At 40.7% G+C, this 72,089-nt stretch overlaps 3 protein-coding genes and 1 pseudogene across 3 annotated transcripts; all 4 read right to left on the bottom strand.

Annotated features, from left to right (window-relative positions):
* Positions 1 to 14,409: 14,409 nt before the first annotated feature.
* Positions 14,410 to 19,798, bottom strand: LOC117556896 (C-type lectin domain family 10 member A-like). Its single transcript, XM_034232487.1, has 4 exons — positions 19,705 to 19,798; positions 15,731 to 15,794; positions 14,623 to 14,997; positions 14,410 to 14,474 (listed from the first exon to the last, which is right to left on the bottom strand). Exons 2-4 carry the CDS (start codon positions 15,765 to 15,767, stop codon positions 14,410 to 14,412), a joined length of 477 nt encoding a protein of 158 aa, XP_034088378.1. The 5' UTR covers positions 15,768 to 15,794; positions 19,705 to 19,798.
* A 2,792-nt stretch (positions 19,799 to 22,590) lies between these two features.
* Positions 22,591 to 56,277, bottom strand: LOC117556900 (FACT complex subunit SPT16-like). The gene is given in 25 exon segments (XM_034232490.1): positions 22,591 to 23,443; positions 28,730 to 28,804; positions 28,947 to 29,076; positions 32,154 to 32,283; positions 33,126 to 33,159; positions 33,162 to 33,294; positions 34,911 to 34,986; positions 36,422 to 36,660; positions 37,645 to 37,763; positions 37,845 to 38,107; positions 40,018 to 40,145; positions 43,157 to 43,310; positions 45,252 to 45,367; positions 47,907 to 48,005; positions 49,583 to 49,648; positions 49,734 to 49,846; positions 49,959 to 50,032; positions 50,140 to 50,230; positions 51,241 to 51,413; positions 52,262 to 52,413; positions 53,778 to 53,924; positions 54,016 to 54,168; positions 54,354 to 54,524; positions 54,708 to 54,800; positions 55,972 to 56,277. Coding segments are annotated over 25 exon segments (3,486 nt in total). The 5' UTR covers positions 56,038 to 56,277; the 3' UTR covers positions 22,591 to 22,952.
* A 994-nt stretch (positions 56,278 to 57,271) lies between these two features.
* LOC117556899 (TOX high mobility group box family member 4-B-like) lies at positions 57,272 to 62,031 on the bottom strand. Its single transcript, XM_034232489.1, is given in 7 exon segments — positions 57,272 to 57,403; positions 57,732 to 57,886; positions 59,491 to 60,069; positions 60,633 to 60,713; positions 60,982 to 61,208; positions 61,211 to 61,301; positions 61,648 to 62,031. Coding segments are annotated over 7 exon segments (1,575 nt in total). The 3' UTR covers positions 57,272 to 57,345.
* Positions 62,032 to 64,945: 2,914 nt separating this feature from the next.
* LOC117556895 overlaps positions 64,946 to 72,089 on the bottom strand; it is a 7,416-nt pseudogene continuing 272 nt past the window's right edge.

The following is a 72,089-nucleotide window of genomic DNA, read 5'->3' as shown; positions in this document are numbered from 1 at the left end:
ATTGAACAGTGCTGCCACATATGACACAGGAAAAAGGAAAGACTCTGAACCCTTCTTGCCATTATATAAAAATAGTGTTTGCTACAAAAGTATAAATTAGGCTTACTAATAAGACGACTCAGATCTGAAGCTACCAGGAATCTGCTGCCAAAGTGCAATAAAAAAGACAAAATTATTAGAATCAAACCCTTTTTTTTGTTGCATTTTAGTAGATTATAAAATAAATGCCTTTTAAATAGGATGCAAGCAACACTAGCTTCTTAACCTGAATGATAATAGACTATAATCAATTGAAGTTTGCATTCTTATACCATTTTGTACAATAATTATAATGAATAAGTTTCAAACAAACTAAAACGTACAGCTGATTAATAATGGTATCTAACTTAGTTTTTATTATATCAAAAACCTGTTAGAAATGCTACTGTTATTTTTACTGTCCCCCAAAAGCGCGTCAGCGCCTCCAGGCAGGAATGTTTCTTTCCACAACTTCGCCGTCTTTGAAAGACTTCATGTGTTTCGCAAGAACGTGACTGACACGATAAGATGCTCTGGTAGCAGGCCTTGCTCTTGTTGTTGGGCCTGGTGAAAATGGACTGCTGTGCATTTAGCGGTCCTTTCAGGCCCCTCCCCTTTTGGAGCGTAGGGCAGAATTAGGAGGGAACTCCGTCTCGTAGCTTTTGTGCACTGTTTTGAAATGTCGCTCCTAAATTACCCCTTCTTCGATAAAGCCCACGCTCGCATTGCAGATGAGACAGATGGACTTGAATTGGAATAGATACAAAAATAATCATCCTCCACTCGGAGTGAAATTATATATTTTGGGCTTTTTTGCTTCTGCCATAATTGCGGTCTTGTGTGTGTGCGGACTGTCACTCCGACACGGTGCCCACTGCCCAACAGCCACGCCCAGACACATGGGGTCACGCCGGCCAATCACAAAGCTTTGATGCGTTCAAGTACATTATTCTGGCACAGGAAGATTATGTTATAGGACATTAACGATAAAACAGAATATTGTTGTTCTATTTTTAGACACATCTCGCGATCGACTGGGAATCTCCCCGCGATCGACCGGTCGATCGCGATCGACTGGTTGGGCACCCCTGGTCTACAGTGTGTGCCTATTGAGCTGTTTACAGCCATGTGGGACAAAACCCAATCCTGCCCCTCCCTCTCACTGTCTAAGTGCTGAGAGTATTTTCCTATTAATGTGTGTAGCAAAAAATAATGACCATCCCCACCATACGTCATCTCACATAATTCAGAGCTGATTGGCTGTAAGTACGTCTGCCGCGAAAAGTGTGGTGTGTGAAGAGGAGGAGAGAGACGCGTCCTAAAACCAGGAAGTAAACTGCGCATGGCTTCCCTCCACAAAAAAGCAATGAGATTTCTCCATAGGATTTTAGAAAATAGCTCAAAATAAGATCTGTGGGAAACGTAGCTGTTAGATAAATGCACGTTTTGTTCAGCCAGATAATATCCTACTTTTATCATTTTCGAATCATAAATCTATCGATTAGATTAGATTTATGATAGACTTTTGAAACTACAAGAAGATAGGGAGGACTTTTACAAAAAAGTAATAGAGATTTTTGTCCAGAAGGATAGGCAAATGGACTTCATCTTCAAGTCAAGGTAAGACTACAATTTTATTGAATTTAAATGATAAAATTACATTTTTTGGGTATCCTTCTGTTGAACTGTCTGTTAAAATTAATTGAAGCATCAGACAAAAAAAGCTTTTGAAAATAATATTATATTTTGATTTAGGTCAAAATATAATATTTGTAAACCTGAAGAGTCAGTGCCAGTGCCTCGCCAGTAATGAACCTCACTGCAGAAGCTTATAGACATCTAAGTTTGTTGTGCCCCACCACTTTTGCACATATAGAAACGCCACTGTGCAGACGATTTACATGCACAAAAAACCTATACAACACACTACAGGAGAGGGGAAACCCCAAAAAGCACAATAGGGCCTCTTTAAAAGCTGAGAACCTTTTGATGTAAAAGATTCCGACAGACGGTCAATCAATAGTTAGTCTCATTTCATTAAACAGTTGTAATTGGTTGTAAATGTCCGGTTAGTCATACACACAAAAAATTATTTTAATTCAATCAAATGTTTAAGAATTTGTTTTGGAACATAACCAAAGCAACACGAAAACAACCAAAGGAGCTAGTTAAAGTACCCGATGCCCGAGGACAACTTGTTACCAAATCTGCACAAAAGGATGCGTTTTGCATTAAATGACTTTGGTAAAATGACAACGCCTTGCATGAACTCCAAAATAGAGTTGGTGTTTGAACGACGAGAGGTAAGTCTGGGTTTAAAATATTATACAGTAGGCTATTGTAATGTTAATTTAAATTGATCAAATGTATCCCACACAAAATATGTCAATATTGTTTACTCTGGGCTCAGCAGTTGAGAAACTACACACACTCCACATGTGGCAGACCAGGTGTTGGGGCTGCCGGATTTGGCCCCCCCCCTATAACTTTGTCCAGGGTGGTCCTACTGCCACCAAAATCAAACTGCTGTTTGACTGTTCACCTCTAGTTCGTCCGTGGGTTTGTGTCCATCTTATCTGTTCTTATTATACATTATATGTTTGTTGATAAATGAATGTCGTCTTCTTCTGTTTGCTTTAATAGGCTACTTAGTTGTGCAGCGCCCCCACCGCCAGTAAATGGAAGTGTTACAAAGAACCCTGTTAATTATGTGCAGTTATTTCACAAGTTTTATTATATACACCTCGAAAAAATGACCTAGGTCCGGACCTCGGTGACCTCCAGGCCATGACCACAAGTAAGTGGTTTTGTTTTTATAAGTACACTTCAGTCTGAGTGAGAAGCTTTGTCAAAGTGGTGCTTTCTTTCCTCACAATCAGTGTTTTTGTTTTTGCATCTTTATGAGGAGAGTTTAACACGATGAGTGAAGACATTTTTGGATCATCTTCAAATAACCTGGTTTTATGATTGAGAGTACATTTAAAATCAGAGTTAGGGTTAAGCATGTACATGTGATGATAAAGGGCTAGGGAATACCTTATTGCAAATATGTCGGTCCTCCCAAGGACAGAAAAACCAACGTGTGTGTGTGTGTGTGGCCTAGCATTACTATACTTGTGGGGACCTACATCTGTTTACATAGTCACGTGTGGGGACTGGCTTCCCTTACGGGGACAAATTGGAGGTCCCCATGAGGGGAATCATTAATTTTAGTGTGAAGACTTGGTTAGGGTTAGGTTTAAGGGTTAGGGTTAGGCATGTGTTGGTTATGGTTAAGGTTAAGATAAGTCTCCAGGAAATGCATGTAAGTCAATGTACTGTCCCCTGAAGTTATGTATACCTGTGTGTGTGTGTGTGTGGTGTGTGTGTGTGTGTGTGTGTGTGGTTGTGTGTGTGTGTGTGTGTGTGTGTGTGTGTGTGTGTGTGTGTGTGTGTGTGTGTGTGTAGTGTGTGTGTGTGGGTGTGTGTGTGTGTGTGTGTGTGTGTGTGTGTGTGTGTGTGTGTGTGTGTGTGTGTGTGTACGGAAATCACATTTGGTTACTGTAAGCCAATGTTTGTCTAAGTTCGGGGGGGGGGTGTTCAAGTTAAAACTACAAATGTGTTGTTGATGTGTTTGTCTTGTCCACAGTGTATCAGTTTATCACTGATAAATTACAAAATTGTAAAGATTTATTTTTACCACAATATGCAAACCACTGAATGTCAGTTAAATATATTTTGTATGGTCAACAAATTCCATGACAGGTCCAAAACCAACGATGAATTGACCCTAGTAAGAACAGTAATTTATCCAACTACATTGAGTGACATGTTCTTTTATTATGATATAAGAGTCCTACCCCTTATTGTCCTGCTGTAAATTCACAGCTAAACGTCCCTACTAAATGCAGTATTCTCTCCTGGAGGATTTGCTAAAAACGGTTAACTAAAATTATATATATGTCTTATTTCTAAGAACTTGGAAGGAGTTCAGGAAAATGTCCCCTATGAATATCTGAATATTGAAGAAATGTGTATTTGTTATGTCTCCTTAGACCTGTGTGTAAAGTATTGAATACATGCTAATATGCTAACCTTAAACAAATAAAAAGTGAGAATAAACACAATGTTATGGTGTATTATAAACAATAAAAACAAAGTCAATTTATTGTGGAAAAAACTGATTCAACGTTACATAGAAACCGAACTGACCATTCTCAAATTAAAAAATTATAAAAAAACAAGTTAAGTAGAGTTATACAATGTTCTATCTACAATTATCTTTTGTTTAATACTTTGGTGTGTGGTCGAAGAACAAAAAATAATCAAAGCAAGATTTCAGCCTCTCCTTTCTAAAATCGTTGCTGGTTCTTCATTTATACCACCGTCTAAGTCCGTTTTTTGTTATTCTCAGCGTTCTCTTCAAGCCCACCTCGATGTTTGTAGGAAGTCCTTTTTCTATCAGTAGATTGCGAAACTGACAAAGCACAAAGAATTTAATTTAGCAATAATTATTCGAACAATGGATAATTACACTGATTAATTTATGGATAAAAAACCTAAATAAAGACATTTCAACATTAACTTACAAACTGAATGGGGATTGGCATTCTTTGTTATTTACCTGCACTTGCACCAGCTTGTTGATGTCGTGCGTCACTCAGCTGTGACGTAGAGGTGAATTTGACTCTGATGTTGATGATATGTTTGCCTGTGAACACACATGTATTAAAACACACAATTACAAAGTCTTAGCAAGACTTATGCTTAGCTGTGAGAACCTATAAAGGTTTTTGAAGGGTTGTTTAAGGGAATAAAGTTGACTTGGCACAAACTTTGTCAAAAATGAATAGAACAATAACATTACATTTCAGCATAAAAACTAGAAATTGTCAAATTAGGTAAAGAGACTCATTGAAGAGTTGTGGATGTGAGGTTTTCTCTTATCATGACTACATTCAGAATTAGCAGGCATACTTAATGTTCTCTCACCATTAAGGGATGTTGTTTGCAACGACTGTAAAGTTGAAAGCTGCTCAGGAGAAGTACTCTCTGTACTGGTTGAGTGTACCTTGATGGTGGTTATCTGACTTGGAGTCGCTGTGGTGGTAGAGAAAAATAGTTGTTATGAGTTTATTCTTTTTCAAATATTATATTGGATGGTTCCGATTTGAACCGCATCAATAACACTGAAAACGTATTCAGTTACTTGAAATGGTTCTCGTTTGTTCCACTTCTTTAGTTGAGGGCTGCTCAAATGTGGTCATCTCAGTAGTGACTAGATCTGTGGTGGATTGCATAGTTGTGGTTCTTATATTTGTAGTCACTGTTTGGCTGGTGGAAAGAGGGGTTCGGTCTGTAAATTGAAAGCATGGACTCATTTTATATGTTGTGTTGGATGAGCAAAAATTAGTGCATGTTATTCACAAGGTATGACCACTACCACCGATTACATGAAAGTGAAGTAACTTATTTAACCTCACTCTGACCCAACTGACATGCTTCCATTGATTTTACTCATGTCTCTCACCAGGAAGGGATGTTGTTTGCCCCAGAGTTGAAAGCTGCTCAGGAGAAGTTCTCTCTGTACTGGTTGAGTGTACCTTCATGGTGGTTATTTGACTTGACTTGTGGTGGGAAACAAAAATAGTTGTTTTGAGTTTCACCTGCAAAAAGGGCAATAGGTATTCACAGGGGAAATGTAATTTCAATTGGCAAGAAATAAGAATGATCTAACTCACTGGATACGGTTTTTGTTTGAACCACTTCTTTGGTTGAAGGAAGCTCAGATGAGATGATATTTGTACTGGAGTTTCATCTGCAATATATTTCATAAATAATAAAATAACAGACAGATGTTGCTTCGAACAGTTTGTATAAGAAGCTCTTATTTTAGGAGAAATGTTGCTGTGTAAATGTTTGGAAATGTGTTCTTCTGAGGGTTACATATTGTATCAATTTATTCTCTCCATTAATGGTTTCTTTAGGAAAACAATAACCACTGAACCACAAGCAAAGGTCGCGTTCAGCAAAACTTAGTTAAACACTCACCATGTAGTTCATAGCAGAAAAAAGGGAGCCTTCTGCTGCAGAGTTCATCGGACCACAGGCCATTGTTGCCCAGATCAGTTGCAATACAGTTCGGAACTTCGCCCATCATTATCAGGCTGTCCTGTTTTCCCAGTAGCGGAAGGTGGAGCCACTTTTATCCGACCATTACCCGTGTCCTTCACAGAGAAACAAAGACTTGTCACGGAATATTCTAGGGTCCTGTATTGTATTTTACTTAAAGGTCCCCTATTATACTGTTTTTCATCAATATATCACAGGTCTCAGATATATACAAAACAGTCTCTGGTTGGCTGAAACACCAAACAGATCATTGCAGCATAGCATAATCCCCTCTGTTTCAGCCCTGTTTCCAAAGTGCTGATTCTCTGTCTGTTACTTTAGATGAAAATAAGGAGCCCCTCCCCACGCCCCTCTGAGAGACATTTGGTTACAAAGAACTCAATGGTGCTCTAGGAGGAGATTCAGGTGATAAGGGGGGGGGGGGTTACCTTGGTTGCTGATTGGCTAATGGTTACACAAGACAAAAAATCGTTATGACATCATAAAGTGGCCAAAATCTGATCAGCTCATTTCAGACAGGTTTTTATAGAAATGGATCAAAAAGAGAGAGAATCTTTGTTCCTGAAACTTTCAGAGTCTCTTTCCACAGAGGGGACACATGTTGAAGAAGAGACATGAAGAAGAGGGACACATGTTAATGTAGAAGAGACATGAAGAAGAAGGGGATCACATGTTGATTGTAGAAGAGACATGAAGAAAGGGGGACACATGTTGATGTAGAAGAGACATGAAGAAGAGGGGGACACATGTTGATGTAGAAGAGACATGAAGAAGAGGGGACACATGCTGATGTAGAAGAGACATGAAGAAGAGGGGACACATGTTGATGTAGAAGAGACATGAAGAAGAGGGGACACATATTGATGTAGAAGAGACATGAAGAAGAGGGGACACATATTGATGTAGAAAGAGACATGAAGAAGAGGGGACCACTGTTGATGTAGAAGAGACATGAAGAAGAGGGGACAATGTTGATGTAGACGAGACATGGAGAAGTGGATTTTGCACAATAGGCGAGTTGTTTTCTACGTTGTGTTACCTGGAATAGGCGCGGACCTTTCCCGAGCGACCCACAGGAAATCTCCCACGTTGAGCTTCCTCACATCGAACGTCACTTCTCCGTTCCTCTGCAGCTCTTGGACCAGATCCTGCTTGCAGTTTTTTGGCTTCCGCTTCACAAACACACCGACCGTTCAGGAAACACACACACACACGTTTGATTCACACAGTTTAAAAACACACAGCGGTCCTTATTACCCCGTTGTCTCAATGAAGTCCACACAGAGGATGATCTCGTAGGAGCCGGGAAGGAGACTCCAGGAATTTGGGTTTCTGCCTCGGTACATTTTGGGGTTTCCCTGAAAAGAACATCCCAGGACGAGAACCCTCGGCTGGGAAGTAGAGGAGGTCGGCCTCTCTGCAGGTCTGGAAAAAGATGGTTCAATTCCTTTTATTGTATTGACAAACAGTTCAACAACACAAGTGCAATCATAAACATAATGGAGATATTTCGGTCTTAATATATATTACTTACACATCTACAATTGGAGAGTTCATCAGAAACATTACAAAGCTAAAACACACAAAGGAAGTCTACGTATTTTCGTATATTAAAGTAGAAAGCAACCGTATTTTTCTGTATTTACTTTTTACATGTATATAGTTGACCTATTTTTGCTTTTTACTTGCAACCGTTCTATATATTTTTGGACTATATTTATTCCTTTTTATGTCGTAAGTTGTTGGAGGAGGCTGGGACTTAAGATTGTCAGAACCAAGACCACGTTATCTTGAATCTGAATGTTTAAATGGTCTCTAAAACACTTAGTCTATACAACATATGACAAAAGGGAAAATAAAGGTGCGACTTAAATGCATTTCAGAGTAGAGTTACTTGTTGAGATAATGATACGTTTTTTGTCCCAGAAGTTTTGAAACACTCACTGTATTCTCTCCTCTTCCTTCTCCTCTTCGTCATCATCACTAACAGTGAGGTCCACAATCCCCTTCTTCTCCCTCCTCCTGCTCGTTTCCTTCTCACTCCTGGCCTCCTCTCTGTCTCCTTCTGGACCTTTAGTTCCCTCTAAGACTCGAGGGCGCTCCTCTAAAAGCCAGAACCCTCTTCTGTCAGAGAATACCTGAAGAGGGAGGAAGAGTGAACTCCATTTAAACGAAAGAGAAGCCCCCGTTTCCACTTCAAAACACTCTGAATCTGAAATCGTACAGAAATATGTGTGTGTCAATCAATCGTGCGTGTGTGTGTGGTGTTTCCTCTGTACCTTGCAGGGTTGTGGGTCCTTCATCATCAGGTTCTTCTGGATCAGAGTGCTCACTGAAGACCAGGCCGTGTACTTACTGCCCAGATCTGGCTACAGACACATAAAAGTTAACTGAATTAAAATACAAATATTCAGGACGCTCTGATCAGGGTACCCTGTGCCGTCGTATCAGTCAATAAATGGCCAATAAAAAAATTGTTCTCAAGCTAATTTTGTACAAAAACATTAATATTTCATACCTACAGACTCAACATTTTTTTGAATAAAGGAGTATTATTGGAAGTATTTTTCTCTGCTTTTGACGACAATTTTTGAGTAATAATAATGGTTTATTGTTAACAGGACATCCCAAACACAAGTCCCTTTTATATATTAGTTTCAGAACATCGGTGTGTTCATTTTCACTACATAATCCTCCACAAAGAACTCCCTTAATATTGAGTAGAATAGAGAGTAGGAGTCAGCCATCTTGTTGTTGTTTTTTCAAAAATGGAATGCCTGGGCAAAGTTACCCAGAATGCATCTTCACTGTTGCCATGGCCACATCTCTACATCGTGAGCATTGTGCAGAAATTCCAAGTGATGTCATGATGATGCTGTGATGGTGCTTTGTGACCTCATCTGATAGTTCCAAATGGGAACCTGCAAGGAGACCAGTTTGAGTTTCAAGGCACAGCATATCTTGGCTTAGCAGAAACCAGTCTGACGCTGACAACACAACAGTTAGGTATTACCAGTTGCTACTGTGTGTGTATCATTGTCATCTTAAAAAAAACATGTCGTGCAATAAGGAACCAGCGGAATTGGGAGGTGACTACGCTGGAGTTAGGAGGAGTCTTGGGGCAGTTCAAGAACATCTCAAGACCCTACATGTGGAAATGCAATCCATAGAAAAACAGTTCGGCAGCTTTCCAGCGCTGGGGGAGCAGTTTGACGCTCTGAAGGCAGAGGGACATGTCGCCAGGCGCAAGTGTGCCTACCTCGAAAAAGCAGTGAGGGTTCTTAATGAGAAGATCGAAAATAACGTTACCGTAGAGGCGATGTTCCAGGACTAATCCAGACAAACAAGGAATTGGAGCGTGAACGACAGATCCTCGAGGAACAGATGTTTGACAAAGCTAGATGAGCTGGATAGCATCGATGCTATCAAAGCTGAGCATGAAGCTGCACTATGTTGGACAGAGAAAGCTCGAAGCACAGATTAAAGAGGTGCGTTCATCGATCCAAAGCTATTCTGCTGCAGAGGAAACGCTCGATGCATTGAGAAGTGACGCAGAGGAACCATCAGAGTAAATGATGGCCTTGAGGAAGAACTTCAGTATCTCAAACAAGGAAAGAGCAACTTCAGGATCGTTTCCAAGTGTCTAAGGCAGAGATAGAGATGGTTTTACAGAAGAACCAGGCTCTGCAGCAGGAAGTGGGCGATCTCTGCAGGGAGCTTGAAAAATGAAAGCATGGTGGCAGTTTGAGATAGACGAAATGAACCGGTCGAAATATGAGGAAATGAGCCAAAACCGGAAGACTTGCAAGAAGAGATCTTTGAGCTTTCAAGGAGGCTTCTGGGTTTAGAGGATCTCTTCTGGGGTCATACAACATTGCGAAGGAAGAAAAAGAGTTTGATTCTTCCAGCAAATGCAATTGTTGCAACAAAAAGAAAGTCGAGTTGTGCCAAGAACTTGAGAACGAGGACACCATTATGGAAAGTTGCAACGCAATGGTGACAGAAAAAAGCCGCCATGAGCCTCGAACATGTCTCCCTGCGAGAAGAAGTGTTGCAGCTCAAGGAAAGGCATCTGCGTTTCATGGAGCTCGAGGACTCTTACAAGGAGGCGAAAGCTGAGAGAGAGGACGTTACGAGGAAGAACGAGGCTTTGATTAAAAAGATCCAGGGTTTGAGCAATGAGGTTCACAAGGAAAAGCATCTCATGATCAAGTACAAGGCTTTGAAGGCATCCAACGAGACCTTGAGGTGTGATAGGGCCGCCATGTCGAAGGATCTCGTGGATCTTAACCTACAGATTGGTGTTTTGAGGAAGGGTCGTTCTCAGAAACAAAACCGTGCAGGAAAAGATAAACGACCTGCAGTCTATGTTGATGAGCCACTGAGGGAAAGAAACACAGCGGTTCAGAATCCAAACGGCGATCAGGACCGAATGAACGGCTTGAATGGTGAACAACGTCACCCGTTGACAATGACTTCCTTGAACACATGAAAACGGTTCAGGAGCCAGGAGATAAAAGCCACTAACTTATCCGTGGCATAACGGGTTTTCTCCGGGGGCACCGGGTTTTTCCCAAAATGTACGATTTAAAAAAAAACAAACATTAGTAAGATGTCTTAGCATGACATCAGGGGGCTTAGATATTCTTCCAGCAAGCTACAATTACAACGAGATAAATACCACGGGTTAAAGTTCATTAACTTGTCCGTGGCATAGCGGGATTTCTCCGGGAGCGCCGGGTTTTCCCAAATGTACGATTTAAAAAAAAAAAAAACATTATTAACATGGATCTTTTTTTTATTATGACATGTTACTTGTTAGATGCTTTTATCCAAAGCGACTTACATACTCAATACTGTGGCTCCCACAGGAGCAATTTGGGGTGAAGAGTCTCAGGGACACAACGACATGCTGACTGCAGTGGGGTTTGAACCTGTGACCCCCTGACCCCAACACCTAGGCACTAACCCACTACGCCACACGCCTCCATCTTAATCTAGAGCTTGGCGTTTTGAAGAAGGGTCGGTCTCATGTGGTGACATTCGATCACTTGGATGGTTTGAAAGCGGAAAATGACCTCCAGCTAAATAATCTGGATGATGTCAACGAAGAGATTTAGGTTCAACGGTGACTTTTAAACATTATTAAGATTGTCTTAGCATGGCATCAAGGGGCTACACATGTTTTTACCAGCAAGCTACAACCTTACATTCATAATGTCAGCGGAGGGAGGGGGGCGGCGCTGCGGAACAGCAGAGTGGCGAGGGAGAGCTGTCGTCTTCCCTTTACAAGCTTCAAACATGTATTTATCGTATGATTTGGAAATAAAAGTTTCATATTCTGAAAGCCAACACTTTGTTTATTTAAAATCAAGCAAAACACCCGAACCCCGAAAAACTTTTTTTTTACGCAAATCCACGTTTATTTTGAAATGAGACTTTGCGCCTTCCGACTGATTTCGATAGAGCAGAGACCTGTACTACGAAGCCGGTTCAACCTAACCTGGATATGTTTGAGTTAGCCAGTTGGCCTAATCCAAAACATACGCGCTCTCGCTAAACTGTACTACGACGCGGGTTATCAAGTGAATCGCTCAAGCCAGCCGTTTCCTATCTAGTTAGGTGTTCACATGAAAGGGGTGGTATTTGGAGCATTCGACCAATCACAAACATGGAGAAGCGTACTGACAGCGCAGCGTCATACTTCCTGAATGAAAAGTCAACTTTAATATTAGACATATGAAGAAGTTAAACTTTAAACATCCATGACTTAAACACTTTATCCAGGATCAAAGCCACATAGCTGCACCTGCAAGGTGAATACAGCTGGTAACAGAACAAGTGTTTGAATGCGTACATTAACAGGTTTATGATATCACTGCCCCGTCTAAGACACGATCTGACTTAATTACATTTGACTCGAGTGTTTCGTCAACTTAATGTGTTGCTTAAAATAATACTTCTGCATACAGTATGTGACACTGTGAGTGTTGCAACGGCCCGATACGGCTCAGCTGACTCAGATAAGAAAATATGATACATTATGAAGTGATATGCCGCGGACTGTACTTAATGTTACTCTGATCCGTTATGTCGTGGCAGATATTTAAGTAAGCTTTCTTAACGCCAATGTTATAATAGTCAGATTATTCTGAAGATGGAGGTGATATTCTATTAATGTTCACGTTCACACAGTCGGTGATTTTTGCCGGCAACGGCAGTTGCAGGAAAGACTTTCTCCTGTAATATGACTTGATCGCTTTAAAACTCTGCACACCTGAGCTCTGATTGGTCAGCAGGCAGTGCTTTCACTGAGTTGATCTCTTAGCCTGCAACCTAACCTGCTCCGGAGCAGGTTAGCCGCTCAGCATAAGTTACCATGGAGATCTAGCCTGCTAAAAAGAGAACCAGCGTCGTAGGACCGGAAAGCCGGAGTTTTCCCTGAAGTTAGCCGGCTAAGCGAAAATCCTGCTTCGTAGTATACTCCCCGGGTCACAAATGATTTTCTGTGAGAAAAACAATATAAAAAGAAATAAGTAATAACATAATAAGTCTATTGTGATATTGGCATAGAATACCTTACTGCACATATATGACTAATATTAGCCATGTGAGGTCGGCCCAGACCCTAGGGGTTTTTAAATCTACACTAAAGACTCACTTCTTCTCTCTGGCCTTCTAGTCTGAGCGGAGCACGACTCCTGACATTTCCCTGTGTGTTGTAAGGGAAACTTCTGCAGCAATGGAAAGTCAGGACTCAGAGACACGAGGAGAGTTGGAGCTTTGATGTCAAACACGGATCTTTAATACAAGCATCGGCCGGAGAAATTCACATCACAAGTCACACAGTCAAAGGTTCTGACTGCACGGGTGGGTTGCCATGTCAAATCTGATCCGCCTCGCATCTTGGTAGACCTTTTAACTAGTATACAGAGAGTCAATTGGGGGACGGTACGTGACACCTGGGAACAATGGAGATGTCTCTGACATCCGTGGTGCTTAGAAGCCCGCGTTCTCACAGTCGTAAAACCCCCCTGTGCCCGCCAGGTCAGGCCATAAAACCTGGTAGTATCAACATACGACTCCATTATCACATTCCTTACGGGAGATTGGAAGCAGGGATGGTCGTAAATGTCAACACACAGAATAGGTGTGATTTTTTTATTTGTGCTGTTGTTAAGTGTTTTTATTGTAAAGTGTTTTTATTGTAAAGTATTTTTGATTGTATGTACAGCACTTTGAACCAAAAATCGTTTTGAAATGTGCTATATAAATAAAACTTGATTTGATTTAAATAGTTCATTATTCTGTGTCATAATAATGCTTCGTGGTCATTTCAGAGTGTCTACCCGTGTTAAACTGTTACAGCCCACACGCAATGATCCAATACTTCTACATATTGGTGTTTAATAATGTCAAAATAAATAAAAGGAGGTAAAAGACTGACAGTTATGCACCAGAACATCTCGATTAGTGCCGTCGTCATTTTAAGTTAAGTTGCTACGCCACTATTTTATCTTAGCGAACACACACACACACACTAGAGGGAGTTTCTTAAAGTAACTAACAGGGCTTTTCTCCTTTCTTGCAGTTGAGCGTTTAGGTGACCCAACGCAGCACCTTTGAATGAGCTCAGCCACACACACAGAATATGGTGCCACAACAATTCAACTTTTTATGAAGGGCCAAACAACACACACACAGAGATAGAAAGAGAGAAGAGAAAGAGAGAGAGAGAGAATAGAGAGAGAGATAGAGATATAGAGAGATAGAAGAGAGAGAAGTAGAGATAGAGAAGAGATTTTTCCAATATATTGAAATCAGTGTTAAAACATAGAAAAGAGACTGGAGATAGGGACACGTGTTTGATGATAAAGAGAACATGAATAGAGGGGACACAAACTGTGTTTGATTATAAAGAACAAATGTGAGAAGAGGGGACACACGTGTTGATGTGGAAAGGAGCATGGAGAATGGATTTTGCATAATAGGATGCCTTTAAAAAAATTACAATCAATCAAACATACGGATGGCTATGGACATATGGAAGCACGTTTGACAAAGACATAAACAGGCCGTCCACACGCCCCTTAATTGTGGCTTACAGTTGGTGGGATGGACTAAAAGTAGTGCTGGTTCCGTGGTCCTTCCGGGGGCCCTTTTTGTCAATGATTTCTGTGATTGAGAAAACTGTGGTCAGGTCTGTGAACAAAAAGACGAATGATCTGATTCTCCTTCCGGTTTCTAACCGTGGCCAGGTCTGTGTAGCGTGTCCTGCAGTTAAAGCTGAGCGTCATCCCAGGTCAACTCTTGTTCATACCAAATGAAACGCTGATCGCCTGTTCCTAATGAAAGAAAAAGTAAAAGAGATGAGAGAAAGTCGAAGCATAGAGAGATGTCATGAATTGTTGTCGGAGCTTCTTTGTAATCTCTCCTGAAATAATACAACACATCAAGCCACTTGATTTATATCTATACAATCTGGACCGAGACCATCATAGCAGATGAAGGAGTTCCTCAGGGAGCACTGCTCGTCCTCCCACAACCCTCCTTCCGACATCTTCACACACATCTGGTCCCCGCCAAAGTTGTCAGGCTGACGCTCATCCCAGTTCCTGTAGAAGCTTTCATTGTCTTCGTCTGAAAATGACCACGTCCAGTTTTTGAAGTTCAGCCCGATCCAGGCCAGATCTCCAAATTCTTCCATGGAGTCCTTGGCTGTCTGCAACAGCTGGTTCATGTCTTCCATGTCAGAGACGGTGGCCAGATCAGTGTACAGTTTTCTGCAGTAAGTCTGGGCATTCAACCAGGACAATTCATCGATGAAGTGGTACTTTTTAAAGCTGCATTGTGCAATAGAACACAGCGCTGTGGATGGAAAACACAAATGCCCATCGGTAGGAAGTCACTCAGTGTTTTCAATAGTGTTCAACGTGATCGATAAGCACAAGTAGGTGAAACCAGGGGATCACCTATGAATTAAAGGTCCCCTATCATACTGTTCTGAGAGATATTTGGTTCAAAAGAACTCAATGGTGCTCTAGGAGGAGATTCAGGTGATAAGGTGGGGGGGTTACCTTGGTTGGTGATTGGCTAATGGTTACACAAGACAAAAAATCGTTATGACATCATAAAGTGGCCAAAATCTGATTTGACAGGTTTTTATATAAATGGATCAGGACAAAAAGTGAGCGAATCTTTTTTTTCCTGAAACTTTCTGAATCTCTTTACACAGAGGAGACACATGTTTATGTACAAAAGACATGAACAAGTGGAGTTTGCATAACAGGTGACCTTTAAGTCTGGACTACAATGATGAAGATACCAATATTGCCACCAATATAAAAAAAACATTTGTCATACTTTTTGTTTGAAAACGTGTTCCCAGAATGATGGAAAAATCCTTACATTGTTAAAACTTGTAAAACTCGTATTGATACAAATAAAGGATCCCAAGTAAACATGTTGTCGTTCAGGGGGTAAAACCAATCCTATTTCTCCTCTACCCATATGCTTTAAATATAATTAAAAGATGTTGTCCTACTGGTTAAGCGAGTTGAAAAACCGGAAACTATTTGTTGATGACATTAGTCAAATGTACCTGTGAGAAACAAGAGGACAGAAATCCTGCCCTTCATGTCTCGCAGCTTTCTTCACACGTGTTCCTGTAACACACACATCATTATTTACTGTGCACAAAACGAAAGGTTCTCATTCGCTCATTGTCATATGTAAAAGCCTTTATTTGCATGCTGTTCGACGCCCCATGCAGTAGTTAAAGGTGGGGTAGGTCAGAAACAGTTTTTGTTATATTCCATGGAATGCTCTTAACATCCCGATAGCAATGAATATATTAAATGCTTTGACAATAAATACATAAACACAATTTATGAAACAATTTCATCTGTGGAAGCCGTAGCGCTGTAAAAAGCACGACCAATCATCTGAGCCGGCCCGGCTAAAATAACTGGATAGCCTACCTGGCTGTCAGCCTTCCATCTGTGCACACACTTATCTCGTGCCCTCATTGGTCATGTGTGCATTCCAGCCTGTCCTCCTACAAAAAACGACCAAATAGGTCGATTGTTTAAACAGCTTAGATTACGACCCATAGCCACGTTTTAAAGTGTAGCACCTCTAGTGGTCGTGTATGAAACAACATGCTCCCGTTTATTCGTTTAATCACAAATAACCCTCTCTGGAAAATCCTAAATTGTAGACTAGTTTGGCCATTAAAATGCTTTTTGATTAAATTTCTAGCGAGAAGTGTATATTGTACTTTTAGAATCCACGTCCAGTGGATGTGTAGGATCTATAGTTTGATAGATATTACGAAGATGATTTGAGGTCTCGCCAGGATAACGTGTATGCAGCTTCCATGTAAAGTTAGCGTGGGTGAAAACAGTTTTTCCGGTCTCGAAGTTTTCATAATAAAACCGGATATATTCCCCTCACTGTCAAATGATTACACAGTGATATCTCCATTACTCATCCACTAAAAAACATCAGTTTATCCTTGTTAATTACACAATATTGATTGGTTTAAATGGTGTACAATGCTTTTGTGTTTTTAACCTTCAATTCAGAGAAACAAATAGTTTTTTAGGAGTTTAGACACTACAGTTTCCGAAGACACTACACAGAATCCCCAGCTATCGTTTGGGACTACAACATCCACCTTGCTTTACAAACCCCATGATTAGTCCTCAAGCCCTGTGATTGGATGTTGGAGTGGCAGTGTGACAAGGTGACGCTGAGCGTCAACAGCTCGTTGAAATGGAATGGAACCACGGCAGACTTTCCAAAACTGGAATTGGACGGGTCCAGCCCCCGGGTCCAGCCCATACATCCATGGTCCAGCCCCCCCCCCCAGAACTACACATGCTGGATATTGTGTGTTTCGCAACATTATATGGCACGTCTCTTTATAAGACGTTTTCGTATTTCTCACAATTAGAAGTTGCCAGTATTAAACTGTGTACACCCCTGGAGGTTTAGGGGATACGAAACACAGTGGTGTTATCAAATGTAAAACATATAATTAATAAATGGGTGAATTAATATACCCACATGACACCTAAGGTCAGAAGAGCTTTATTTAACAGCTGGTCTTATGTCTGTGCAATTGTCAAGGTTCAGAGGCAAATTTTGCAAATATGGCAGTAGCCATCGATCATCTTAAGATAAGATATACTTTATTGATCCCAAGTTGGGAAATATTTTTGTTACAGCAGCATACTACTTTGTTCTACTCCACTACAATTCAGAGGTTAACCTGGTATTTTTACTCCACTACATGTATTTTAGTTACTTTGCAGATTCTGATTAATGATGTGAAATATAAACAACCATTAAATCAGACTTTAGTTACACCTGACACCAAAATAAACTATGCAATATATTGGACGTAAAGCACGTTGTCAGACTTCATATTTATCTGTGGATAACCCCAACGTTTTTTTCTTATTCAAAAGAAGACCTTAACTTAAAGTAATGTTTAAATAAAGCCTTATTAGTTTGTCTGTTTTGCACATCCTCCTGTTAATATCTTTGGACGTCCTGCACTAAACTGTTTTATTGTAGAGATCATCTTCTTGATATTTTCAATTTTGTATGTAGGCTACTCTTAATATTTAAATGTTTTCATCAAATAAAACTTATTCAACAACAACATTCAATAACATGCTTTAACCACTAGGCGGCGCGGGTTAAAAAAACAGTGGTGTAGTTAATAAAACATAATAATATCAAACATAATATGACTATTAACTTTATTGTGAAATTAAAACAGAACGGTAAAGAAGAATACAGTTTCAGTCTCTCGATTTGAAGCTTATGCATTGTACCATGAACCTGTAACAGTCAACAGCATGAGTAGTTGGAAAGGTAGTAAATAATTTAAAAACTACAACAAAAAAAACTTTCTATCAGCTGTGCACCGTTATGGTGTAAATATAACCTATACCAATTGGATCAAATATAAAAGTCAGCCTAATTAGTGTTGATACTGTAAGGAGACGTATTGTGTGAAAAGAAATGGAAGATGTTGTTTAATTGCTAATATATTTATGGTCCACGTCACGTATTCAGTTTTGGCGGCATTTCTTACAGTTTGTCAAAAGGTCTTCTGATCAAGGCTCTATAAATAAATATCTACGGCAGATATGTAATATTTAATGCAGCCGAACCGTGTATTACAATGCCGTTATGTGATGACTTCCAAAGAGAAAAGCAAGAACACTTGGAATAAAGTAATATTTTATTTAAAAAAAAATGTTTTTCCGATTTCATATCGGATAAACACCATATCCCAACATGCATTGCGGCGATGTTTTAGCCTATCAAAACCTCTGAAAAAAGAAAGGCGTCTCAGAATCGAAAGAGAAAAACCTATGGGAAAAACACAAAAGCATTGTGCACAATTTAAACCGATAAATGTCGTATAATTAACAAGGATAAACTGATGTTTTTTAGTGGATGAATACTGCAGATATCACTGTTAAATCATTTGGTCATTGGTTTTATTATGAAAACGTCGAGAAATACTGTTTTCAACCAGTAACTTTACATGGAGGCTGCCGCAAACCTCAAATCATCTTCGTAATATCTATCAAACTATAGATCCTACATATCGACTGGAGGTGGATTCTAAAAGTACAATATACACTTCTCGCTAGAAATCTAATCAAAAAGCGTTTTAATGGCCAAACAATTTAGGATTTTACAGAGAGGGTTATTTGTGAATAAACGACCATCAGTAACGTTGGCATTCAACGGGAGCACTAGAGGGCGAAAACTTTAAAACGTAATTATAGGACGTATTAAGCGATTGAACAAATGACATATTTGGTCGTAATAATTGGGCCTGAACAATCGGCATATTTGGTCGTATGAGTTGGAGGACTTGTTGCACCGTTCGTGTGTGTTGGAGGAGAGGCTCTGTAAGGAAGTCTGAAGGAAGAGGCAGATTTTTTTTCGGCTAAATTCTTTCAATTCTAGCGCACTCGAGCTGGTTTCTCCATTCTTACCTACCCTACCTTTAAGTACTTTACTAAAATACAGTAACAAAGCACAATTCGATGTGATTGAATTTGAAGAATGTCATTATTCATTTGCACTTGACTATTCAGAAGTAAATATTGTACATTATTCTCCATTATATTAAACATTAATGCACTAGTAATTATAATCCAATAATGTTTGTTTCTTACAATTACATTTTGATGATAATTATACTGTACTTTGTAGTCACATTTCAAAAGCTAGACCTATAATGGAGCAGTAATGTATTGCTAATTTTACCTAAATGAATGTCCAAAAATCACAACAGCTCTTTACAAGCTGCACACCATACATCATTTTTACTACACCATGTTAAGAAAAAGAAAGTGCCAGGAGAAAATGATTACTCTGCAAAACTGCTGTTTTGAATTCTTTGAAAAATATGCATCAATGGATTTAGTCAATAATCTGAATACTCCTGCAGATGGATACATTTGGTTTTGTAAAATTGTTCAATTAAAGCACCAAGAGAAAAATATATACATTTTAAAATAGTATCTATTTTGTATTTACCTGTAGCTTTGTAGAGTCGTCCTCGTCTCAAGATCTCTTACCTTCCCAAACTGTGGTCTCTAAACTTTGTTGCGCACAATTTATGTAAAGCTTTTCTTGTTATGCAACAATTAGGTAAACCCTCTTGCCCGACAAGTTTCTGGTTCTTCCCCACATTCTCACTCTGAAGTGACACAAGATTTTTGGAACAAACAGGTTTTAGTGGGAAGACTCAGGGCGCCTCAGGAGTTCAAAGAAACACTCGGACCACTAAACAGCTTCTTGGTTGAACTTTATTGAAATAAAAGCAGCCTTTCAGCAGTGACGTTTGGTGTCAAAAAGGTCACACTGGTGTCCTGACAAGTGCATAATGACTTTAAGCAGGGGTAGACATTAAGGGTAAAATTCAGCTGGCCCTCCGGGCCGGTGGAATTTTATTATCACTGGCCCCACCATTGTAACCACTGGCCCGGAGCATTCGTCCAAAAAAAATCGACTAATAATGAAGAAAATTAACACATTTGTTGCAATAGTCATTTATGCACTAACTACATACTACTTGTACTACAACATTTGAATCATCAGTTCTTCCTCATTTTCCTCAATTGTTCATATTTGGTTTATTAAAATAATGATATTGTGGTCATTGTTCAAAAATGTCTGCTATTATGAGTATTATTTGTATAATGCACTTTCTGCCTTCCTGTCATCAGGAGTTAGACATGTAATGGCTATGTAATTGATTTGATTAGAACCTTCATTATCCTAAACTGCTGGGACATTTCCCTATAGCCAATACCTTTATATTGTCTACTCTTCACTTACTTGTCAGCATAGGTCGGCACCATAGGTCGGCACCGAGCCGACAGAAGACCTTGTTTATATTGGTATCATATTGAGAGGTGCAGTTACGCGTCCTAAAACCAGGAAGTAAGCTGCTGGTTCCCTCCACAGAAAGCAATGGGATTTCTCCACAGGGTTTTGGAAAATAGCTGGAAATAAGGTCTGTGGAAAACAAACCTGTTTGATAAATGCACGTTTTGTTCAGCTGGATAATCTCCACATGTCTACCCTACTTTTATAATTGTATAATCATAAATCTAATCGATAGATTATAAAAGGGTTTTAGGATGCGTCGCACCACTAGAAGCCAACTCCATCGATCAAGCTGACTGAAACTTTCTCTCCCTCTTCTTCTCATGCTCCCTGTCACTCTCCTTTAACTCCTCCGGTGACTTTCTTTTATTTGAAGATAGTTTATTGCCCGGCGCTTGGCCGGTTACCGCTGGTATTAAAAACATGTTGGCGAATGGTAAGGTGGCACGATAGTCTGTAGTGAAGGAGCGCGCTCCCGTTCACGGGAGCCTGCTCGCGCTGCGCTCCCGCTCACGGGAGCCTGCTCGCGCTGCGCTCACGGGAGCCTGCTCGCGCTGCGCTCACGGGAAACTGCTCGCGCTGCGCTCCGCACCGCAACAAAACAGCTATTTGCTTTTCACCCAACAACGACAACCGACTCACGAAACGCTATGTTGTAGCGTTAATAAACGAAACAATTTAACAAAATTGCTAGTCCAAATACCAATACCACAGGACAATATATTTTTTTTAAACAATATTTTTTGTGGCCCCAGCGGGCAAGTGGAAAGTACGTTATGCTGGCCCGGGGTGTCTAAATAGTGCTTCCGGGCCAGCGGGCCATTTATAATGTCGAGCCCTGCTTTAAGGATTTAAGTATTTGTGATTTCTAACACCTTTTCTCACCAAACGTTGAGAAAGCTGAAAGACTGGACAAATGTTGCTCTGAACATCTGAGACAATTCTTTAATGACTACATTGAAAATGATTACCTTAAAGCATGATTTCCACCCCAAAGAAGTCTGGACTATTGCTTACACTTGTATGCTTCTTCTCAATAAAAATATTTGAAAACGAAGATGATTACCTTGTGAAAAATCTAAGGAAATAACTGAGGGTGTTTCTCAATGTCGAGGACGCTTCCTTGGTAGGACATGTCCCTCCGAGTCAGGTCCATCAGAGGCTAGGCAAGAATCCTTCCTTTCAGAGAATGAAGAATGGAACAGGCTAGCAAGTGTGCGTCATATGAGAGGCCCCGCCTTACATTTTCTGACAAAGATTTGGGAAATTATACGTGTGCAAAGCATTGTGGGGATTTTAAGACAGTGGACACTGGGTGTTTCTCAATGTCGAGGACACTTCCTTGGTAGGACACGTCTTCCGATTCAGTTCCTTCATAAGCGAGGCAAGAATCCTTCCTAGCCACGGAAAATGAATAATTGTGGAACAGGTTAACAGGTGTGCATCATATGAGGCCCCACCTTAAATGGAGCACGATTTCCACCAAAGATTTGGAAATTGGTCCGTGCACAAAGCATTGTGGGGATTTTAAGACCACCGAGTCTACACATGTACAGCTTCGAAATTTCTCGCTACGAAGTACGCCGGCCTCGGTAGAATTCCAAGTATGCTGGACATTGGAACAGTTCTTTGGCGGCACTCGATGATGTAGCATGTCTTTTGTAAAGAAATTAAATCATTAAACCTTTCAAATCGCTAAGCAATATCAGCAGAAATTCACAAGTTGGATCATTCTAAAACAACCATTTGTTAATGATTGAAATAGCCTTTGGACAAATCAACTTACTTATGATCCTTAATGGCCTCAAATGTACCGATTACAGTTGAAAAGTTAAAGCATTAAAAAAAAATATATTCCGAGTGCGAGGAGGTTTCCACGCAGTTTGACGAGGGTGACACATTTTCTACTTTCTGTAAAAACAGCCACAGAAATGTCACCCCGCGTTTGTGTGTGTCTGTGTGTGTGTGTTGTGCAGCCCTTGAACAAGTCTAGTGTTACGTTTCCAAATGTGCCGACAAAGAAAAAGAGCATTCAAATCTACAGTTCCTTTTAATTTTATTACAAAAACAAAAAACAGGATTTTCAGAATTAACAGTACAACAACAAATCTACTGAAAAAAAAGGAAGGGGGAAACAGAGAACAAGTGCGAGGGAAGTGGTGTGTGTGTGTGTGTGTGCGCATAAGTTTACGATCCCCATTAAAAAGAAGAATAAATCAGAGAATGTATCCGTCCCCCCCCTTCAAAAAAATTCCATATTATTACTTCAATTGAACAAATATTGAAGAAAACATGAGGGGAAGTGAAACGTACACGAGGAGAGTTTCTCAGATTTGATATAAAACACTTGGCAGAGGATATGTCAAGCCTTTTTTCATTTTATTATCCATTAGTTAAGAAAAACAAATCTTTTTTTCCAAACGGAAAACAAACAATGCTCGCAATAAAAACCCATTTAAACACACATGCACGCACACAGACACACAAACATGACACCTGATGGGTGGATGGAGATGGAAGGAATTAAGGAGGGGGGGGGGTGATGAATGAAGTGTGTGTGACCGCTCGTTCTTTCCTACCATTTCAACATGACACTTCACTGACCAACACGAAAAATAAGGGGCGTCTACGTCTATATACACATTGTGTGTGTGTCTGAGTGTGTGTGTTTGTAAATGTATGAGTGAGAAGAGCCATTTGGGGTTAATGAAAGGTCTAGGTTTGGCAGTGTGTGTGTGTGTGTGTGTACGTGTGTGTTTGTAAGAGACATTTAGGACCGTCGCTTCTTCTTGGCGGCGGGGCGGCTTGGGGGGGGGTGGGCGGATCTTTCTCTTCCTGGGGTTGGTGGTGGTGTCCTCTTCCTCGTAGACGCTCTCTTTGTCAGCTATAAAACAGAAAAAATATGGCACGTTTAACAATAAAGACGATTCACATTTCATGTATTTAAAAAAAAAGGACATTAAATTGCACTGCAATAAAAACACAAAGGTATTTTCTTTGTATGAGACTGCTTTCAGACAGAGGGTGAAAAGAGGCACCACATACTGATATACACCTGAACATCAGCAGGAGAGGACTCTTTAAAGTAGAGACACTACATACTGATATACACCTGAACATCAGCAGGAGAGGACTCTTTAAAGTAGAGACACTACATACTGATATACACCTGAACATCAACAGGAGAGGACTCTTTAAAGTAGAGACACTACATACTGATATACACCTGAACATCAGCAGGAGAGGACTCTTTAAAGTAGAGACACTACATACTGATATACACCTGAACATCAGCAGGAGAGGACTCTTTAAAGTAGAGACACTACATACTGATATACACCTGAACATCAGCAGGAGAGGACTCTTTAAAGTAGAGACACTACATACTGATATACACCTGAACATCAGCAGGAGAGGACTCTTTAAAGTAGAGACACTACATACTGATATACACCTGAACATCAGCAGGAGAGGACTCTTTAAAGTAGAGACACTGATATACACCTGAACATCAGCAGGAGAGGACTCTTTAAAGTAGAGATACTACATACTGATATACACCTGAACATCAGCAGGAGAGGACTCTTTAAAGTAGAGATACTACATACTGATATACACCTGAACATCAGCAGGAGAGGACTCTTTAAAGTAGATACACTACATACTGATATACACCTGAACATCAGCAGGAGAGGACTCTTTAAAGTAGAGACACTGATATACACCTGAACATCAGCAGAGAGGACTCTTTAAAGTAGAGACACTACATACTGATATACACCTGAACATCAGCAGGAGAGGACTCTTTAAAGTAGAGACACTACATACTGATATACACCTGAACATCAGCAGGAGAGGACTCTTTAAAGTAGAGACACTGATATATACCTGAACATCAGCAGGAGAGGACTCTTTAAAGTAGAGACACTACATACTGATATACACCTGAACATCAGCAGGAGAGGACTCTTTAAAGTAGAGACACTACATACTGATATACACCTGAACATCAGCAGGAGAGGACTCTTTAAAGTAGAGACACTACATACTGATATACACCTGAACATCAGCAGGAGAGGACTCTTTAAAGTAGAGACACTACATACTGATATACACCTGAACATCAGCAGGAGAGGACTCTTTAAAGTAGAGACACTACATACTGATATACACCTGAACATCAGCAGGAGAGGACTCTTTAAAGTAGAGACACTACATACTGATATACACCTGAACATCAGCAGGAGAGGACTCTTTAAAGTAGAGACACTACATACTGATATACAACCTGAACATCAACAGGAGAGGACTCTTTAAAGTAGAGACACTACATACTGATATACACCTGAACATCAGCAGGAGAGGACTCTTTAAAGTAGAGACACTACATACTGATATACACCTGAACATCAGCAGGAGAGGACTCTTTAAAGTAGAGACACTACATACTGATATACACCTGAACATCAGCAGGAGAGGACTCTTTAAAGTAGAGACACTACATACTGATATACACCTGAACATCAGCAGGAGAGGACTCTTTAAAGTAGAGACACTACATACTGATATACACCTGAACATCAGCAGGAGAGGACTCTTTAAAGTAGAGACACTGATATACACCTGAACATCAGCAGGAGAGGACTCTTTAAAGTAGAGATACTACATACTGATATACACCTGAACATCAGCAGGAGAGGACTCTTTAAAGTAGAGATACTACATACTGATATACACCTGAACATCAGCAGGAGAGGACTCTTTAAAGTAGATACACTACATACTGATATACACCTGAACATCAGCAGGAGAGGACTCTTTAAAGTAGAGACACTGATATACACCTGAACATCAGCAGGAGAGGACTCTTTAAAGTAGAGACACTACATACTGATATACACCTGAACATCAGCAGGAGAGGACTCTTTAAAGTAGAGACACTACATACTGATATACACCTGAACATCAGCAGGAGAGGACTCTTTAAAGTAGAGACACTGATATATACCTGAACATCAGCAGGAGAGGACTCTTTAAAGTAGAGACACTACATACTGATATACACCTGAACATCAGCAGGAGAGGACTCTTTAAAGTAGAGACACTACATACTGATATACACCTGAACATCAGCAGGAGAGGACTCTTTAAAGTAGAGACACTACATACTGATATACACCTGAACATCAGCAGGAGAGGACTCTTTAAAGTAGAGACACTACATACTGATATACACCTGAACATCAGCAGGAGAGGACTCTTTAAAGTAGAGACACTACATACTGATATACACCTGAACATCAGCAGGAGAGGACTCTTTAAAGTAGAGACACTGATATACACCTGAACATCAGCAGGAGAAGGACCTCTTTAAAGTAGAGATACTACATACTGATATACACCTGAACATCAGCAGGAGAGGACTCTTTAAAGTAGAGACACTACATACTGATATACACCTGAACATCAGCAGGAGAGGACTCTTTAAAGTAGAGACACTACATACTGATATACACCTGAACATCAGCAGGAGATTGACTCTTTAAAGTAGAGACACTGATATACACCTGAACATCAGCAGGAGAGGACTCTTTAAAGTAGAGACACTACATACTGATATACACCTGAACATCAGCAGGAGAGGACTCTTTAAAGTAGAGACACTACATACTGATATACACCTGAACATCAGCAGGAGAGGACTCTTTAAAGTAGAGACACTGATATATACCTGAACATCAGCAGGAGAGGACTCTTTAAAGTAGAGACACTACATACTGATATACACCTGAACATCAGCAGGAGAGGACTCTTTAAAGTAGAGACACTACATACTGATATACACCTGAACATCAGCAGGAGAGGACTCTTTAAAGTAGAGGCACTACATACTGATATACACCTGAACATCAGCAGGAGAGAACTCTTTAAAGTAGAGACACTACATACTGATATACACCTGAAACATCAGCAGGAGAGGACTCTTTAAAGTAGAGACACTACATACTGATATACACCTGAACATCAGCAGGAGAGGACTCTTTAAAGTAGAGACGCTACATACTGATATACACCTGAACATCAGCAGGAGAGGACTCTTTAAAGTAGAGACACTACATACTGATATACACCTGAACATCAGCAGGAGAGGACTCTTTAAAGTAGAGACACTACATACTGATATACACCTGAACATCAGCAGGAGAGGACTCTTTAAAGTAGAGGCACTACATACTGATATACACCTGAACATCAGCAGGAGAGAACTCTTTAAAGTAGAGACACTACATACTGATATACACCTGAACATCAGCAGGAGAGGACTCTTTAAAGTAGAGACACTACATACTGATATACACCTGAACATCAGCAGGAGAGGACTCTTTAAAGTAGAGACACTACATACTGATATACACCTGAACATCAGCAGGAGAGGACTCTTTAAAGTAGAGACACTACATACTGATATACACCTGAACATCAGCAGGAGCGGACTCTTTAAAGTAGAGACACTACATACTGATATACACCTGAACATCAGCAGGAGAGGACTCTTTAAAGTAGAGACACTACATACTGATATACACCTGAACATCAGCAGGAGAGGACTCTTTAAAGTAGAGACACTACATACTGATATACACCTGAACATCAGCAGGAGAGGACTCTTTAAAGTAGAAACACTACATACTGATATACACCTGAACATCAGCAGGAGAGGACTCTGTTACTTTAGATGAAAATAAGGAGCCCCTCCCCACGCCCCTCTGAGAGATATTTGGTTGAAAATAACTCAATGGTGCTCTAGGAGGAGATTCAGGTGATAAGGGGGGGGGGGGGTTACCTTGGTTGCTGATTGGCTAATGGTTACTCAAGACAAAACATCGTTATGACATCATAAAGTGGCCAAAATCTGATCAGCTCATTTTCAGACAGGTTTTTATAGAAATGGATCAAAAAGAGAGAGAATCTTTGTTCCTGAAACTTTCAGAGTCTCTTTCCACAGAGGGGACACGTGTTGATGAAGAAGAGACATGAAGAAGAGGGGACACATGTTGATGTAGAGGAGACATGAAGAAGAGGGGACACATGTTGATGTAGAAGAGACATGAAGAAGAGGGGACACATGTTGATGTAGAAGAGACATGAAGAAGAGGGACACGTGTGAGTAGAAGAGAGGGGACACGTGTTGATGTAGAAGAGACATGAAGAAGAGGGGACACATGTTGATGTAGAAGAGACATGAAGAAGAGGGGACACATGTTGATGTAGAAGAGACATGAAGAAGAGGGGACACATGTTGATGTAGAAGAGACATGAAGAAGAGGGGACACATGTTGATGTAGAAGAGACATGAAGAAGAGGGGACACATGTTGATGTAGAAGAGACATGAAGAAGAGGGGACACATGTTGATGTAGAAGAGACATGAAGAAGAGGGGACACATGTTGATGTAGAAAGAGACATGGAAGAAGAGGGGAGGACACATGTTGATGTAGAAGAGACATGAAGAAGAGGGGACACATGTTGAGTAGAAGAGACATGAAGAAGAGGGGACACCATGTTGATGTAGAAGAGACATGAAGAAGAGGGGACACATGTTGATGTAGAAGAGACATGAAGAAGAGGGGACACATGTTGATGTAGAGGAGACATGAAGAAGAGGGGACACATGTTGATGTAGAAGAGACATGAAGAAGAGGGGGACACATGTTGATGTAGAAGAGACATGAAGAAGAGGGACACATGTTGATGTAGAAGAGACATGAAGAAGAGGGGACACATGTTGATGTAGAAGAGACATGAAGAAGAGGGGACACATGTTGATGTAGAAGAGACATGAAGAAGAGGGGACACATGTTGATGTAGAAGAGACATGAAGAAGAGGGGACACATGTTGATGTAGAAGAGAACATGAGAAGAGAGGGGACACATGTTGATGTAGAAGAGACATGAAGAAGAGGGGACACATGTTGATGTAGAAGAGACATGAAGAAGAGGGGACACATGCTGATGTAGAAGAGACATGAAGAAGAGGGGACACATGTTGATGTAGAAGAGACATGAAGAAGAGGGGACACATGTTGATGTAGAAGAGACATGAAGAAGAGGGGACACATGTTGATGTAGCAACACATCCTGAATGTTAGCCATGAAAAGCTTTACAGACCTCTCCTGGCTTCTTCCTCCAGCTCGTCCCAGTCTTTCCCGCTCTCCTCCTCGCTGCCGACAGACTCGCTGTAATCTGCAAGAAAAAATACATACATCATGTAAACTAATATCACTGCAAAGAGAACGGTTTCTAACGGCAACAATTAAAAAAACTGTTTGTGTTTTCGCAAGGTGCGGCATGCTGGAAAAAGGAGAAAGAAATCAAAAAGTCGTACTGGAGTCCTCTGTCTCCGAGTCGTAGTCTTCGTCACTGTCCGCCTCCTCCTCTTCCTCCTCTTCATCTCCAGACGGGTTGAATGTTTCATCCTCTATTTCCGACTCGGAGTCTTCCTCCCGACCGCTTCCCTGAGAACAAACAAAAATACAAATGTGTTGTTTGATAAAAAAATAAATGAAATAAAACGGTGTAGCAAGAACGAGGAAAATCTGGTCCGCACCGCTGTTCAACACAAACTAGAATATCAGTGTTTCCACTAGGATGGAGTCATAGCAGCGGTGCGAAGGCAAAATGTGAGCGAGTGCGAAGTGCGCCCCGCCAATATGTTTCTATGTGTCTGCCAGCACAAGAAAGGCCTAGTTCATACAGTGTCTCAAGATTAAACCTTTATTGAACATACAGTAACACAAATACTACAAATCCACAAAACGAGCACTAGGGGGCGCCACTTGTTAAAAAACTAATTTGCGCCGCCACTATTTGTATATAAGGGAAACACTGAATATATCTTTTTTGTCATCATTCAAAGTATAACGAAATCTCTTTGGCAACTCTCACTGCAGTAAAAAATAGACACTATAAATAAATAAGAGTGGTGAAAGCAGAGGTAGTAGCGATGACAGTGCAACGAGACAAAATTCAATGTCAATGTGCATATTTACACTTACTTACTACAGAACTGTTACAGGTGTGTATTATCAGGGTATATGCAGGAATCCTGAAGTCAAATGTAACACCTTTTAAGACCCTTTCCATACATTTTAAGTAGGGATGCACGATAATTATCGGCCCGATATTAGGAATTATGACGTCATCCCGATAAACCCGATACCAGTATTAATAGCCCCGATAATATACAATATATTTTTTGGGTAAAAAAAAAGAAAACAATACTGCGGTGTGGGTGGATTGGGATGAGGGGCGCTTGTTTTGCACTCGGCTCCTCCCGTTTTGCCAGTACTGTGGTATTAGTGGTTTAGGAAGAGGGGAGTTTTACACAAATCCAGCGCTCCCTAACTCATGCCTGGCTGTGACGTAAATGGTGTGCGGTCGTGAAGCCAGGACAGTAAACAAACATGTCGTCGGTGGTATGGGCGTTGGAGCTATGTGCAACTCAAGGCATATGCTCGAACCGGAGCTGCCTGGACGCTGCAATCATGTTGCGCACTATCCGTGCTGAGTGTGCTGACTTCTCGTACAATGTCCCACTGTCTGGCTTCCTGCATAAAGTCAAGTGCTCGGCGCAGTTGTGTGGATAGAGCGCTCCTCTGTTTTCATTTAAACAGCTCCGTATATCCGTTAGCGCAGCTAGCTAGCACCAGATGCTAACAACAACAATGCACGTAAGGTCTCTCTCTCGCTCGCTCGTGCCACACATACACACACCCTCCCGGTCCTCCAGATGGCCAGTCGGTGCCTGCCGGTGAGCGTGGAAGTGTGGTCTGCCACAAGCGGGCGGCAGGAGCGGGGCTGTCAGCATCAGCTTGTAGATGGTATTTTAAACTCGATGCGTTCTGAAACTACGGGGCGGCCGAGGAAAAAAAATACACATAAGTTAATCGCGTTAAAATAATTAGTGGCGTAAAAAAAATTTTGTTATCGGTATCGGTCTTGAGAAGCAGGAAGTTATTGGTATCGGTTTAAAAAAAAACAATATCGTGCATCCCTAATTTTCAGACCCCATCGCCACTTGGAGTTCTAACCGGTTACCTTGGCGACACACTTTACCTCACATTGACTATATACAGTATTGATTGTGCTTCCTCCTTATCTTCCAACCATTTGGACGCAGACTTGCATTTCCCCATAACGATGTTGCTTAGCAACCGGCGTAAACAGACCTCCTGTTCAGATGACGTCAAACCCAACGGGATGCCATCAATAAACTACAGAATCACACTACACACCTACGCAATGATTACATTCAGGCAGACTGTAGAACACAACCTCTTTGGACCATTTATATACTTATTGAAAACAAGCTACAAAATGTGATACCTTGGAAAATGCCGGTTAATACTTTTTAATAGCCTTCATTTTCGCTAAATTGATTTATCAACTTTTAATACTTTTTAATAGCCTTCATTTAAGCCTTGCTTTTTAAGACCCCGCGGACACCCTGATTATGTAAATTGTGTAATTTTCTTTTTTAATCTTTAATATATTTTGTATGCATGCTTCTTAGGTAACATCAAGCTGTCTTTGGGTCTTTTCTGTTGTAACAAATGTAAATGTCCTTTCTGTGGGACGAATAAAAGTATTCCGATTTCTTTCTGCGTGGAAAATCAAATGAAATGCCCCGAAATGTTCCCCGTTTGTTTCCGCAGATTGTTTGTGCTTTGCTATATAATAATAATCTTTATTTGTATAGCACCTTTCATGCACAAAGCAGCCCGAAGTGCTTTACAGAAAACATAACATTAAATAAATACAGAAGATAAAACATCAAAAGTGATCCTAATGAAATTCCCGTGAATTAAACCCGACAACAAATTAAAATATGTTAAAATAAAGCAATTTAAAATGTCAAATAAAAGCAAAACACAGCAAAACATGGACAATGATACTGGTGAGAATTGAAAGTTAACCCAAATTAAAAGCCATGTTAAAAAGATTTGCTGTTCTAAGATCCACGGGGACATTTCTAAAAGCAGGGCACTGGAGGATCTAAGGCAGGGGTGTCAAACTCAAGGCCCGGGGGCCAAATCCGGCCTGCCACTTTATTTTATGCGGCCCCACAAGAGCTTGCAAAGAACATAATACGTTTATTATAAGGTTCCGCTTTACAGAAGCACGTTGCCCATAAACTACATGTCCCACAATGCATCTCATTTTGTGACATTCTCACTGAAGAGACTTGCAATTATTTGCCCAAGCCTTCTGCTTTCAGACGTAGTTAATTATGAAGTTATCACCCTATCCGATAATAATCCAATGCAGAGGAAATAATACATTATTTTATATATTTATATAATCTTAAAGTTACCACCGGCCCTTTGAGTGCAACCATAATTCTAACGTGGCCCGTGATGAAATTGAGTTTGACACCCGTGATCTAAAGGGTTCTTGTTGGAACATAAAAAGAAAGGCAGTCGCTGAGATGAGAAGGTGAAGTAAAGCTTATAGTTAATAAGACTCTAAAAGAAACGGGTAACCAGTGGAGTGATGCCAGCACAGGGGAAATGTGTTCTCTATGTGTACGTACATCGCCCTCGGGGTCCAAGAAAGACCAGCCTCCCTGCTCGAAGAAGCCCTCGGGGTCGTCCACGATGGTCTTCATGATCTTGGTCCAGTTCAGGGACTGCACGCCCTCCGTGTACTTGATGTCGCAGGAGCTGAGGAGAGACAGGACACTTTTAGCCTGTGTGCGAACAAGAGTTGATGTTTGGATGTCATTTAAAAAGGTCCCCTATTATACTATTACAATGGTGCTCTAGGAGGAGATTCAGGTGATAAGGGGGGGGGGGGGGGGTTACCTTGGTTGGTGATTGGCTAATGGTTACTCAAGCCAAAACATCGTTATGACATCATAAAGTGGCCAAAATCTGATCAGCTCATTTTCAGACAGGTTTTTATAGAAATGGATCAAAAAGAGAGAGAATCTTTGTTCCTGAAGCTTTCAGAGTCTCTTTCCACAGAGGGGACACATGTTGATGTAGAAGAGACATGGAGAAGAGGGGACACATGTTGATGTAGAAGACACATGAAGAAGAGGGGACACATGTTGATGTAGAAGAGACATGAAGAAGAGGGGACACATGTTGATGTAGAAGAGACATGAAGAAGAGGGGACACATGTTGATGTAGAAGAGACATGAAGAAGAGGGGACACATGTTGATGTAGAAGAGACATGAAGAAGAGGGGACACATGTTGATGTAGAAGAGACATGAAGAAGAGGGGACACATGTTGATGTAGAAGAGACATGAGAAGAGGGGACACATGTTGATGTAGAAGAGACATGAAGAAGAGGGGACACATGCTGATGTAGAAGAGACATGAAGAAGAGGGGACACATGTTGATGTAGAAGAGACATGAAGAAGAGGGGACACATGCTGATGTAGAAGAGACATGAAGAAGAGGGGACACATGTTGATGTAGAAGAGACATGAAGAAGAGGATTTTGCATAATAGGTGACCTTTAAGTTGGACATCTTTCTGATTTTAAAAACGTACTTGAGCCACTCCTTGATGGGGTCCAGGGAGTTGACGGCACGGCGTTGATCATGGTGACCTTCTTGTTGTAGTCCTTGTAGACGATGACCACGTCGAAGTTCTTCAGGTGGAACTGAACGCGCTCAAAGTGGATCAACTCCACCTCGTCCAGGGTCACCACGAACGGAGGCTGGACGCAGAGAAAGACAAAAAGGAAATCAACAAAAAGGACAGAAGAATTTGACAAATGTCTTGGGGTCAAATGTATATATAATAAAGAATTCAACTAAGATAAATGACTATACATTTAGCTGAGGCTTTTATCCAAAGTGCATTCAAACATGAAGATACGAGTAAAAGCCCTGTAAGTTTGCAGCAAACAAGCCAACCTTCCTAAGTGCATCAATTAGGTCTTATGTTATTTCTTTGTATTGAATTATTGGCAACAGGTGGGTTTTTAGTCTGCATCGTGAGATGAGTTGCGTTGATATCAGGAAAGCAGAGAATCAACACCTGGAATGCTTTAACAGAAGTTTTATATTTTGTTTAAACCTGAGATATACATTTTTAAACCGCAAGATGATTGATCAACTGTTCTACACACAAGATGCGGTCCCTTATCTTGGCGGCATGATTCAAACTTGGGATTTTGTTTCACAGTCTCCAAGGTTTCTACACTTTTCCATTAACAAATGAATTTTTGCAGAGTTCTTGTAAAAACAGTGGGGCTGCATCTCTTGGAATAAAACCACATTGTACATTTATATATAATATTCCATCCGTCATGTATTTCTGGATATATCACGGGTGTCAAACTCAATTTCATCGCGGGCCACGTTAGAATTATGGTTGCACTCAAAGGGCCGGTGGTAACTTTAAGATTATATAAATATAGATGGATAAATATATAAAATAATGTATTATTTCCTCTGCATTGGATTATTATCGGCTAGGGTGATAACTTCATAATTAACTACGTCTGAAAGCAGAAGTCTAGGGCAAATAATTGCAAGTCTCTTCAGTGCGCACGGCACAAAATGAGATGCATTGTGGGACATGTAGTTTATGGGCAACGTGCTTCTGTAAAGCGGAACCTTATAATAAACGTATTATGTTCTTTGCAAGCTCTTGTGGGCCCGCATAAAATGAAGTGGCGGGCCGGATTTGGCCCCCGGGCCTTGAGTTTGACACCCCTGGTATATATAATACCTTGTTGAATTTAACATGTATATTTTCTACAGTCTTCTTATGCTGCTGCAAACGCAAACATTTCCCACATTGGGATCAATAAAGTACTATCTTATAAATCATCTAACCAAGGACACATTCAAAAAGCCACTTGGACAGAACTTGTGAAGTGTCTACACATGGAGAGAATAAAGTGTGGCCTCACTTGTACATTTTATAGGACATGGCAAACAGTTTTAACGTACATGGAGAGTTTGAAACTGTCTTCTCTTCCCGAACTGATTCTTCATTTCTTATTATTTTGTTTCAAACTGAAGTAGAACACACATTTTTGTTGTTGTTGTCTTTTAGTTTTTTGTGCTGTGATTTCAACTATCTGTTTGTCTATCATTTTAAACTGTTGTTGTACTATTCATCTTGTCTTATTCTGTAGGGGGGGGGGGGTTAAAACAAATTGACAACCTGCAAAACCGTTTTTTTTGTCATTGAAACTGTATGTGTTGTTGAAGAAAAAGTTTTTTTTAAAAAGCCATTTGAGACGTGAGAAGTGGTAAAATGCCGACTTATTTCCGTGATGGAGGACTCATTCCTGCACCACCTAATTGTTTATTGACTCACCCATTCAGTGGTGTTGACCAGGGAGCTGGAGGTGGGCTGCAGGAGGCAGGTCGACCTGTAGGGGGCGCCCTGGAACCTGGAGAACAGAGGAGGAGAGACATCAGAAATCAATCGGGTTGACTCGTACGAGGAATCTGACTTGATGTCACGGTGCGTACATTCTTTTCATTTCTGTTGTACCTATATGTTCACTTGGTTTATATCGTTGCATCGACTGTTGTCTTGTCTGTCAGAGAGAAACCATTATTTATTGTATTATCATTCCTTTTACCTCCTTGTGTCTATCTAATAAAAGGTTATATTTTGCTGCATGTACCTTTTAAAGTTCTTAAATAATCTGAGGGGAATTTCTCCTCGTTTGTTTTGAACTTGTGATGCGTCATTTTGTAAAGCACTTTGAGCTGCATGTGTTGTATGAAAAGTGCTGTATAAATAAAGCTTTATTAGTATTAAAGTAAAATAAAAAAGTAAAAAACACAGATGGAGAACCATTTTAAGAAAACTATAATATAAAAAATATTTACACATCAGTCCCAATTTCTCTTTCTTTAAATTTAAAAAAAAATCTACCAGATTCACAGGCCATAAGACATTCATCTGTTTGCAACTCATATATATATCTATTCCAATTACTGTATATAGACTATTCTGCACAGTTTCTATTTCTATTATGTTTTAAAGGTCACCTATCATGCTATTTCTAGGCAATAGCATAGGTCTCATATATATAAAAACCATGTCTATGAAGTGTTTTGCTCAAAATACCAAACAGATCACCCATTCTAGCCATGCCTCATATCCCTCTATTTCACTTCCTGTTTCAAAAGTGCTGATTCTGGGTATAAAGCTTTAAAAAAAAATAATAATTTAAAAAAAAGGAGGGGTCTGAGCTCATGCGGGACCCGGCAGCTACTGTCTAAACTAAATGCTGCCGTGATGAAACGCCATATCATGGATTATCAAGGGTTCTCTCTGAAACAGTCTGGAGCTCAAAGGCTTTCTCTCTTGCCGGTTATACCACAAGGTGAGTTCCTTTTTACTTCCTGCTTCTTCACACACATGCTCTCCAGTACAGGTTAGCTCTGAGTGTTAGCGATGCTAATGTAAACACCGACCATATTACGTCCAAAACAGTCGGGCATTGTTTCTGATAGCAACGTTTCTGATTGGGCCGTGGGTCCACATTTCAGATATTACGTCATATCGGACGCAAATCTGGATCAGCTCCGTTGTTCCCCCGTTTTTAGAGATTTGGGTACGGAGGAAAAGAGAGAGGGTTTTATTTTCTAACGCTGCGTGAGTTCCCTGACACACCGGGGACACATGTTGATGTATAAAAGAAATCACAAAGTGCATTTTGCATGATAGGTCCCCTTTAAGTTATTTACTATTTTATCTGTTTTATTGTGTTGCACTGTTGGAGGAGGAGCCTGTGACCTAAGATTTTCATTGTCATAACTACACTATGTACACATGACAATAAAAGCCTTGAAAAATAAACGTTTACTGACCCGAGGTCTCTGAAGGGAACCTCGAACTCCAGCTCCTCTTTAGTCAGCGTCTCCACCTTCTCGATGAAGTTCTTGAAGGCCGACTTGAGCTTGTGTCTCATCTCTCGCTCCATCTGCTCGGCGTACAGGTCGTCCCGGTCGTGCATGTGCTGGTGTTTGCCCAAATCTGTGGTGATCTCCCCGACCTCGGTGTAGAACTGGACGTCCGTGTGGCGCCTCTTCCCGAACATGATGGCGTTCTGGAGGGGAAACGCGTGACGGACAAAATGAGGCATTGAAAATCCTGACGTTGAGAATGCTTCTCTTGAGGCTATTTGTATTGCATTTGGTATCAAAAAGTATCCCAAAGTCTGTGGTTTCTGCCGGTTTTAAAAGTAAAAACTATCTGTATTTACTTTTAAAACCGGCAGAAACCACAGACGTATCTTTAGAGCATTGTTACAGAAAAAAGTGAATCTTTAAATGTTTCAGTTTAACAGGTTTTAATGCTGTAAAGCAGGTTAAAAACTGCATTTCCTGCTCATTTTGGAACCAAAAAAAGAAGATTTTTTGTTGATTTGCTGCTCTAAAAGTAACATTGGTTGCAGCTCTAATTGATATATTCACATCCTCATAGTGTAGAACCAATAAAGCTATACGTATCAAAACTATCCCAAAGTCTGTGGTTTCTGCCGGTAAAAACTATCTGTATTTATTTTTAAAACCGGCAGAAACCACAGACTTTGGGATAGTTTTGATACCAAATGCAATACAGTTCATATTAGGGCTGCAACTCATTTCTTTTGAGTTGGATCTCTAAAATATCAGAAAATGGTGAAATAATGTACATTCTAGTAGGGCTGCTCAATTAATCGTATTTGAATCGCGATTACGATTATGGCGTGCAACGATTACGAAAACAACGTAATCGAAATGATTATTTTTTTATTACTTACTTAAAGTTAAACATACTGTTCAAAAAAATGTTCTCCAATAAATGGATGTTTTCAAAGTCAATGAATAATCGCAATTACAATTATTGACCCAAATAATCGAGATTATGATTTTTGCCATAATCGAGCAGCCCTACATTCTAGTTTCTTAATGTGAGGTATTAAAATGTGTTTAAGTTTTAAGGCTGTAAAGCAGGTAAAAACAGCAGGGATTTTCTGTTGATTTGCTGCTCTAAAAGTGGTTACAGCTCTAATTGATATATCCACGTAGTGTTGAACCAATAAAGCTACCCTGAGGTGGAAGTGAAGGACGATGATCATCTCCCCGTCGCACGGCTGGAAGAGGGCGTGTTTGATGTTGTTGTAAAGGATGTCCACTTTGTCTCCGCGGACCGACGTGAAGCGGAAACCTGTGCGAAGAGAGGAAGTTTAAATAAAAAGAAACTCTAGAATAAAGCTTCACTTTATGTGGAAATCCTCCACTTTCTCACCGTTGGTGTGCGCCTCCAGGGAGCCCTGCATCCTCTTCTGGGCGATGTTGGGTCGGATGTAAAGATCTTTGAGTTTGGGGTTGCTGCGGTTCAGGTTGATGACGAGCGAGTCCTGCTTCACGATGCCCTCCTTCTCCTTTTCCTCGGCCTCTCGCGTCTTGTAGCGCTTCTGGACCTCCTTGATGATGCGGAAGGCGTTCTGCAGGTTGGTGGAGGGCACCGAGGGGTCGCCGGGGGTCTTCAGGTTGGACGCTCGGTACGTGCTGAGGGGGGAAAGAGAAGGGAAGTCAAGGAGGGGGGAATGGTCGATAAAACAAGACCCTTTTTAAATCACTGAGAAATGTGGATTAATGTCCAGTGCTGTCATCAATTCAAAGCCATTCAAACAATAAGGTAGGTCTAGTGCAGTGCTTCTCAAAGTGTGGTCCGCGGACCACTGGTGGTCCATGAGCGCCCCCTAGTGGTCCGTGAGTATATTGGTAACATTTCACATTTGAAATAAATAAATAAATGTAAGTTTTCCGCACTCTCACGGGAATATCTCCGCAATGGAGCGAGCTTAAGTTCAACTTTCTATTGCATGATAAAGCCCAGTGCAACACCTTCGTCACACATGTTGCCACCTGTTTGTACCATTTTCAAGCGATTTGTAATCTGTTCTAGAAAAACGATGTGTTTTGGGATATTTGTGGAGTTAGGTGGTCCGTGAGTGTTTTTTTATTGGTTAAGTGGTCCTTGGTATGAAAACGTTTGAGAAAATGGAAAATGCTTTTATCCATGTACTTTTTTCTTTTAATGTTTAATTGACAGCACTGTAACTTGTATCCATGTATTTTTTCTTTTAATGTTTATTTTATTAGCTTTTCTTTTTAATGACTGATTTTAAATGCCATTTTCTTAATGTCTTTCATTTTTTGTAAAGCACTTTGAATTGCCTTGTGTTGAAAAGTGCTATATAAATAAACTTGCCTTGCCTTGCCTTGCCTTATCGACGCTTCCATCCGTCCGTTTTTTAAAACAACATTTCCCACTGTTGTTCACTGTGGTTTGTTGTTGTCTGAAGTCATGAACGTTAGTTGGTGCTCCAGTATAATCGGTACGCCTGAAACTCATCCAGTGAGAAACGTTCCGCGGTGAAAAAATAAGTGCGATTAAAATGCGTTAATTTTTTTAACGCGTTAATTTTTGTGTAATTAATTAATCTTAATTAACGCGTTAAAGTCCCGGCCCTAATATATTTATATATATTTGTTATCTTTTAAATGCTATTTTATTTCTATTTCTGATATATTGGACTGTTTATTTCTTGTGTCTTAATTTCTCTTATGTACATTGCCTTGTGTTTTTTATGCTGCTGCAACTCAAACATTTCCAAAATTGGGATCAATAAAGTATCTACCTATCCATCTACCTTAAAAGAAAATAATGACACCATTTTTATATATTTTTCAATGATATTGCAATGTGAATAATATTTTTAAAAAAGGGCCCTATTATGGAAAATATGATATTTGTATTATGTGGGTGGAAAGATAGATGATTGATAGACTAGTACTTTATTGATCCCAATTAGTGTTCTGTGAACCTTAAAAGAAAATGGCATTGTTTGTTACTTTCATTGCAACATGTCTTAACTTCCTGTTTTATTTAGACATGCTTTTATTTTGAAGGCGACTTTGCACTATTGGCAGGAAGTTACCAAAGCAAAACTTGACGGAGAAAAAGTACAGATATTAACGGAGATATCAACATTTAAAACGGCGATATCAAAAGATCAAATGTACGTTTAAGTATTAGCAAGAGGCACAAGGTTAAATGTAATATAAAAATAATTCGTTTATTATAACTTTGCTAACTATTTGAAGCTCACTTGTTTAATAGTATTCTAAAGTAATGCTCATATGGATGTAGCTTCAATGTATTTGTTGTTTTGTGTAGCTCTTAAAATAGTTTTTTTCAATAAATTAGAAATCATCAGTCAAGTGTACGACCATCTTTCGGAGGGATATGCGACAGTTTAAAAATAGTCAATCGAATCAAGTTGACTTTTTCATTTTGATAGAAAAACAACAAACAAATCTCCATCCAACTAAAAGAACATCTAAATATCAAACGTAGGCATTTCAAATTCAGAAAATATTATCTGAACAACTCGCGAATAATTAAGACTCACATTTCTTTAACGAAGGTGGCGTCGGGGTTGGGGAAGATGTTCCCCTCCTGTCGTCCCAGAGAGCTGCCCGGGACGTAGAAGTTGATCCTCAGGTAGGTGTAGTCTCCTTCTACGGACATACTGATGTTCTGCACGGGCACAAAAAGTCAAAGATATATACGTCAATATGGAAGATGTCGCGTCATATAATCATTTAAAACATATAGTCTTATACTCCGATTGCCTTTTACACCGTTACATTGTATTTGAAGTGTTGCGTGTGTTTGACAGAGACATATGTTAAGGACTTACTTTGCAGGAGGGCAAAGGAAGTGTAAAAGGGGGATTTGCAAATGGCTAAAGGACGAGGGGGTTTTATGGTGGAGATGTTTGGATCAGTGGTTCCCAACCGGGGGCACGGGGACCCCTAGGGGTACTTGAGGGGATCGCAGGGTGTACACAGGTGCCTGGTTGCGTTCTAAAAATAGCGCAAGTCATCGCCAGATAAATAAATAACTTTTGTCTTAAATGAATAAAGAAAATAACAATGTTTCTTTTCAAATATGACAGAAAAAAAAGGGGACTGTTCAGAGGGGAGGGGTCTTCTCCTACAAAAAAAGACATTATTGGCTTCCTAAACAAGTAGTGAGTCTTAACAATACATTACATGTCATTTGTTAGACGCTTTTATCCAAAGCGACTTACATACATTCAGTACTGTGGGCAATCCCCACAGGAGCCATTTGAGGTGAAGTGTCTCAGGGACACAACGACATGCTGACTGCAGCGGGACTCGAACTTGCTACCCCCGGATTCGAAGTCCAGCACACTATCCACTAGGGCTGTGCGATTATGGAAAAAATCATAATCACGATTATTTGGGTCAATAATTGATATCACGATTATTTTGACGATTATTCATTGACCATTTATTGAACTTTAAAACAAATAATATTTTACCAATAAACAAGATCAACAAATATGTTGGAGCGCACTTCCAAAACCATACTAAACATATATTAATATGATAAATAAAAATAAATTAGACCAAAATAAATGAAATCAAATATGATGCAGTGCACTGTCACAACCTACTGAACACTCCTTAACATATAGCCAACATTTTGGTAAAACATATTCAACATATTCCACTCAGTTAAACGTTGAAGGCTGGCCAACCGTCATGGTCCAGAAGTAACAGGAAATAAATGTTGAACTACAATTTAAGACCAAATAAAAATGTTTAGGCCACCATGGCAAATGCTGGTAGGGCTGCTCATGTCATCTCTTAAAGATTGTTCGCAAGAAACACCAGGCTGTTTACATGGTCTGGTTTCAGAGATGAGCGCAGGCAGGTGACGATATTGCCACCTGTACTGAAGACCCTCAGCCACGCCCCGACACATGGGGTGACGCCGGCCAATCACAAAGCTTTGATGCGTTCAAGTGCATTATTCTGGCACAGGAAGATTATGTTACAGGACATTAACGATAAAACAGAATATTGTTGTTCTATTTTTAGACACATCTCGCGATCGACTGGTTGGGCACCCCTGGGCTAGACCATAGGTCCGTTGTGGTCGCAAAGTAGTCAGCTGAAGCCACATCTCTCTCAACTTCCCCACGGCATTTGTCATATAGCGCAGGCAGCGCAGACCTGCTGAAATAATCCCGAGACGGCATCGCGTAACGCTTGTCCAACGTGTTGACAAGTTGCTTAAAGCCCTGGTTGCTAACAGTGCTAACTGGGCACATATCTTTAGCGATGTGGAATGTAATGGCAAAGTACTTGCAAATAGTGGAAATAGTTTTACCCTTCTTTTTAACGAGTTGCTGCTCTTGTTCTGACATCTTCGCTCGCGCTGAACACTCACAACTAGTGATGTGTCGGTCGCGAACGAGCCGGCTCAAAGAGCCCGCTTATTACACATTCTCAACAAAGTAACGACATGACTCCCAATATTAATTGAAATGCTTTTATTGATTTAGAAAATTATTTTATTGATTAAAAATAGTTGTATGTATTGATTTAAATTGACATGCATCCGCTAAGAAAAATAGTCCGTTGTTACCGTTTGAACTACGTAGCAACGGCAGGAAGGCGGAGCTTTTTGATTACAGATTTGAAAACATCGCTGCTTGCTTTAAAAGTAGCACAATTAATTATGTCAAACCTTGGAAAGTATCTAGATATCCCTGCCCTAATGCAAAAGTAACTGGCAACTGAATATGTGTCGCCGTTTGATGTCTATGTCTGGACCGCTGCGTAAAAAGGAGGGTTTCTGCCCCATTACTTCTCTTCTTACTTCTATAAGAATAAAACACGGAGGAGGGAGATCTCTTTTTCTCCCCCTCTTCTGAGAGCCCAGCAGCTGATCTCAGAGCACGCTCCCCTCTCATGCAGGGGGGCGTGGTTTCTATAGCTAATAGTTACTGAAATAGAGTCCTGCTGTTTTGTCAGGGCCTTTTCTTTAAATATAATTTTAAAATGTCGATACAGTAGCCCCTTTTTTAAAATAGCCTAGTTTTTATAGGTGTTGCTATCTGTTTTGTGTAGTGTGGTTCTACAAGCAAGTCAGTGCATTCATTGGGTGGTATCAGAGATTTACAAGGGTCTGTAAATGCATTGAAAACATTTGGCCACAGCAAATCATTTATATTAAACATGTAATTTTCACTTTTGAATACTTCAGTACAAAGGATGTATTGAATAATTTAAGTGATATATGTGTACACATATACATCATTCATTAGTCAAAACAGGGCTACATTTGATTGAATTAAAAGGTATAATAAGTGGTAAACTGAAGAGCCGTTTGGGAGCCGAAAGAGCCGGCTCTTCTTGGTGAGCCGAGCCAAATGATCCGGCTCACCAAGAAGAGCCGGAATTCCCATCACTACTCACAACACATGTCACTCCCACGTGGCCGAGTGGGCTTTTAGGGAGGGGCGAAAGCGCACCCAGCAAAATAATCGTATTTTGTCAATTATGCTGTTTTCATAATCGTCGCAAGCCATAATCGTAATCGCGATTAAAATACGATTAATTGCACAGCCCTACTATCCACTGAGCCACAGCCCTACATTTCCTCCACAGAAGATAACGAGGCGAATAAATAAACCAAACGCTGGTGTTCAGCAGAGGATCATCTCAGTTTACCTTGATGGTGGCGATGTGGAACGGCGTCGCGATCCCAAAAACGGGCATAACGACGGTCTCGTACTTCTTGTCGATGAAGATCTTCATGTCTCTGATGTCCTTTTCTCTGGGCATCTGAGAGACGTTCTTATAGGACACGTTGGACTTCCTGGCCCTGGAGAGGAGACGAGAGAAGACTTCATTAAAGACAAGTCACTTAATCACATGTGGGAATCCATGGCTGCTCACTGCTGTGTTTGAGCACCAGTCAAGGGATATTTGGGCACTTATTAAACCACTTATGATTACAGAAATACTGATCTAAGTCAGTGAGGGTTGAGCCACATTGACATGGATCCAACAGCTTTCAATACTCTGATATATTAATAATACATTGTGCTTTTCCTCATGCTCAAAGACACTTTACCTAAAATCATATACGATGTTTCGATGCACAGCCTTAGAGGAAAATCGTTAAATTAATGGTTAGTATAATAAATGCTGACGTCTCATTTTCAACGTAATTTTTTGATTGACAGTATCAGAAATCTATTGACAAACATGTAATGCTTCGTTCACACACCTGAACAGAAGCGTGTGTGTGTTTTGTAAGGTGCTAGTTGTGTACGACAAACACACCGAACGAAGGCTAGGAAAAACAAAAAAGGTCGCGATTTTATAAAGCTTACCGTTCTCAAAAGTCTCAATTTAAAAACATGTGCTTGTTTCCAAGTGTGTTGCCTAAATGTCATTTGATAATCTGAAGATCTAGGTCCTTTTCTCATATATGGAGGAACAGGTATTTCGGTCTTAATGTGTGCAATGTGTCTTTAACTCTGTATACATATTTGCACACGTATTTTTATATTGGGGATCGTGGGAAACGGTATTTCGATCTCTCCGCCTGGACACACAAACTGGAAGATTGACAATAAAGTGGACTTTGAACAGCTGGCGTTTAATCGGATCAATGACAGAGATACATGTGTCTGTAGTCTAATGCAGTGTTTTTCAAAGTGGGGGCCCCGACCCCCCGACAAAGTTTGAGGGAAAGGGAATTTTTTTTTATAGATGTTATTAATAACTGCATATCTATCTATGTGTCCTTTGATGCCAATCTTTTAATATTTTTTGGTTTTTAAATCACACGACCGCCCTTCAAGCCAATCAGAATCGAGCTGCCGCTACTGAGAGTGAAACTGAGTATCTGCTCAGCTTTTGGAGCAAGTGAGAGCTAGTGAATATTTCGCTCTGCAGCTGGATGAGAGCATGGATGTAGCAAATATTGATGTTTATATATATATGAATATAAATATGTTTATTGTTAATATTACTGTTGAATATTATATGTAATATTATGAAGGCATAAGTAGCTTTCAAAAATGCTAAAAATATATGTTAATTGTTCATATTACTGTTCAAGATTATATAATATTATAAAGACAGAAATCACTTTAAAAATATGTTTACTGTTGATATTACTGTTTAATATTGTGTTAAGAATGTTTATAACAGAAGACACAATGAATGACAAACAAAAGATAAATACAAAAACTGATTATTAATACAAATATATATTAAGAAAATATATTAAGCTGTATAATTAGTCATATTTTCCATCATAGTACTCATCATTAAAAAACAAAAATGGCAACAGGGGGGTCCCCGCCAGAGGATAATGCTATATGGGGTCCTTGTCATGGCAACGTTTGGGAACCCCTGGTCTAATGAACGTTGAGGTCCTCCATCGCTACACCCCAGCCAGAGCTTTTATTTGTGCTGTTGTAAAGTGTTTTTATTGTAAAGTATTTTTAAACTGCCTAAATCGTGCACGTCCGCCGAAACACTTCCTATTTTTAAATCCCGACTAAAAACGCACCTATTTGCCGCTGCTTTTAATTGAGCTGCCCTACAGTATGCCTTTCAGTCATGTATTCTGTACCTGCTGTGTTTATTTTATTTCCTTTGCTTATTATGCCCGTTTTAAAAATTGTAATAATGTATTTAATGCTGTATTTGTTCTTAAATGTCTTTTGCTTTTAATCTGTAAAGCACTTTGAATCGCCACGTGCTGAAAAGTGCTATATAAATAAACTTGATTTGCTTTAACACTCACTTCTGAATCTCCTGCTCTCCTTTCTGCTCCGTCAGACGCCGCTTTGCTTCTTCGTTCAAATTGTTGGCCAGCTCCCTCTGGTGGGCTCGCCTCTTCTCCTCCGCCGTCATCTCGTTCTGAGGTTCGACAACAGAAAGAAATGAGTGATGGCGCTCCGAAGAAAAACACAGGAATTTGTACACAGGATGGGAGAAAAGCAAAAGAACAACACACATGCAGAATGTGAACATGTGTTACACGCAGTACTCGAGTTGAGGGGGGATGAGGGGGGATGGCATCCCCCCTGAAATAAAAACGGTCAAAATCATCCCCCTTCTAAAACTGCCATTCCCCTTTCCATCCCTTATGTAATTGTATCAATGAACGTGGCACTGGTATTTCTGCTATTTCAACATTAATTTTGCGCATTTTGAGTAAAATACTGTGAGCGAGGGAGCACGCACACACGCAATGACATGTTTACCAAGTCACTGACGCTATACTATGCGAGTGCCCTAGAGGGCGCCAGAGCGACATGATGCGCCTGTTTGATCGATGCCAGAAGCGCAGGTAACGGTCATCACAATGGCCAAGCGACCAGGAGGACAACGCGATCTGAGGGACTTCATATTTAAAAATACTAAAAAATAACATTTCAGGTAAGTCAAGAGTCAGTAATCTTAGTCATTACTCACTACTTTAGTCACCAAAGGTGGAATCTATGGACATAAGCAGCAATAACAACTTAGTGTGGAGTTATACGTTTTTCTCTCGTGTTAGCTAGCTGGTAAGACTCAAAACTGTTGATGAAATGATACCACCAGCACCAGAAGAGCTGAAACCCCTCCTTCAAGCAGTGAACACTCTTGGTCATCTCCACAGCTGAGTGTGAACGTGGGTTTAGTCAAATGAATATTTAACCACAACTAGAAGCTCCCTAGAGGTAAAAAGCATGTCAGCCTTGCTTTTCATCAAGTGTGTTGGCCCTCCACTGAACAAGTTCAGATCAGAGGTATATGTCAGAACTTGGCTTCAAAGCCATTGCTTAGCTAACAATCCGAAAGCAAGAGCCAGAACAATTGAGACCAAAAAGCATGATTATGAAAATCTTTGGAAACGTCTATGAGATGGGGGAGAGTGGAGTAGGCAGCCATTGACAACATTGGTCCTATTTTGTATTATCTGTATAATCTTTTAATATTTTGTAAACAATTTCAATTTGCACTTAATGCCCTGTTAAAAAAAGTAACATTGGGAATGTTAACATAAAATATTTGTATTTGAACTGCAATAAAATGATGACGGATCCATTTTTTCATGAAGTGTTTAATTTACATAATGATTTAATTAATTACGATACAAAGTTAACCCTTTAGATACCAGTTTTGATCGTATACCAGTAACTGCTTTTTTGAAAAAATACACTATAATTCAATATTCTAAAAACTATTTTGACTTTATTATTAGTGTAATCAGCTGATCCATCTGAATAATAAATGAGGGACTGTTTTGTACCATAGACTTCCATTATAACCACATTTTTGTATCCCCTCCCCCCCTTTAAATTAAAGTCAAAAAAAGATTTTGCACTAATTGTCCTCTGCATTTGACCCTAAATGTTAGTGGTGCCATGGCAGCCAAGGGACCGACTCTAATTCTGAGGTGCCTTGGTCAAGAGCAATGAAAGGAGTATCTGAACATCCATAACATGCATGTTGTTTTAGGAGTATAATAATGATCTTTATGCTGGTTGGTCTCCCACCCATCAGCACAAATTATGTCCCCATATGATCAAATCCACCATCCCCCCTGATTTTTTTTTACAACTTGAGTACTGGTTACACGGCTTACACGGCTTACAAGGCACACAAAAACCGACTCACTCAAAGAAGGAAAAATGACAAAAAAGGCGTATTTCTTTTTCCCCCCATCAGTAAGTGGAATCTTAGAAATAAACCAGATGAGATTTTAGACAAAAAAGCATTAAATACTTACCTTCCCAAGTAGCTGGTAAGGTACAAAAACATTCACACCCTTAGTTATAAGCACTCTGTAAAAGCTGCCAAATAACATTTTAGTTATGGAAAAATTAACATTTGCTCTGACGGCCCGTCCACACAGCGGCGTGCGTTTCACTTTGAATGGGGTGACGTCACTTTTCGCCGAACTGCATTGTGGGAAGCGACGCGGGGCTTTGCTGGCGTGGCTCGCTGCAAAAGTTGAGCAATGTTCAACTTTTGAAGCCTCGGCCAATCGAATCATATGCCAGTACAAGCTCTAGCCAATCAAACCGCTGCTTGTGTGTCAGGGGCGGGAGATTCATGTGATTGGTTGTTGGTCGAGTTTCAAGCTTCAACGCACGCCGCTGTGTGGACGGGCCGGAAGACTCAAGACAGACACATTTGACAAGTGTTGGAAGGGATGGATCGAGTTTGTCAACCCGTATAGATCAGACTTCAGCTCTATTTGTGATTTAACCCCCTGGTTCTCTGCTACACACAGCTGTCATGTTCGTTTGTCTGTATGCGTGATTCACATTATTTGCTTTGTATTATTTCAAAAAAATGTAAGATGGTCTGTAACTGTTCATTTTTGTATGCAAATAAAAAATAAATATATTTTAAAAAGTGCCAAATAAACTGATCACAAGTCGCACACACACACACACACACTTACTCTGGTCCTGTCTGCCAGCAGGGCGGCGCTGCGAGCTCCTTTTCCCAGCAGCTCCTCGGCATCGTCTCCTTCCTCCTCCTCATCCTCCTCATCGTCATTCTGGAGAGCACGAGAAAACAGAAAAATGTTCAACACCAAATGGGGAAATTATAAGAAATCTGGGTTTTACAAAATCATGAAAATAGTTATTTATTGAATAATTAAAAGCAAAGAAAAAGTAACATGGCAGGATACAGCGGGGGAAAGCGGAGATGGCAGCAGAATTAATAATCCTATAACAAAACAAAAAGTGGACTTTTATTTACCGTCAACTCTCAAATACTCGTAGAAGCCTTAAAGGGGGCTCATTTTCTAAATTCTTGAATGTATGTAGTGTCTCTACCGTGACGTGTCTCCATGTTTTAATGTTCAAAAAGCTCTATTTTCCTCATACCGCCTGTTCTGTAGCACTTCTATATGTGGAGAGAAACTCTGTGGGATTTTAGCCTTTGTAGACCATTGACATGCACAAAAACCTAAATAACACACTAGGGCTGTACCCGAATATTCGTTCGTTGGAGTACTATTCGGGTTTCAATTTCGTTATTCGGATATTCATTTTTCCCCCGTTTTTTTTTCAAATTGAATTTATTGAAATCTCCAATATCAACGTAAGAGCTTGTGCCTCTTCGGGGGGTGCTAACACTTAACCATAAACGTTATCGTTTACTTTCTCCGTCTTTATATGTAGATATTACTTTTCTCCGTTAATCCCCGTCACGTTGTTTCCAAAGCAACAACAACTTCCTGTCAACAGCGCTACCTCTCCTTCAAAATAAAAGCATGTCCATAAATAGAAAGCCAAGCCAAATTACACTTAAGACATATACAACTGCAACGAAAGTAACAAACACAATGCGATATCCTTTTCAATTTCAAACAACACAAATTGGGTTACATTAACAAATAACTATAAAACAACAATACTGTAGAATAACTAAATTAATGCCGTGAATACACGTGTTGAAGCGCTTTACCCCCCCCCCCCCCCCTCCCTCAATATTCGCTGCTGATTACTACCGAATATCCGGAGCCCGAAAAATGGTATTCGGGACAGCCCTAGAACACACACTACAGGAAGGGGAAATCCCCAAAAAGCATGGCCCCTTTAATTGAACCCTACGGCAGAGACCTTCATTGGAAGCAGGCTTTCATGTCCAATTCTCTGACAAGTACATTTTCTCTTATTTTAGAAAACGCTTTGTTTCTGATCTGCTCCAATTTGCCTTAATAGATCTTTGTTCCTGCATTACGCTGTTAATACAAACTCAACACATCCTTTATCAAATTATAAGCGCTCTAGAATTTCCTCAAAATAGTACACTGAGCAGGAGAGTCAAACACATTTTCCTTATCAGCAGTTCATACAGTGCCTATCTATTCTTTATTTTCTGAAGGAAGGATGGTGGAGTGTGTGTGTGTGTGTGTGTGTGTGGTGTGTGGTGTGTGTGTGTGTGTGTGTGTGTGTGTGTGTGTGTGTGTGTGTGTGTTGGCCTATGATATCGCTCAGACAGGAAGGAAGTTCGGCTTTTTAGCACTGGCTTTCCTTACTGCTAAATCTCTCTTACCAAACACACACCCGATCATTTGAAACATTTGCGTGATCATGTGACTTTAGGGATTACAAAGACACGTACCTTCAAGAAGATTCCCACATTTTTGATCTTTTTCTTCACGGGTGTGAGTATCGTGGCGGCGTCCTCCTGTTACAACATATTTTAGGGTTGTGATTAATATGTGAATAAGTTTGCCGTCTTTGGTGACTTCTCGGCAGGAGGATAATCTTACCTCGTTGATCTGTATTGTGTCGCCGATAAACAAGGCGTACTTTTTCTGCTCGTCCTTCTTGGCTTCTTTGTTCACGAGGTCAGCGAAACCCAAACTGATGCTCAACACCATGCCTGGAGGACACAGATACATGTTCGAACACTTTCTTAATGGATTTAACCTTTTTTAAAGAGTTTTGAGCGATGAAACATAACGATTTTAAATCTGAAGGTGCAAAATATTCACCTTTTTTCAGTTTGTACTGGTTTTTGGCGTTTAGAACCAAGGAGCCTTCTCTGAACTCGATTCCCATTGCAAAGCTACAAGCAACAACAAATGAAGATGTGAGACAACTGTGTGTGTGTGTGTGTGTGTGTGTGTGTGTGCCCACATTTGGGGAAGAAATATGTAATTTCTGTGCTTTTACCCGAGGTTTTTGGTCAGCTTTGCCACGAGTTCCGACTTCTCCTTCTTCACGTACTCCTGAGCGGCGTTGTAGGCGTCGCTGATTTTCACACCTGTGGAGAGAAAGAGGTTTATAAAACAGAAAAACACCCCAAAAATGTCACTTTTATGTCAGCAACACTTTGTTCTAGTTTCCGTTCTGCTTAAACGAAACATTTCTGATAATGGAGACATTTTAATCAGTTTTCAAGCAAAAAGACAAATATTTTAGATTGTACTTTGTTGTTTTTGACAATATTTAAGTTACAGCAACACTTTGTCCTAGGGCTACTCAATTCATCGTATTTGAAATCGCAATTACGATTATGGCTTGCAACGATTACGAAAACAACGTAATCGAAATATAACGATTATTTTTTTTTTATATAAAATGTATTTATTTTTATTTAATTGGTTTTTCAGTTGAGTAATATTTAAAGTTCAGGGTAATCAACTGTTAAAAACATACTGTTGAAATGTTTTTCTCCAATAAATGTATGTTTTCAAAGTCAATGGGTAATCGTTTTTAATAATCGTGATATCAATTATCCACCCAAATAATCGAGATTATGATTTTTGCCATAATCGAGCAGCCCAACTTTGTCCTAGTGCTGCGAGTTGATTTCTGTCCCGTTGAAACACCGCATATCTGATAATTGAGTGACACTTCAAAAAGCCACATTTTAGATTTTACGCGTTTAAAAATGAGGATTTTTATGCCTTTCTTTGTTGTTTTTAACAGTATTTAAGGTTTGTACAGTTGTTTGAATTAAAAAAGCATTATAAAAACATGTCCTTCTGCTCCTAAAAGCTGCCATGGGCATTAGCCTTAAAAAGCGATGAATCACGAGAATACTCTACACAATAATGAATAATTGAACTTTTCTGCCCCTGATTAGAATAGAATAAAATCCTTTATTGTCATTATACGAGTACTAGAGCTACTCCTTTTTTTAAGGTGCCATCACAAATACAGAAAACCAAAACAAGAGACGTGCAACATTCAGGAGAAGACAACATACAAACGTTCATACTTCAATATCCAGATGAAGTTAAAGTGCAGGAATATATGGGCTGAACTCACCGTGTTTGAGGTGTTTGAGCAGCTCCTCCTCCACCAGGAGCAGGAAGTTGTAGTTGTCCTGCATCTCCTGGGGGGGGTCGACCATGAGGGTGCGCACCAGGTTGGAGCAGTACGACTTGTAGCGGATCCCCATGGCACACGTGATGGCACCGAAGTGCATGTGGTTCTTGTCGCTGGAACAGAAAAGGGAGAAGTGTTTGTTAAAACGATGACCTGGGTAACATTCAATGATCGTAGAGAGTGGTGCAGTGACGAGTCCTAAAACCCAGAAGTGAGTCAGCATGTCACCACTTCCTGTTCCCTCGTCTCAGAGCCAATGGGATCTCTCCATAGCATTTTGGAAAATAGCTGGAAATGAGGTCTGTGGTTGAAACACATTTAAGAGACGGGTCACGTTTTGTTCTACGATATTAAATCCATCAGCAGTGAAAAACGATGGTTGTTACCAAGTGGCTGAATAGGACTACAGAAGTTGTCGAGGACGATGTACGTCGTTACCCCGAACACCTCCTGCTAACTGTTCAAACAAACGCTTCAACTTGTACAATTTTTTATTTGGAAATTGTCGTTTTTAACACTGTAGTTTTACAAATCATAGAATAATTAATTAACAGTGTTTTCCAATTTGTTTTACCGTAACAGTTTAAACACATTTTCTTCAACCATTTTATTTTAATGTCCGTGTAAAAATACCAAACATTCCCGAGTCCCACGTACATGCTTTTCTGTTTGTAAATATGACAATAAACTAAATATGATTGAGTTTTGAATTATTGTCCTGACAAACAAGCTATTTGAAAACGTCTTCTTGGTGTTTTATAGAGATCTTGAGGAGCATTTGTTCCTATTTTATTGGACCAAACAATACATGGAGAGCCGAATGAACAGAAAATCACAAGTTGCAACTCTAAGAAAGTCAAACTTTTCAATTCAAGCAAACTAAATGTTAAAAAGTAACCCTCTACATGTGCCAAAATTAAAAAAGTCACATTTCAGCTTTATCCAAAATCACGTCTGTTACCTGACGACGCTGAACTTAAGGCTGTAGTTCCCTCCGCTCTGGATGATGGGGGGGTAACACATCTCCACGGTAGAAGGGTCTGCACCCCCCAGGTACTTCTTCTCCTCGATCGCCTTCTCCACCGACTCCGCCAGCTTACTGTGACGCACTTTCTGTTGAGGAGAAACAAGAGGGGAATGAAGTATCTGGATTTTGTTTTTTCCTGTATAAATTACAAGCCATGTCCCATTATACAACTCCAGACAAATGACCTCCAAATGTAGGAGTATATGGTTCAATAAAGCTTCAATCAGGATACAAAAAACATGTGCCATGATACGACACAATGTTAATGCTAATCAGCAGAAATTGTTCCAGGATGCTGAGATTTTTTGTTAAATTAACTAATTTTGCACAAGTTAACTTATTCTCAATTGAAATCAGACTAATTCATAGTATAGTTTATTTAAATATTTTTTTTTTTTACCTAGCTTGGGATATTTTTGATGCGCGACATTGATTTGCAGTTAGTCGGATAATGTGACGGTCTTTTTCCTCACAAGCTGAAAAAAGTGTTTCTAGTTAAATATCGTGGCGCATTTCAACAAACTGTTTGCCACAAAGTAATAATTAGTGGTGCACGATAATTATCGGCCCGATATTAGGAATTATGACGTCATCCCGATAAATCCGATAACAGTATTAATAGCCCCGATAATATACAATATATTTTTTGGGTAAAAAAAAGAAAACAATACTGCGGTGTGGGTGGATTGGGATGAGGGGCGCTTGTTTTTCACTCGGCTCCTCCCGTTTTGCCAGTACTGTGGTATTAGTGGTTTAGGAAGAGGGGAGTTCTTCACAAATCCAGCGCTCCCTAACTCATGCTGGCTGTGACGTAAATGGTGTGCGGCCGTGAAGCCAGGACAGTAAACAAACATGTCGCCGGTAGTATGGGACTATTTCAAAGTTTCAGAGTTCGCTTGCTATTTGTATTAACAAATGCAGAAGTTCCACGAGGAGGGAAAAAGGCAACGAGCTATAATACTTCCAACCTGATTAGTCACCTGAAACATCGCCATCGCTACGATGGTGTGTTAAAAGCGTACGAAGACGCCTGCGCTGCTAAACTAGCGGCGAATCCAAAGCCAGCTGCAAAGGCACCGGGGCTTTTACCTATCGACGAGGCTTTTGAAAAGGCAAGAAGTTTGCCAGAGACGACCCCAGGGTTAGTTTTGTTCATAGTAGTAATGCTCATGTCATTTGATCACTACTAGTCTTTTTTTTACCACCAGGTGTGCAAAAACTACAGGTACATTAAATATTATATTATTATCGGGTATCGGTATCGGTCTTGAGAAGCAGGAAGTTATTGGTATCGGCTTCAAAAAACCAATATCGTGCATCCCTAGTTATAATGGTCTTAAACAACGCAGTAGAGAATACAGGAACAACAATCAGAGCCAAAGTATGGCACATAAATCTGCTGTAATTCCAGTACAAGCTACCAGCAATCGCACAGTCATCGGGTCCTCACCTCGTCGGCATCAACGATCTCCATGACGCGCTCCTTGAAGAACTTGGAGTAAACCTCGCTGGTGATGGACGCCGCCTTCTTCATCAGGTTCAGCTCTCCGTCTTCCTTCACCGCCATCGTGTACGCAACCACGGCGCTGATGTCTACCTGCAGACAGGAAGCCACGCAAAAGAGAGGTGTTAACAACAACGGATCACGCAGAGAGGAACTGTTAGTGACATTTTCGACCGTCTCTTACCTTCTCCAGACCCTCAGCGCTAATCGTTTCGTTCCAGCTCTTCATGTACTCTCCGGGGAATTTGTCCTTGCTGAATATTCCCACCGTCTTTCCCTCTTTGCTGCCTTTGATCGCGTCGATCATCTTGTCAAAGTTAGCCTTGTTGCTTTCATTCTGAGACGTGTGACACAGAATAGCAATACATTAGAATTACTCCGATAAGGGAATAAAAGAAAAAGTGTACATCAAGAGCAAATTGCCTCACAAATCACAAACAAGTCACATCTTCAAATGGTTTACATGTAATTGTACAAAGCGGGGTTTGTATTCAGCCGTTACCTGTGTCTTTAACAGGTTACCTTTTCTCTGGTGAGCAGGGTGATGGGCGGCACACCGTTGGCGTTCTCGTTGCCTTTAGTTATAGCCACCTGTTTGAGGAAATCCACCTTCTTCTTGCTGGCGAGAAAGAGGATTTTGGTGTCGCAAAACACCATGATGGTGTCCGTCAACTCGTAGCCAAACAGCCATGTCTGAGGGGGAAAGCAAGCGTTACGGTGAATATTTAAGTGATTAAAAAACAAAACTCATGCTCAAAACAGATTTTGATTGGGTAATTAATGCATATAACTCTTAACATGCATATTTACTCTCATGTAGCTTTAATTTAAGGTCCTATATGGAAGTCAAGAGAGCAAAATCCTGCTGTCTCTCACCTGTATGGCTGTGGATTTGGCGTACACAATTTCCTCGTCCACTCCTACAGACACCACAATGGCATCAGCTTTTCCAAACTCATCTTCGCCTTTCTGGGAAACACAACAATAAAAGCACACGTAATGTTATGCATGAAATCTATACTGGAGGTGCTCTTACTTCATTCACAGTAATCATCACTGCTAGACAAAGAGTCATGTGTTACATGAAGCTATGTGTGGTAGCATCAGTGTAAAGTTGATTTGTAACACATCTGCCACATCAGCACCTGATGCTGCATCACCTGGCAGCACACACTAGAGTTAACGGTCATTCAAAGCTTATTTAAAAGTGTTTAAATTAGAGTTACATTGCACATGAGGCGTTGTTTAATGAACAATGCATCAGACTGCATGATGTGGCTGCACTATCAAGTGAAAACTCTTCATGAAACATCAAGATACAACTTCTAAAAATAAGTTTGTGACTTGAAAATAAACACATTGTTTTCTGTAGCAAACTAAAAGCACTGAAACTATTAAGTCACTTCCAGAGGCTGTCGACATCCTGCACATGTTACTCGGATGCTGACGTTATTCTGATGCTAATTAGCCAGCTAACATTAGCATGTAGTGACATAAACAAAATCACAAACTGACAGTGAATGTAATGATTTAGGACCCAATGTGAAGCACTATTGCATGGAAAGGCATGTTTCAATGTCACCACATCACTGTTTATTAGTCAAATTAGTCCACGTTTATTCACCACACATTTACCTGTTCGGCTAGTTTGTTAGCTCGGCTGTAAACTCACTAGCCAGCTAACATTAGCATGTAGTGACATAAATATAAATTACACAAGCTAACAGTGACTTACATGATTTAGGACCACATTTAAAGCACGTCTGCATGGTAAATCATGTTGATATGATCCCCTTAACTCTGTTTATTAGTTAAACTAGTCCAACACACATGTATTTGTTCGGCTAGTATGCTAGCTAACGTGGTGAATAGGGATGGAAAGTGTGTTAGCATTAGTTAGCCCGTTTTGTCTGATAGAAAACCAGTGAATCAGCGTAAAAAATTGTTTAAAATGAAGTGAAGAAAGTGAAATCGTGCAACCGAAGGACGGGTTGTTTGTGCCACAAGCAGGCCGGGAAACGGCACCGATTTAGCCGACAACACAGTCAGAAAAACGCGGTTAGCTCATCTTCCAAAGCGCACTTTCTCCACGTTAAAGTTAACCACAGGAGAGGGTTTGACTCCAACACTTCATTTTTACCTTCCAGTTGATGTATAATCTCTTGATCCGGCGGTAGTAAGCATCTTTGTCCAGGTTTACCGCCATGGTTGAGTTGCAAACTCCAGCTCCCGGCTTCGCTTCTCAGCAGGCCGGATGAGGATGATCAACTAACAATAACGCACTTTTCCTTTTCCACGCCTGCACAGATCCACGCAACACTATGCTGCTGCTGCTGCTTCCCTTGTATTTTTTTGTGTGTGCGACCAGAGGCCTTTTCCTCTAAATAATTATGTAAAAAAAAAAAAAAAAGCATAACGCAAAACCCCTTATTAGTCGATAAAATTACGCGAAATTATTAAAATATAATGTATTTTGGCGATTTGCCACACTCACAACCATGCACACACACCAATCTGTATAATTAACTCCTCCGCCCCCCCTCCTGCTTTCCCTTCCTCCAGTTCTTCCTCTCCCTCCCCCTTCGACTATTCACATATCAATTATAATAAACAAACGTTATTTAAAACTCTAAATGCACAAAAAGCTACCTTTTACTGGCTCCTTTCTGAAATGTTAAAGTGAAAAAGCAAACGTCTAAATGTCTGGGGAATCCCTAACATTTTGTTTTGTTACTTTGAGGTTTTATTTGATGAAATGTGGCGCATCCTAGTGTTTTGTGTAGCTCTGCACTGAGAAGCAGCGCCCCCTGTCTGGTGTTGACCACGGTGCTTTTTCCCGCCACGGTGCTTTTTCCCGCCACGGTGGCTTTTCCCGCCATCGTCATCAAACACTTTCTCGTGACGTTAATCTCGCGATAGAAACTGCAACGACGATAAACATGTGTAACACTCGCTTTTTCTGCCTTTTTGTGCTATCAAAAGCGATATTGATGAACATTTATTTGGTATGCTATACATTTGTTTTCTCAACTCTATGTTTTTTAGTCTAGTAAAACATATTGATTTGTATTCATTATTATAACTTATGTTAGAAAATATTGAATGTATCACAGATTTGAACATAAATGCAACTAGAGCTGTAGTTCAAAATATGCATCACCACATGTATAATAAAACATAAAATATTGTATTTGCACAATCAAAAACATTTACAGGATTTCTACAACAAAACAGAAACTGCATTTAATCTGACAGGGTACAGTTCTTCTTGTCAAGTCCTAATGATCCATTGGAAGTTTGTTCTACTGCTTTATATTGAGTGTAAAGTCCATTTTGATCCGTTATTCCCACTGCCGTATTTCGGACAGTGATTTTTCAGCTGGGGAGCTGTTTATGCACAGTGTTGATCACAGAAATAAACATTACATTTGAAACCTGAGCCTGATTATTCATTGATTTAATTGCTCTTTTGAATTTCATGTTTTATTTGTTGTCCTTCTCTTGTGTCCTCTTCCTATGTGACGGTGGTGGAGTTTGGCCCTCGGATGGCGCACCAGGCCATGAACTCGTCACTGTGGAACATAAAATATGTTGTACATGACATGCTGTATGCAGGGTGTAACGTAGATATAAAATGTAAAAAATAATATTTGTTTGCAGCCTTAGTTGTTATTACACAGATACAGACTAGTTTTCATCTTCACCAAATCCAGACACCTGCTAAATGGCTGCCAACAAGTTATTTAAGGACTTTAAAAGTTCGCATGGCTGAACACAAAAACAACCTGCAATAAAACAACACAACTACAGGAACTCACTACTTTAATGAGAAACTTGATGTCAATCAAACATAATTTCACCGAACTCCTGATGTGGTTTGCATGTTGCACGTGTACACACCTGCAGTGTGTGGCGACACACTCGTTGCTGCAGTACTCGTAGTCCCAGTCTTTGCTCTCTACTGCGGGGTTGGTGCAGCCAGATCGCACACAAATGTTACAGCTGGCGATGGGAGTCAAACTCTGGACAGGGGCAACGTTCACCTGAACCTCCATCTGCGAGACAAAATGGAACAGTTCACTCCAGAGCAATTAAAGGTCCACTATTATACTGTTTTTCATTACTTTATTATAGGTCTAAGATATATAAAAAACACGTCTCTGAAGTGTTTGGCTCACACAGATCATTGCAGCATCCCATAATCCCCTCTGTTTCAGCCCTGTTTCCAAAGTGCTGATTCTCTGTCTGTTACTTTAGATGAAAATAAGGAGCCCCTCCCCACGCCCCTCTGAGAGATATTTGGTTACAAAGAACTCAATGGTGCTCTAGGAGTATATTCAGGTGATAAGGTGGGGGGGGGGGGGGGTTACCTTGGTTGGTGATTGGCTAATGCCAAAAAATCGTTATGACATCATAAAGTGGCCAAAATCTGATCAGCTCATTTTCAGACAGGTTTTTATAGAAATGGATCAGGACAAAAAGAGAGAGAATCTTTGTTCCTGAAACTTTCAGGGTCTCTTTCCACAGAGGGGACACATGTTGACGTAGAAGAGACATGAAGAAGAGGGGACACATGTTGATGTAGAAGAGACATGAAGAAAGAGGGGACACATGTTGATGTAGAAGAGACATGAGAAGAGGGGACACATGTGGATGTAGAAGAGACATGAAGAAGAGGGGACACATGTTGATGTAGAAGAGACATGAAGAAGAGGGGACACATGTTGATGTAGAAGAGACATGAAGAAGAGGGGACACATGTTGATGTAGAAGAGACATGAAGAAGAGGGGACACATGTTGATGTAGAGGAGACATGAAGAAGAGGGACACAGTTGATGTAGAAGAGACATGGAGAAGAGGGACACATGTTGATGTAGAAGAGACATGAAGAAGAGGGTGGACACATGTGGATGTAGAAGAGACATGAAGAAGAGGGGACACATGTTGATGTAAGAAGAGACATGAAGAAGAGGGGACACATGTTGATGAAGAAGAGACATGAAGAAGAGGGGGACACATGTTGATGTAAGAAGAGACATGAAGAAGAGGGGGACACATGTTGATGTAGAAGAGACATGAAGAAGAGGGGACACATGTTGATGTAGAAGAGACATGAAGAAGAGGGGACACCATGTTGATGTAGAAGAGACATGAAGAAGAGGGGACACATGTTGATGAAGAAGAGACATGAAGAAGAGGGGACACATGTTGATGTAGAAGAGACATGAAGAAGAGGGGACACATGTTGATGTAGAAGAGACATGAAGAAGAGGGGACAGATGTGGATGTAGAAGAGACATGAAGAAGAGGGGACACATGTTGATGTAGAAGAGACATGAAGAAGAGGGGACACATGTTGATGTAAGAAGAGACATGAAGAGAGGGGACACATGTGATGTAGAAGAGACATGAAGAAGAGGGGACACATGTTGATGTAGAGGAGACATGAAGAAGAGGGGACACATGTTGATGTAGAAGAGACATGGAGAAGAGGGGACACATGTTGATGTAGAAGAGACATGAAGAAGAGGGGACACATGTGGATGTAGAAGAGACATGAAGAAGGGGATTTTGCATAATAGGTGACCTTTAAGACATTTAATGCAACAGATGTATGATCGGGAAGATAGAAACAAGCATCTCTGCTGCTGAGCTTACCCCGTCTTCTGCCTCCTCTACCGCCTCTCCAGCCAACTGTCCAACCTGGACAATCAAACCCAAAGTAGGCGATTCACTTGCTGAGGTCTCAATGATTGGCTGCTTCGACATTGGGACCACCTTGATCTGCAGCGGAGTCAGAATAGTGGAAGTGGAAACTTGTGGTTCTGCCTGCAGAGATGGAGGCGCCTGAACGTGCATCATCTGCTGCACCTTCGACTTAAGAGGGTTGATCTTCATTATCCGATGTGGCGGCAGTTGGCTTGGCGAGGCGCCGGTCATCCACACAACACCTGAAGGGAGCTTCATCTGCTTAATGATGATCTTGGTGATGGTTGGGTGGTTCGGCAGAGGGGTGGTAAAGGGTGGAGGTTGGGGTTTGATAGCCCCAGTGCGTGAGCGCGTTGTGACCTGAGGCACGTCTAGGATGATGTTGGAGGTGCAGATGTTGGTGATGGTGTTCTCCTCAGGGTTGTATTGCTGGGGCCTGGTGGTCTGGTCGATGTGGTTGGAGGCTGATGTTGCTATGAAAGTTGAAGATGCTGTAGGTGGAGATGAGGGGGTGACTTCAGTAGGGACCTGATGAGAGGACGGATGGAGAGGACACAACATCACGCAACCATTAACAACCAAGCTAACACACTAACCGAACAGATAAACGTATGGTGGACTAATTTGACTGATAAACATTGGTAAGGGTATCAGGCAGCAAAACGTAATTTACCATGCAGAAGTGCTTGATATTTGGTCCTCAATCATTACAGTCACTGGACTGACTGACTTCCTTGCTCTTGACTCATACTCAACAGAGAATGCTCTAACTTGAACGCTTCTTTAACTCCAACTAAATGACTCATGAGTGCCTCAGGGTCCCATCCTGGGTCCCCTCCTCTTTTCTCCGTAAACTAATTATCATGGCTTTTCATAACACGGCTACACAGATCACATTGAAATGATTCTGGTCTAAAACCCAGTTGGCTGCATGAATCTCTGCTTGTCTGGCTGACATCTATCAGTGAATGTCTGCAGACACCTTGGAGCTCAACCTTGACAACATCTAATTGCAATGGAGTCATGGAGAAAAAGGTTGTTGACGAATATATCAAGTCATAGTTTTTGTAAACAAAATACTTGCACCTCACCTGAGAAATCTGTCCGGCTCTATACTCTGTCAGCACCTTCAAGTAATCCTTCTTTGCTGCTTCGTTTTTCCTCTTGTAAACCTGAAAAAAGGGGGACATTATGCACTGAAATCAGGCATGCAATTAATCTTTACAAATGTTATTTGGTCTGCCACAAATACTTTTAAAGACATCTTTATACTTCCAGGTCAGAACATCTTAGTCCATTGATCCTGAACTGAAGCACACCGTTGGAGGTACAGTGTTCACAGTGAACACAAATGACCCCTTCAACAGCTAGAAAAGATGGACTGATGGGTAAAGTTAAACAGCTATGAGCACAATTGAAGTTGAAGGAATTTCCTCTCACCTGTTTCTGATCCTCCCCCAGACTGTCCCACATGGAGGCCACTATCTTAGAAACTTCTCCAAAGGTAGCTTTGGGGTTTTGTCTTTTGATAGCGGCCCGAGAGTCCTTGAAGAAAAGAGTGTAGGCCGACACAGGCTTCCGAGGCTCGTTGGGGTCTTTCTTCTTCTTCTTCCGCTTCTTTCGTCCTGCGCCTTCTTTCCGCCCGACAATTGAAGTGATGCTAGATATGGGGCAGAGAGCGGGGACTCGGAAAAGGATGGGTAGAGGGAAGATACTCCAGGAGAGACAGTGCTAGAAACCGGAGACTCAACCAGGAAGCTCTGATTGGACAGGGGGAACAATGCATATTAGAAACCGTTTTCACAAATCATTTCCTTTATTCAACCCTTCCAGATATTGATTGGTGTAGCATTTACGCATAATTTAGTATAGTATGTGGTGGGTATAGATCAGATCAGTTTGTTGATTGTTATGTACCTAAGGACTGCAGATGGAAATTGGCTATTAGCTCAAATCTGGCATAATTCATCTCTTCTCTTTTCTGAGATTAATGTATTTGTACGCATGGTGCTTGTTGAAATACATACATAATCATATTCAACCATTATCAGATTATCAATTTGCTTGGGTTAAGTGATTATTAAAAAAAAGGGTTTTAAAACTCACCGTTAGACAGTCATCCGTTTCGTCATTCTGGAGCGAGCTGTTGGGCGATGCCGTGTCCGACAGAGGGTTTTGGTGCGAGTGTGGTTGTGGATTAATGTTCCAGACTCCTAAACCAATCCCCAGTTGGGATCTGAGGTCTGACACGTCTATAGTGGTCAGCTGGACGTCACCCAATGGGACATCGATGTTGACCGCGGACGAACTGCTGAACGGAGAGCCGATGGGATTAAGTGTTTGACTAAATGTTTCCGTACTCCTTCCCATTTCCAGTGAAGACCCCAACAAAGCATTTCCCTCTGACTGGTTGACGACCCCCAGACTCTCCATTTCCTGAGAGAGGGTGTCAAGAAATGTGGAAGTGAACAAGGTGTCAATTTCTTCCATCATGGCGGTCCTCAATGTGTTCAGTTCTTCATATACTGTTTGTACTTCACTGTACTTATGAATACTTCCTTCGACCCACGTCTCGTTTAGGCATTGGCTTAAATCACTAGATGTTTTTTTTTGTATTTGTTTAATAAGGTCAGGATGGTCTTGACCATTCCAAAACTGCTAACTCGTGTTTACCTTTTGAGTTCAACATTTGGTGTTTACTCTAGGCGTCCCAAGTCCGACTCTAAATATTGAAAGGGTTAGACATAGATCCTTATTAGAATACATAATATAATCGTTCCCATTTCTGTTATGCCAATCAATACAGTTATTCCTAATTCTGCTAGATCCACTTGCCATTTACCCAGGTTGAGCTCCAACATGAAACCTTCAAGGTTGCCTATTATGCAAAATCCACTTGTTCACTTCTCCTCTCCATCAACATGTGTCCCCTCTTCTTCATGTCTCTTCTACATCAACATGTGTCCCCTCTTCTTCATGTCTCTTCTATATCAACATGTGTCCCCTCTTCTTCATGTCTCTTCTACATCAACATGTGTCCCCTCTTCTTCATGTCTCTTCTACATCACCATGTGTCCCCTCTGTGGAAAGAGATTCTGAAAGTTTCAGGAACAAAGATTCTCTCTCTTTTTGTCCTGATCCATTTATATAAAAACCTGTCTGAAAATGAGCTGATCAGATTTTGGCCACTTTATGATGTCATAACGATTTTTTGGCTTGTGTAACAATTAGCCAATCACCAACCAAGGTAACCCCCCCCCCCCCCCCAGGGTTGGGAACCGAAACTCGGTTCCAGATGAGAACCGATAAGAAAATGCCAGGTACCGGGTACCCATACAAATACACAATTTCAGTTCTGCTTAACGGTTCCTAAACGCGGTAGACCCTGTATCCCACCGGGTCCGTCTGCGCAGCGGTGACCCGGTGGAATACAGGGTAAGGGCGGACTGGCCATCTGTGTGTTCTGGAGAATCACAGAACGGCCGGCACCGCCCTTCATTTTTTGAAACGGCATCATGTAAGTTGCGCTGACAGGCGACAGAGGTCCACAGTTGCCCCGCAGCGAGGCTCCCCCCGCCCCTCCAGTAGACAGTTCACGAGCTCAGTCACTTCATAACACCAAAGATGGATCGCGGTAAACGCTCTAAAGTGAGGCTCCACTACACTAAAAAAGAAAAAGACAAGGCACAGTGTAATGCCTGTCAATAGCTTGCCACAGGCATAGCTCAGTTAAAATAAAGCCACAGCTATTGTGCAATACATTTGTATTGCATGCAGGCCTATATTTTTTATTTGTAAAAATGTCAGTTAAAGCTTAAAAGAATAAAGATATTTTTGTTATCTAAACGTTTGACCTCTTTCTTTTACAATTTTGGAATCGAAACGGGGAATCGATAAGAACCGGAATCGATACATTTCAAACGATCATATTTTTATGTTGCCTGTAGGGAGAAGAGAAGCAGGCATGGCTTGACCTGCTAGCATGTGATGAGCATTATGGGCTATTTCTGTTAGCTATCTGTATGTAAGTATCTACAGTATCAGTGCTATCTTCTGTTCCGTTAGGTGTGGTTACATATCTTTGTGAGTTTTGCCTTTATCTGTCCATTCACTCTTAAGCATTCCTAAACGCAACCTCGTCTGTCTTATTCCTAAATTATTGTAGATCCCCTTTACAGTGTTTTCAAATAACTCACTTTCTGAATTTACCATGCTAGGTTTACCAAAATACATCTTTGCACAAGAACCCAACTAAATGCAAATCCAGCTGTCATCCTGAAACCAAAAAGTGCATCACAGGAGTATATTAAAACATAAAATATTTTTTTATTTCATCATTAAAAACATTTCCAGGATATCTACAATAAACCAGAACAGATTTCTGAATTTTCATCCGACTGGAAACAGTTTTATTTTTTCTGGAAGCAACCATTTCCTTCCTTAATTATTCAGACCTGAAATCAGATTTCTTAAATTAAACACTGTAATGTTAAAAAGTAAATCGTCTTCATGTAGTATTCCCTTTCCCCCTTACAGTAGCGGTTGTCAGAGCTGGCGAGTTTATTTCAATCCAAGATTCAATTAAATGTCACCGCAAATGATTCTCATTAAAACCAATTTGCACCACAAAAAGGATCTCTTTTAGGGTATTGCAAACAGAAAATGCTAGAGTCACATTTTCCTACTGAATTTGAGCACCTGTTCAAAGTTTGAATAGACACCGTTCACATGATTGTAGTTTATTTTCCCTCAAAGGGTGGCTTATTAAAAAGGTGACAAACCTGCAGTGGCATGTTTATTTCCACGTTGTCACAAAATTACAACATGTAACCCTTTGAATGACATTTAAATATTGTTTGTGCTTTGCCCAGTTGTTGGCTGGTTGTGCGTAAAACCAGTCGGCGCCAAAAGCACATCACCGAAGATCAATGAAACATTTAGATTACATTCACTTCAGTTGATCCTCATTGTAACAGTAAAGGGAAGAGCGTACACATATGAAGTGGAAGTCTGTAAAATAATTAAACTAAAAAATTCATGATTTCCTTTCTGCACTTTTTTTCTCCTTTCAAAACAATTAATAACATTATTTCATATAAACGTTTTCTATATCAAGTCCATACTTGAGATTCACAACAGATGATGAATTGGAAGTTTCTTCTTCTTCTGCTTTTTTCTTCAGCGTAACGTCCTATTGTGATCCGACATTCCCACTGCAGTGTTTCCAAGAGTTGCTTTTCTGCTCCACGGCTTTTTGTGCAGAGTCGATTACAGTAAAGTATATTGTAGTGATTTTACGACTACCTTCCTCGTGACAGAACCCCTTTTGGTTTCTCGTCGTCAATGAGGCCTGATAAAACAGGACGATATGTGCGATACCTGAGCCTGATCATTCATTCATTCATCTCTCGGCTCGTTTGCATTTCATGTGTTATTCTTTGTCCTTTTCTCTCTCCGTGTATCACTTCTCTCAGTCAGATCTGTCTTCTCCTTATGTGACGGTGGTGGAGTTTTGCCCTCGGATGGCGCACCAGGCCATGAACACATCTCTGTGGAGGAGAGAAGAAGAAATGAAATACATTTCTGACATATATGCACGGTGTCAATGTCTGGAGAGTTCGTAACCAGAGTTGAAAACTGTTGAGAGTATTGTGCGGCTGGGGTATCATACAGAGATGTAAGTAGGACATTTACACAAAAAACAACTTTTTGGATATTTTCTGAGATTAAAGTGATAAAATTGCAAAAATAATCTCTTGGTTAAACTAACAAAACTTGGATTTGGATTTCGCAATGAGGAAATAGTTGTTATTTCAGACTTTGACTAGACATTGCCATAAATTGGGACTATTCAGACAGTTTTTCGCCCAAATTAATGACTGAATGTTTCACAATATATCAGTTTTTTCTCAAAAAATGCGAATTCTTTATTTTGATTTATGACTAATCTTTTTCTTGAAATAACAATCCCCTCCCCTGGATTGTATCAAGATAAAATGAACTTTTATTAATCCCTCGTGGGGAAATTGTTTCTCTGCATTTGACTCATTAGGAGCAGTGTGCTGCCATTTTGAACGGCGCGCCCGGGGAGCAGTGTGGGGAACGGTGCCTTGCTCAGGGACACCTCGGTAGCACTTGGTCTTGCCGGGACTTGAACTGGTGACCTTCCAGTTGCCAAGCCAAGTCCCTATCGACTTCGCCACCATCGCCACTATCAGTTAGTAATAAAGCCAGGGATTTCTATTTTACATGACACAGAATAAATAAATCTGATACTAATATGCATTGTAGTGTAAGAAGGCGCCGGTGATGATGGCTGCCGTGTCTTTGACTCCTCTCCGACTATTTCTATTTTATTTGTATTTACTTGCACTATTTTATCTGTCTTATTTGTTCTATGTCCTATATATATATATATGTGTTGCACTGTTGGAGGAGCCTGTGACCTAAGTATTTCATTGCCATATCTACGCTAGAGATTTTTTTTAAGGGGGCGGGGTTGATAATAATCACCAAGGCCCAAGAGTTCAAAACTTTTAATCCCTATCTGATCAGATCAGATTTATCTTTTGGGGAGTTCAAAACCAAAAAACAGGATTAGGATCACTTTGATATCCGATCAGATCAGGAAATCCAATCCAAGCTTTAATCTGGATCAAATCCTCAAAACGGGTAGTTCAAACCGACAGCACAGGATTGGGATCAGTTTGATCCCAAAAAACTGGATTATCCTGATCCCACCAGAGGGGTGGATTTCCAGTGGATTACCAGAGCAAAATGTACTGTACCATTTATTTAAAAATATGTTTCAATTTAAATAAGATGGCAAAGTTTGTTAACTGAAATAATACACCATTTTTAGCCTTCATGGCAAATCAATTTTATTTTTCATTTTTTGGTCACGTTCGTGGTGGCCTATTTTGTTTTCAACCAAATGTTGACATAAATGTTTATGCTCATGAAAGTATCACAACAAAGATTGTCAATCACAAATGTAATTTAGATTAAAGAAAAAATATCTTCAACAAAAAAAACCTTTCAAACGTAATTGCGGACAATAGATGTCTCTGCAATGTGGTCTCTTGTCTTCCTTGTATTATTTTTCATGTCCACTAGATGGAGATCGGTAGGATTAAAGCACTGATATTCATGATCTAGTCATCTTGAAAAATCGTAATCTGGATCAGGCTGATCCTATCCTGAATTGCTTTGAACTCCAGGGACAAAATCTGGCCGACTTGTCTGATCCTGGATCACAAAAAATGGGATTTCAAAATCTGATCGGATCTGATTGAGATTAAAAGTTTTGAACTCCTGGGCCCTGGAGTTCAAAACTTTTAATCCCTATCTGATCAGATCAGATTTATCTTTTGGGGAGTTCAAAACCAAAAAACAGGATTATCACTTTGATATCCGATCAGATCAGGAAATCCAATCCAAGCTTTAATCTGGATCAAATCTTCAAAATGGGTAGTTCAAACCGACAACACAGGATTGGGATCAGTTTGATCTAAAAAAACTGGATTATCCTGATCCCACCAGAGGGGTGGATTTCCAGTGGATTACCAGAGCAAAATGTACTGTACCATTTATTTTAAAATATGATTCAATTTCAATTAGATGGCAAAGTTTGTTAACTGAAATAATACACCATTTTTAGCCTTCATGGGAAATACATTTCATTTTTCCATTTTTGCTCACGTTTGTGGTGGCCTATTTTGTTTTCACCCAAATGTTGATGACATAAATGTTTATGCTCATGAAAGTATCACAGCAAAGATTGTCAATCACAAATGTAATTTAGATTAAAGTAAAAATATCTTCAACAAAAAAAAAGTCCATCATCTGTCATCACCTTTCAAATAAAAAAATATAATTATAGACATTATAGATGTCTGCAATGTGGTCTCTTGTCTTCCTTGTAGTATTTTTCATGTCCACTAGATGGAGATCGGTAGGATTAAAGCACTGATATTCAGGATCTAGTCATCTTGAAAAGTCGTAATCTGGATCAGGGTGATCCTATCCTGAATTGCTTTGAACTCCAGGGACAAAATCTGTCCGACTTGTCTGATCCTGGATCACGAAAAATGGGATTTCAAAATCTGATCGGATCTGATTTGAGATTAAACGTTTTGAACTCCTGGGCCCAGGATAATGATTGACTGTATTACCAGAAATTTACTTTTACTCACATCTCTCAGCCAGCCGAACTACTACTCAAGCAGCATGCGTTATGCCACCATCATATATGGCTAATGTGCATTCAGGAAAGCAAGTTACATTACATTTCATTTAGCTGACGCTTTTATCCAAAGCGACTTACAATAAGTTCCTGTGAAGGCGAGTGGATTTATGGCAGGCAGCGAACCAACGGTAAAAAGATCGGCTCTCACCAAGTACGACTCGGTTCGTACCAAAGAGCCGTTCAAAAGAATCGGATCGATCGCGAACATAACATCACTAATTTGCATGTGAAGGCTCAGATGTGGTGCACACACACCTGCAGTGCGTGGCGACACACTCGTTGCTGCAGTACTCGAGGTCCCAGTCTTTGTTCTCCACGGCGGCTTTCGTGCAGCCGGCGCGAACACAGAGGTTATGGCTGGAGGGGGGGGGCACACTCGGGACCGTGGCTACGTTCACTTCCACCTCCATCTGAAAATAGATATCAATAAATCAATCAAAGTGTATTTGTATAGACCAATATCACACATGTTTCATTTGTCTCAGGGGGCTTCACAGTTTATACAGAATATGACACCCCTCTGTCCTCTGACCCTCACGCTGGACAAGGAAAAACTTCCAAACCTCAGGGACGGACAGACGTGCATTAGATGTCGTGTGTAAATTAAAAAGATATTACATGATGGCTGAGACCCTATGGGGAGGCACCGATGACTTTATGTATCATTTTATTCATTATCTATGTATATGTGTGTATATACTGTATAAGTGTGTATATATATACTGTATGTATAGGTAAAGTGTTGCTGAACTCACCCCTTCCTCCGCCACTTCCTCTCCTTCCTCTCCCTCCGTTATCAAATCATCCCCAATCTGCCCCATCTCCTCCGTCAGACCCGAAAAGGACGGCGACTCCCCCGCCGACGTCACGATGATCGGCTGCTTCGGCACCACCTTGATCTGCAGCGGAGGAGGAGCTGAGGCTCGAGGTTTGGCCTGAAGAGGTGGAGGCGGCTGGGCGTGAAGCTGCAGCCGGGGGGGGGGGGGGGCGCTCTGCATCTGCTGGAGGGGGGGCGGCTGGCGGGGGGCCGTGGTCGACGTCAAAACCACACCTGAAGGCCCATGGAGAGAGAGTAAGACTTTGTTTCAAATATCCCCTATCATACTGTTTTTCATCAATATATCACGGGTCTCAGATATATCCAGAACCTGTCTCTGATTGGCTGACACCAAACAGACACCCAAAAGACAGGAACAAGTGGATTTTGCATACTAGGGTGACCTTTAAGATGTACAATTACTATGTCTTGAAAAAACCCTGTGTAATTGTTTGCAGCCAAATGTCAATACAAAATATATACAAAAAGAAACCACACCTGAAGGAAGCTGCAGCTGCTTGATGATGATCTTAGTGACGGTGGGGGGGTTGGGCAGAGGGGGCGTAGGGGCTCGAGGAGGCGGAGGTTTCGTAGCACCGGTTCGAGAGCGCGTGGTGACCTGAGGGAGGTCCAGGATGATGTTGGAGGTGCAGATGTTGGTGATGGTGTTCTCCTCCGGGTTGTAATGCCTGCGAGCGGGTGTTGCGGGCGGGCCAGGCTGGAAGCTGCTGTTGCCATGGCAGCGGCGGAGAGAGACGCTGTAGGTGGAGGTGATGGCGGCGATGAGGAGGTGTCCATGACTTCAATAGCGGGACTAAAGAGAGGTGGTTGGACACAAGGAAGACGTTCTATTGGTTCCTGTGGTTTAAAACCATAACAAAGCATACAATACATCCCTGACTTTTACAAAGTGGGACATTTATAAAACGACTGGCTGCATTTTGTGAAACAGAACATTTGCCGCTGCAAAATAACTTCTCACCCTAATGAGGATTACAGAATCTTGGATATGATGTGGATAAATTGCCAAATAATGTACCAACCAAAAACCAACTACATGCTAATAAAGAGGCTATCATTATCTTTAAAAAGTTAACTGTGTTTCATCTTCAGGGTCTATTTCTTTTGTTTCCTTTCTTGTCTCAAAAATACATTTTTGTAAAGCTCCAACCAAGTTAGAATCATGTTTAAACAGGTTTTTACATTTTTCATGCGACTAGTGTTAGCAATTTGTCACACGAGAACAGTAACGCAAATTGTTATCAAAAAAGTCTTCCGCCCACACGCAATAAACACCAGAAACGTGTCCTTCCACACGAGATCGCTCGACCCGCTGGAGACGCTGTAGTACATACGCCGGGCCTGTAAGTGGCGCTGTACTTCCGCCACAAAATACACCAAAGCAGTGAAGAAGACTTCCGAGCATGGTTTCCATGGTTACCCTTCTGTTTATTCTCCGCGGTGGATTTAGCAGCAGAGGTGGGGAGAGGCAGGGCTCTTTGTCTCCGTCAGCAGCAGCTGATCTCTGTCCGATTAGACTTCACTCGCGTTTATGTCCATATCGATCAGATCTAGCTATTGATATGACTGCCTGAGTGTCAAAGGACACCTAAACAATAAGCGACATTTTGACCGGAGAATTTTAGATTTCGGCTAACGAAACTCTGCCCGTGCGGGGGGGGGGGTCTGCTGGAGGCAACCTGCTGGGATGCACTGTCCTGCGAGATACCGGGACCTGGCTCGAAACACTTGGAAAACTGTTGTTGTTGGCGAAACACATCAGCAATGACGCGGGTGACACAGGGGTGAGCAGGAGAGGTGGAAGAGGCGGGGGTCTTGCGTCATCGTTATCAGAAATGATCGTATTAGGCAGGGCGTAGACACGGAGCCGTTTGGCCCCCCAGAGCGTTTCGTCCACAGAACTACCCACCTTGGGACCCGTTATTGTTATCTGCGTTTCCCTGTCGGCCTCGTGTGGCCGAAACCGTCTATATCAGTGGTTCTCAAATGGGGGTACGCGGACCCCTAGGGGTATGTTGGAGTACTGCAGGGGGTAACGTGAGATTTATTTTAATGTTTAATGAAAAAAAAAACTGAATTAATGCATTTAAACAAACTACTAATAGTAGATTAACTATTTTATTCAAAAGTTTACAGAAACTCTGGATAATAAAATGGGAAAATAAACGGGGTGCTCTCTTTTCCTCTCCCTCTCCTGACAGCCCGTCAGCCTCGTGCATCTCGCTGAACCTGTAATAAGTGACCCGACAGTAAAGAATAAATATATGTATAACTAGTTTAGCTAGTTCCAGAGTAGATAAACTAGCTAAGTGTGTTAGGTCTAACTCTCAGTGTATTTTGCTCCGCTCAACGGTCCGTCACGGAGCTGTGATCATGCAGAGCTGCGTGTTCTCCCTCAGCAGCAGCTGATCTGATCTCTGATCCCTCTCTCTCTCGCGTCCGGTTAGACTTCACTCGCGTTTATGTCCAAATCTATCAGATCTAGCTTCTAGTTAATTATATGACTGGCTGCTTATCAAAGGACCTAAACAATAAGCGTTGCTTGGCCTCGGCGTGTGGCCGCAAAGTATAGCATTATGCATATGTTAATGCTGTTTAACAAGGTTGTTGTTTTAATAAATCAGACACAGATGGTGCAGCACTGTACTGTACCTCTTTATAGAGAAATGTTTGCGCTGATCAGGGGGTACTTGGCTGAATTTGTTTTTCAAAGGGGGTACATTATTGAAAAAAGTTTGAGAACCACTGGCCTATATGATAGAGAACTGTAGCGGATACGACCGTTACCGTTCTCGTGTGGCTCCAGCCTTAGTGCTGTGTCAAATGTCCTTTCTTATCGTTTAAACTTTTGTTGAAACGATAAGGTTGTTGATAAGGTTGTTGATAAGTTGATAAGGTTGTTGATAAGTTGATAAGGTTGTTGATAAGTTGATAAGGTTGTTGATAAGGTTGTTGATAAGTTGATAAGGTTGTTGATAAGGTTGTTGATAAGTTGATAAGGTTGTTGATGAACACATTTCGTTTTTTAACGAAACACTCACCTGAGAAATCTGTCCGGATCTGTACTCGGCCAGCGCCTTCAAGTAGTCCTTCTTTGCCGCTTCGTTTTTCCTCTTGTAAACCTGAAATAAAGAGGGAAATAATGCACCAAAATGTAGTATGTGTTAGAATGTTACCACCTGTTATTTAGCCAACGTCTGATTTCATACAACTTGATAAAAGAGAGACTTTTTTGATCAGGATTCCTGAACTCAAAACCCCACTCTCACAGTTTAGAGTTTGATAAACGATAAGAAGACTTGGCCTGATGGGTTAATGAAATGTCTATAAGGCATGATTTAAAGTTTCACTCCTCCCCCCTCTCACCTGTTTCTGCTCCTCCCCCAGACTGTCCCACATGGACGCCACTATCTTAGAGACTTCTCCAAGGTAGCGTTGGGGTTTTGTCCTTTGATAGCGGCC

The sequence above is a fragment of the Gymnodraco acuticeps genome, unplaced genomic scaffold (genome assembly GCF_902827175.1).
Source record: "Gymnodraco acuticeps unplaced genomic scaffold, fGymAcu1.1, whole genome shotgun sequence".
NCBI classification, from domain to species: Eukaryota; Metazoa; Chordata; class Actinopteri; order Perciformes; family Bathydraconidae; genus Gymnodraco; species Gymnodraco acuticeps.
Note: the sequence above shows the minus strand (reverse complement) of the source record. Positions and strands in the feature narration are given on the sequence as shown.

Excerpts from the sequence above, each read along its gene's own strand:
- LOC117556896 (XM_034232487.1), bottom strand. The coding sequence starts at position 15,767 with ATGAAGGGCAGGATTTCTGTCCTCTTGTTTCTCACAG. Across the intron at positions 14,998-15,730 it reads TGTCCTCTTGTTTCTCACAG|CGCTGTGTTCTATTGCACAA; the intron begins GTACATTTGACT and ends TTCCATCCACAG. Across the intron at positions 14,475-14,622 it reads CTCCTTCATCTGCTATGATG|GAACAGGCGATCAGCGTTTC; the intron begins GTCTCGGTCCAG and ends TTCTTTCATTAG.